Raw genomic sequence first — 72,089 nt, forward strand, 5'->3', positions numbered from 1 at the left:
TATGAGACACGGGAAAGCGGTTCCATTACAGCATCCGGCCGATGTTCATGGAACCATACACCTCTCCCCAGCCCATTCCCACCTCCTTTCCCACTTTCGATGACTTCAACCGGAGACGATTCAGACGTGATTTCCGCGCATAAATATGCTGCACGTACGTGGCGCCTCGGCTAGGCTTCGACACGATGGGATCGACCAGCGCCATGACAGTGCCGTTGATGGACGTGGAATGCGTGATTTGCGGTGACAATGGCAGCGTCGGTAGCCCACTTTTCGACCCTACGGTTCGATTTTATGGGCTTTTACCCATTTTATCGAACACCAAAAAATAAACTGTTCTTCCGACAGTGTGCGTCTTCGTCCTCTTGCGTGCGAATAACCTCACAACGATGGCGGACATCGCTTCGATATTGCCCGTATTGCCCATTAACATAATCGAATGTGGATGGGTGATTATATGTTTCGGTGATCGTTTTTGGCCAACCGCTCCCCACCCCGAATAAGCTAACGAGCTTTGGAACGTTTGCGGAGTGTAAAAGTGACGATAAAAGCGACATAATTACCCCGCCTCGCAGCTTGGAAAAATGTTGTTCATAAACAGTCTTTTGGACGACTGGTTTTTGCGAATTATTATCGATCCCCATTTTTAAATGCTTTCGGTGATATGAGCACGATCCCTACCAACGGAGTGGTACTTATTACATTCAATAATCAAATCGAACAAAAACATTGTGCTTACAAATATATGCGAAGATTAACCTTCTTAGGTGGTTTTGGGTTTATCTACACAATAGAACTTTACTCAACAAAAAATCAATTGAGTGACGCTACGTCGAATGCAAAAATGTTAGAGTTGTGCCTTATGAATCTGTAGGCGAGATTCTTTTATATGAATCTTTCACCTAAGATTCATTGAAACTGATTCATGAATCTTTGCGGATTCGAATTTTCAAACCTTGATGAATCTTTCGAAACTTTAATGAATTTTTCATGAATCTTTCACGAATCTTCATGATTCTTTGACTGGTGTAGATCATGTGACCAAAAGCAGAGGGTCTCTATACCCATTTTTTGATCTTTAGTTTTCTGTTCTTTTAACATTATCGAATGTTTGGGATTCATTGTAAGATTCATGAATCTCTAAAACGATGCTAAGCATCACTATGAATCTGAATCGGAATTACACGACTCTAAAATATTTGATTAATCGAAATTGGTTATAAAATACGCAGAATTTCAATGAATGATGATTGAACAATTTTTTTAATTCACTTTTTAGTTTTTGGAATAACGACCGTAACGAATTTAATAAACATTTGTTAACGTGCTTATATAGTTATTTGTTTGAATTGGAGTCCGGTTTTGATTCCACGCTGAGAACGCTCGCTAATATTATTAGAACTTGAAATAACGATAGTACATGGTTCCTTTTTCTTTCGTTGAATGCTAATTCTAAAACGAATTCTTAACCTCCATCACAATTTCTGAGAGCAACCTTAAATATAGTTGGTGGTGCAATTTTTATTCCACTTAATACCAAAGCGTAGTAAATTGTAGTGTTACTCTTCAACATTCGCTATAAGAGACCAACAAAACAACATATGCATTACATACGTAAACAATTCGCTTACGAAATATTTCTTTTGCAATTGTTTTGTGTATTGTAATTATTATACGTAAACAATTCGCTTACGAAATATTTCTTTTGCAATTGTTTTGTGTATTGTAATTATTTGGTGATTGTATCTCAATACATTTGATTTTATGTGTGGTTAGGTTGAAATGAAATTAATAATTACAGAATCGGTTGCTACCGTGAATTGGAAAAATGCGTGTATGAAGAAAAATCTTCAAGAAATTCTTCGTCCATTTGAACTATAATGATTGAAATTTGCTACAATTTCAATGCTAAATTTAAGAGACAACTCATGTTCGTTGAATGTTAAATCTCCCATAGGAAATCAAATTCTTTTGCACGTTACAGTCTCATCGATTTTTTCTACATGGCTTTGCTTCCCTGCATAAGCAATGCAAATATTTTCATAAATATACAACTCTGAAAAACAGTTTACAATTTCCACAGAACTTTCTCTCGACCTGCAGGGCTTTCAGAATACTTACATCGAGGCATATAAAATTAACTGCTGCCAAGCACGAGTTTAAGACTTTCCATCGTGACAACGTAAACAAACTCAAGCTTTTGCTCTTTCTTAGCTTAATTAGCACGCAGAAATATCGTTAATTACCATCACGCTTCTCGATTCGCGCCGAGCAGGAAAGAGATGTAGATCCCTAATGATCCCGGCCGGATTTGAAGCACCATGCCTTTTGTGCATGTGCGGCTTAAAACCGTCCCAGTCTGAATATTAATTATTTCTTCTCCGCAGTCGCACTTCGAACGAAACGCTCACCGTACGCAGTTTGCCATCAATCAGAAAGGGTGCCCAACTTTTGACGCTTGTAATCCATTTTACAGAGCCCGGCCCTTCCTTTCCTTCTCATATGGTGCCGATTGCTCCCCTCAACCATTTTCGTCGCATAAATCCAACGCCGGGGGGTCGCACACGGAGTCGTATCCGCTTCCCGGCGGGCGGCCCTGATGTGACGAGGCACCCGTAAAACCCATCATTACCCGGCGTACAAAGACCGTCTCAAAGGCACCGACTCTAGGAACGGCGAATTAATGGTTCGAAGCCTGGGGTAATGGCGGCGGGGGTGATGTGTCACGTGAAACTTGAACGAACGCTTTTTGGCACGAAAAAGCTCGACCCTCGCCGGAACCGCATTGCGTCTACAGGTGAACGCGTACGACGGCATTCATTCACTCACGATTCGCTCGCCGTGGAGTGCGAGGAAAATTGTGAAAAATGGAAATAAATTAGCCATGATAAGATTGATTAAAGCTTTACTTCCCTTACGTGACTTGGGCGTGATTCGGAGCTCGAGCGCGGCTTCGGTTAGCCCTTTTCCACGACCGGTTGGAAATACCGGAAAGATAAAGAAAATGGAACGAAACGATGGAAGGAGAGAGAGACAGAGAGCAAAAAACTTCCCAACTCCAAACGGCCGACATTGACCCAGCGGGTTCCACGAAATGGCTGAATCATAATGATTTTTCCCATCAGCATCACGCATTCACGCAAACGCCATGCCACGACCACGATTTGGAGGAGCTTTTCAAGAAACGTGGCATCTTGGGAGTTGCCCTTTCCGCCTCCCGCAGATCCTTCGGTGGTGCTGCTAAAAAGCGAAATCCTTTCAACGAAACTAACAGCAACATTACCTCCACCTCTTTGGGACCCTCTCCGCCAACTCATCCGACGGCCCCACGGGGCTCAGCTTTAACTTGAAAATTTTATTTCGTGCCCCTTCACTCTCGGGATGATGTTTTGATTCAGCGCTGTTGCAGTCTGTGTTTTTGTTGTTTTATTTTTGCTAGGCTTTTGGCTTGAATTTTGATCACAGTCATAGAAATGAAAATTGTGTTATGATAATTATGTTACGGGGTTAGCCCCTTCCATATTCTACTATTTACTAAGTCAAAAACTTCGGCAAAAAAGCTAAAACACTCCAATGAACATGTTGTATAACTTCGATTAAAATAACTTATTTCAGCTTCAAAAACTGTGCTAGTTCATTTTACTCTACCGGGGCATCTTACCCCACTTTCCTCTACACGATGCAGTGCTTTGTTTTACATTTTACATTTCCTGTGCTTGTGTTTTTAATAGATTATTGGGGTTTTATGATACCAATTGTAAATGATTCAATCAGTTCAATTGTAATTAATTACAAATTTGCTGTCTTTTTGTACCAAAATGTTTGGAACAGAAACTTCTCTAAAAGAAGGCATCGAATACCAATGGATTGAAGAAAGATGAAGGAAAAAGCTATTCTTAAGTTGCTATTTAAGTGATCGGAAATACGATAGGAGGAGTGGTTAAGCTATGGACAAATGTCTTATCGAACCGAATGAGGCGTATGGTCAAGATGATTGTGCATGCTGAACTCAAAATAAGTAGCGACAATATAGTCTTAGCTGTGGCGACAATATCAACAAGGTGAAGCGGGAGTAACAAGATCCCATATACATCGTACAATAAATTATGAACCCAAACATATAAGTCCCAATTCTGGTAAAGACAATACAGGACAATAGCCATTTTCATAGCTTATTTTATGATCAATAAATTTAATATAAAATGATACTAATTACAGTTCGTTTGATACTTTATCTTCCAAAATGAAATTGGAAAAATAATCAGCTTATCATACTCTTATTAAAAAATGAGGGAATACTCACTTTTCATTCCTTTAATTCCTTTTCATTCCTTTAATTGATTGGATAGCATCCACTTTTACATATCAAAGCATAATCGGTCCCCTATAGACCCCTTCGGCCATCCTTTGTTCGGTTGAGAATGGTTTTTCGTGCTCCTTCAAAGTCATAAACGATTAACGAAAAAGGAAAAATCATGTTTTATTGAAGCAGTATTTTTTATCTCCTTTTTTATCGCAACAATGGCAAAACAAGCAACCGTCATCGTGAGCACCGCCACTTTTAATCACAATTATGCTGTTTCCCTTACGCATCCTACGAAACAGTGCATTCCAATGGCTGACCTACTTTGGGTGTACTATCTGATCGTTCAATATCTGTAATAGAATCGTAAAAAATACTGCTCTCTGGTTGCACGTTCAAAACACCCACACAATCATTCAACAAGTTCGGTTCGGAGATTGTGTGGTTGGGAGAAAAATGTCTCTATTCCATTAATCCGCGCAATGTTTGCGTTTACGAGCGATCGTTAATTTTTGAACGCGCTGATGCCGGATTTGGTTTGAATGAAATGCAAAAACCTTGAACTTTTTTGTTTGTACATTTCCTCATAATAATTAAGGCTCTTGTTTTTTGAAAGCTTCAAATGTCTACTTAAAGGATGCCCAGAGGTCTAGAACTTTGATCAACTGCGCCATCCTGCTGGTGACACGATGCGATCTCAATTTCCGTCACTTGAAATCTCGAACCAGTTGCCACTTCGGTGTGAACAACCACTCCATCGCGTCCGGTTGCCGTGTATCTTAGGCACTGGTACGACGGCATGGACGCAAATCCCATCTGTTGCCAACGAGACCTGTCAAAAGCAATGAAAATTTGTTTTCTCTGTCCCAGGCTCTCGTAGGCTGTACGGGCGGACATACAGCGCCCGGCGAGGATGCAAATTCGATGAATACCTCCAGTTGAAGTTGGTCGTTCTGGTCGTGCGTTCGAGGCGGAACAGCGAACTGCACTTGCACTCGTACAGCTACATGTGCAAACCTGCTGCCAATGCGATCGGAGCGGGCGAGCGCATCGAGCAATGCTGTTGATTATTTCTTTCCCGTTTTCAAACTACGCCAGTGTCTGTGTAGCGCATAATTGAACATAAATAACATACCCAACTGGGAGGGACGGCTCAACAGCAACAGCACGGATGTTGTGTGGTAAAGCGGGTGAAGGAATTCAGAGCGTAAGGATGAGTTAGTACGGACTATGATGGATACCTACAAACGCACCAACACCAGAGAAACGAACAAGTTTTCTTCTTTAGTGAGTTACAAGCTGGAGAATGTTTTGTACAACAAACTTTGTACAATTGCAAATGACACAACAGCGTTTTATTCACAGAAAAACTAAAAAAAGTCTGAAGTATAATTTTGTTCGTTATTGTATGGTATTTCATTCAAATAAACTTTTTGTTTTCAGTTGCTCAAAGCTGTGCTCCCCAACGCACACACCAATCTGATTTTTAAGGATTAGTAAAATCATTCACACGAAAGAATACAACATTTTCATAAAAATCTGTCTCACAAATATTCCACAAGTTGCTTATTTCTAACTTCTTATATTTTTAATTGAAATCTTTTACTTTTTAACCCTTTTCTATCAATAATTTAGAACAACAATCTTTCCCATAGAAACCATCGCTCACGACCATAAACCATAAATCTACCGATACAGGGATCTGCTTCTGGCATCAGGCGTTAACATGCGAATTTATTGGGGCCCATGTGCAACATGAAGCAACTGCTGTTGATTCTTCCCGTCTGAAATATGCAAAACGAGCTGTTCCATCGGTGCTCCAGCAGCCAGGGATGCGCCTCGCAGCCCGCGTTCCTTTACCTACGAAGAACGATTCTCGATTGTGGTCTCGGCTGCCGTTCGCCGGTGCCGCAGTTTGTTCTATTAATGAGACCGTTAAAGCGCAGAATGCATCTTCATCTCCGAAATAGCTATCACTCGAGACACGGCAGCATACGGAAGTCACACGACTCCGGCAATGGACGGCAATGAGCAGTATCTCCGCCGTACCTGCGAGGCAAAGCATGATTAAATACTTAACATGCCAATCTTTATGCATGATACATCAAACCTCGTCGTTCTGTCATTCTCAAACTACCGGAGGGTTCGAGTTTCGAGGTTGGGAAAACCAAAGACGTACTTCCTAGCGTACTGCGACTCATAGTGCATCGTGCCAACCGAGTTCAGACGTATTTTCTGCGCCTCATTATGTACCTTCTATCGTCGTAGGGTGAGGAAATGATTGAACGTGGAGGAAACACACAGAAACACACCGGTTGAGATACTATTCGGCAAGCAAGGTATTGGATTGCTTATTTATTTTATTCAACACATTTGGGAGGTGCACAGATACTCTAAGCATAAAATTAGTACTTTCCGTTCAGTTTCTTTGATGTTGTATAAAAACCACAAGTGACTTTCTTCATTAAATTCGAAATGAGCAGGTAGAGAAATAAGTTCATTTATTCTCTCGAATGTAACCATTATTTTACGTTTGAATAAATTTCGCGATGGCCTAAAGGTAGGCCATGTTGAATATTCTACCGTGGAGAACCGGAAACATGTTGCGTACTCAGCGTATTCTGCGTTCTATTCCCAGGAAAAAACTGCTCCGAGCAGTTATACATTTTCATGGCTCCCGATTGGAAGTCACCGCACGATTGCAAAGCGGGACTGCAGGCGGGACAGGAACTCGGAATGAATATTTTCCATCTGCACGACGGGTCCGATTTTTCCCACCGCGTTTCGCTACCGTTTTCCGCTCCACAGTTTCCGGCATGACCATTTTGTGAGAATAGCCAAAAGGGCGTCTGGCAAGTCAAATCGTTTGAATCATGCCATTCTTGAGCGGAGTAAAGCGAGCCAAACGTTCCAAAGTGGTTCCCACAATGGCGTATGCCCCAAAAAAAAGCACAAACGCTCCAATACTTCCCCGAACCGTCCCGGGCACACTCACACACACACAAGTATAAAAAGTGTTCTGCTCTTTTTTCCGGGGATCGGCTTATGAATGGCGATGAAACCTGCTTGTTGCTTGCGGAAAAGGGATCGTTGTGGGTTGATGGGGGATGGGAGAAAAACTAAATTCATCATCAAAAAGGGAAAAATCGACAAACACATACACACACACACACACACCCTGCGGGAGCTGATGACTAACGATTCTAGGATTGTAGCAAACTTCGCAGGGCAGGTTTGCCTAATCGAGTCCGGCAACAGTGGCATGGCTTGCGGTATATAAAACGTATCAAAGCTGGAAAAACGAATGGTCAGCCTAGCTCTTAAACACAAGAGTTAATTTAACAGAGCAGAAAAGAAAACGGCACCAGAATACTGCTTAGTGTACGGCCAATGTCTTTGATGTTCTTACAAATAGATGGATTGTGTTTTTTTTCATTTATGTAAGAGATGAAAAAGCTTCCGTTCCTTCAATAATCGAACGTTTTCGCAATGACTTATTTCCATCGATTGCTCCACGTCATGTGAAAACACGCTAAAGTAAACAAAAAAATACGGATGAGTCTTCCACGTCACGTCCTCAGCCGATGCAGAAAGATGCAGATGAGGTAAAACTTATGCACAGACATCACAGAAGGTGAGGAAGAAACTTCATTCGGCTGAAGTTGCCGGTTCAATGCACCTGCCCACACAAAGTGCCCTCAGATTCTCTTCGTTCCGGTCAGCTTCACGCTCGTCCCGAGTAAGTGTCAATGGCTATGTTCCAGTGATAATCCATATTCATGGAACCGACGAGCCAGACCATTCGCACCGCTTTTCATCCCTCGAGGTTGCCTTCCTAATTGTGCATCGATCATAAATCCGGCTGCCTTCATCGCAACCTGCCTTCGGGAGGGATTCAAGCGCAACGCTATAAATCATCGAAGCCGCTTGAAGCCATTTGGAGCGCTTGGTACGATGGTTTTTCCTCCCCGGCCCCCCAGGACGATCCCCAGAAACACGCAAGTGACAAATTGCCACTTTCCGGGCGGGATTCCCCCCGAAGAACACGCTCCGGTGCAACGGAGCCCATTTGCATTTGCGTGTTCGTTTGCACTAGCGCTAGAAAAGATGCACCGGTCGAGGAATTTTCCCTCGTGTCTCGGTCTAAGATCGAGACGGGGCACGGTACAGCGGGAAAGAGGAACTACGCCAGCAAGCAGTCAGTCCAATGCTGGAAGAATTAGATGGTTGGATTATTATAGACCCTTTGAAATGGGTTTGCAGCACGATGCTCCTCTTCAGAAGGCACGTACATTTCTTTGCCGCACGTACCACTTGGAAGATACAAATTTCTCGGCAGCTTTCCAGCCAGCCAGACGGAAACCCAAGACGCTTCAGCTCGTACACTTACGATGCAGGCAAGCAACGACTCGATCGAAATCAATGACGCTAGGATTGCATAAACAAGAACGGAGCTTTCCGACTGCTTTTACTGCCGCCTCACCGACTTTCCGATGTCAGCTCCGGTGCCATCATGTATCGAGCGCCATTTTCGTCATTTCCACATTCCGCCAAAACTGGTTGTTTACGCGGCCGGGTAGAGTCAGAGTGTGGTCACAAAGGTCGACCATGACGACGAAGTCCAGCGCCGTTCATCACCCTGTACGATCCGTATTTTCTCGTTTCTATTGACGGTACTCTGTGTAAATATTTACCATCTATGAACTAAATTAAATTTCATTTCATGGTTCCAGCCTTCGGCTATCGGTCGAGAAGGGCAACGTTTTCCACCTGCCCGGTTCCAAACCCGCCACAGCCGAGCTTCCCAGCTTGGCAGGGATTTCCACACGACGGGCCAACAGACGGCCTTTTGTGGCGTTTCCTTATTTGCAGAGTCGTTTGTATCATCCCGAAAGATTGGTTATTTGTGTGCTTATACGCATCATTGTGTCTGCTTAAGCAGAAAACTCTAGTGTTGAATGAATTGGAACCATTTGACGGATTTTGAGACATTCGTTCACTGCTGCTACTCCGCATTTCTCCTCAATTTAATCGGTACTTGATATGAACTCTTTATGAAGTTTTCAGATCAATGATGTTTTCAAATTTCGTAACAATTGGTAAAGAGATTACACTAATAAGCTTATTTGTACAACGCTTTACATAGAACAATCAAAGACGTTCATGTCAATCACAGCACCATTGTTTTCCAAAAAACAGCGATTCGTTTTTACGGGTTAAATGAGCTTAATTTGTGAAAACGAAAACTATCGAATGAGAATCTCTATTCAGAATCCAACGGACAGGCTGGAGCGAGTCGGGGACACAAAGCAAGCTTGTGTTAGAGGGCATCTGCACACGAGCAAAACAAACACGTAGGATCTGCAGTTCTCCCTATTTTTAAAACAGTCGGGTAAAGTGTTTTGGGCGAATATATATGTACAAATATGTACATTTTCATGTTCCTTTATTTTCATAATCTTACATATTTTCTCGTTTATTGTTTAACGGTCGTATATAATTCGTGGAAAACTTTATTGGTTTTATTAGATGAACCAGCCCTTTCTTTGTTCATCCCATATTTATGAATCGTGTAAGTAAATGTAGCTGGCCTGTGGAATTGACACAGGCAATATTAACGGAAAAGTGGCATTCTTCTAAGCTCATATTTCTTATTTTTCAACAGTTTTGCCGGCATTTAAAGCGTAATGTGTCATTTTTCCATCAATAAGAATTAAATACAGTAGTTTGTTTGTTCATTGATGGAAAATATGTTAAGTTCCATGATAATATACCATTATATGATGCAGTTGCCCGGAAAAATTTAGTTGGATGATATATTTTATCGTATTTCAATTGAGAGCTTTCATTGAAAACTCTACTAATTCCCAATCCTCATTAGTACCAACACGACATGATATCATGAATATTATATCTGAATAGGCCGTTTGATATAATAAGTTCATATTAGTTCATTTAATAAGCGTACTTGAACAAGCGTACTTGAACAAGATGTGCTACATAACAGTATTTTTTCGATTGGCAACCATTTGGCCTTACCTTCAATACGAGGATGTATGAGACAAAAAGGTTTCCACTTTTGTTTTTTGAAACCAATTTCGAGTGACATCGAAGAGTAGTGAAAAGTAATTCAATTACAGTTTGTTCGGGCGATATCGCTAGCTGGATCCCTCCGGTAGATCGCACAACCTCCGTCAACAGCTGGACCGGATGTCCGTCCGGATGTCCGCCATTTTGCCAAACGACTGTCGGTCCTGGCTCCGGTGCTAATTTTTCCCCATTGCCTATTGTCTGTGGGAGGGATCCTCTTCCTCGGGTTTCCCATCGCAGGGAAGCGTAATGACGAAGGAAGGGAGCCACACTGCGAATGTTTACGAGAATGAGTCCATCCAACGGACTATTCCATTTTCCACTTCGAACGCTCCACAGAGGAAGACGCTCCACAGAGAGAGTGTGTTCGCATCCGTGTATGTGTGTGTGTATGGGTATGTGCAAGACGGCGGACACCTTTTGCACGATGTCCCTTTGACACAGCGGGTTCGCTATGAATTAATAATGCTGATTAAGGAAAACGTGCAATAATTACGACATGATACAAACCACTCCTGAGCCATCAGTACTATCTCACCGGCGGAGTATGGAGGAGGGAGAAATAATCATAACAACCCCTAAAAAGGATGCTCAGGGTTGACCCGTACCTGAGCGGAGGGTTCACCTTTTATGGACCTCCTTGGTGTGCCGTTTACCTCGCATGGCGCGTGTCTGCATCGGCTCGGAAGGTGATCCTTCCGGTTACTAATTACGGAGCACCGTGTTGTGCGTTCCTCCAACTCATTTCGAAGGATGCTGCTTCTGCACCAAGCTGTTACGTGTAGTGCCCACGGGCAAAAACCTGAACCGAATGGCCGTACCTTCATCGAGCCGTGTTGGTTGGCACTGTATCGTGGGGTTGCAGCGAAATGGCAGCGAATCCTTTTTTCCTGCTTTCTTTACAACAGCCCTAGGCGCTCCTGGTGTTACAACACAGTCAAAGATTGGTGCATCCTTTCTTTCCGCTAGCATCGTACACAATCCTTTCATAGAGGAAGAGCGGCTAGCGGTGGAGTATTGAGATTCCCAATTTAACAACTCCCACAAAAGTCACTCCAGCTGTTGCTGCTGCCAGCCTGCGGCGCAGTGCAGGGAAAATGACGAAAACATAAATGGGTCCGCGGTGCTTGCAAACCGTGGTCCATCAATCTGAGCAACTGAGCACTTCGTGGCAGTTACTATGTTTTTGCTCGCTTCCTACTTCCGCCCCCGCCTCGCCTCTTTTGCTTCACCACACCCAGCATCGTATTGTTCCATGTTTATTCCACTCAAGCGAAAAGTCAAGTCTTTCAATTCGCCGAAGGGCTAAAAGCTGATAGTGCGAAAGGATGCAGTGATTGTTCTAGTCCATGCCCTACTTCACTAGTTCCATCTACATTAGGAACCGGGAGAGTGTTGAAAGTGTATCACTGTGCTACTCATCTCTGTTCAATTTAAGTCTTACTATCTCGTAAAGGGAAGTTCACTTATCACATCAATTAATTTTAATGGATAGTACCAGAGGAAAGCAACTAGTCCAGGAATGTCAGTGTAAGCAAACTTTAAATTTTATAAACATTTTCAAACGTATTTTTATTAAATAACAAGCTGGGAAGCCCCATAGATTTGGTGCATGAAGATGTCGACACATAAAAATAATATATTCAGTCGCAGAATATCAGACAAATCCAAAGAATGTTTTAAAATTCCAGTGAACGATTCACGGCTTCGTTTGGTCCAGTTGCGCAAGGTGCAATGGAGAATGGTTTGGTCCAGTTGGAGTCATTAGAAAAGGTTTTTTAAACAACTAAAATTGTACGTGCACTTAAACCAATCGTAGTTTCGATACTTTGCGACATAGTTTACATAAACGGTTGTGATAAATTCATTTTTCTTTGAAGCGAATTTTCAAATAGCGACTTGCAAGCCCACGTTACTATTCATTCGACTATTCAGCAGAATATTTTTAATTCGACGATCGGTGCTGGCATTTGAATTTCAGTCAATAGAATGCTACTCATATGCAAACTCACATTTTATATACATATATGATACGTATATTTTGTAACTCTCATAATTACTTCATGGATTGGCTTATCATTTGTTTATACAGCCGGACGTCGATTATATGTTGTCCTGATCCAATTGAGTTTTTTCTCATTCCTCCACATCCACAGTTTTTCTCATTCTTGATTCAATTGATTAATTTTAAATGGTTACACTAAGATAGAAACACAGTTAGATAATGATTACAAAATGTATATTAACATGGTTTCGTCGACTAGAGATGATGCTAAAATATACATGTGAGTTGGGCGAAAAAGTAATCGAGTAGACATGGAAATAGAAATGGTAGGATATAAAAGGAGCAACGAGCAGTAGTAGAGCAGAGTTTTAGTCAGAGTTTGGAAGGAAAAGGTAATAAAGAATATAGAAGCTACACCTTTAAACCTTACATGGGGGCTCAACCAAAGAAGAGGTCATCGGATCTTAATAGAAATTAACGGGCTCAACCAAGAAGAAGTCTTCGGTTTGGAATAAGAATTATTCATACATTCGTGAAAGATAGTCGTCAGAAGTCGTCCGTGAATAGTTGGTCAGGAGAGTAAGAAGCATACCGGGTCTGAAGTCATCCGCGTAGTTCTTGAATAGTCTTCGGAGATTGGAGTAAGGAATCTTCCGCAGTCAGGATATAGACGGAGGTCATACAGCAGAAGTGGTCCAGTGTGTGCACAGAAGTTTTTCGTCGGAGTTTAGTAAGTTTGCACTGTGTGTGCTGTGATTTGCGCTGTGTGCGCTGTAGATTGCACTGTGTGTGCTGAAGGTTACGATCTGTGCGCTGGAATCTGCTGGTGTGAATCGTCAATATGGAATCTTTACGGTTGATGGAAGAATACTCTCGTTCCGAATTAGTGCGAAAATGTAAAGCGGCAAGACTAGCAACGACCGGAAGTAACCAAGACTTAGCATCCCGCTTAGTCGAGGCTGGTATGGATGAGGTGGGAAGCAACCCGAATCGATCAGTCAATGAAAATGAGGAACCGGACATGGAGGATGAAAATATCGTGCATCATACAACGTACGTTAACTCATTCTCCATACGCGATAGTGAAGATAGCGTCAAAGAGTTCGCTGGAGAACGAACGCAGAATATCGCGATTTGGTTGAATGATTTAGAAGATGTCGGTCGTATGGCAGGATGGAACAACCAACAACTTTTTATCATGTGCCGGAAAAAACTCGTGGGAACAGCACGAAGTTTTCTAAGAACATTATCGGGAGTTACAACGTTCTCCAAATTAAAAAAAGAATTGTTAAGCGAATTTGGCGTGGTGGTGCGACCGCGGGACGTACATAGAGAACTTGAATCTCGGCGGATTAAGAGTAACGAAGGAGTATTGGAATTTGTGTATGCTATGCAACAGTTGGCGAGAACAATTAGCTTGGATGAGACCAGCTTGTGCGAATACATCGCGGATGGTGTCACTACTGACCCACATGTACGAGCTATTCTTTATGAGGCTCAAACTGTTCAAGAATTGAAGAAGAAACTTCTCTTGAAGGAACGTGCAACACAGAAGAAAACAGAAAGAGTACAACATAAGCCAATAGAACAGAGTAAGCAGTTTGACCAAGATGTGAGAAAGCCAATTAATAAGCGGATTGTGAAAAATGATGAGCGAATACGACGATGCTTCAACTGTGGAACGCTCGGACATTTAGCAATCCATTGTACAAGACGTGTTGAGGAAAGCTCCAAGTGTTTTAACAGCGGTAAATCAGTGTCAAAAGAATGAAGTTCTAACAATCGGAGCAGGGAATGATGCGTGGTTTTCGATGAATAACGAGAAGGAACAACTCGAGTTTAAGATGAAACAACAGGGTGAAATCATCGCAAATCGAGATAAGCAGATAGAGGACCTACGATCGGATCTGACCGGATTGGAAGATAAGTTGAAGCAGGAGCGTGATCTATTGAGAAGCTCGGAAAAGGATCGGCTGGCGGAGAAAACGAAGCTGATTGAGTGTGTGGCGAAAATACAGTTTTTGGAAGAAAAGTTGAAGGACAGTCAGCAGAGGCAGTGTCAGTTGAATGATCGCGTACGAGTACTATCGTCAGAGAATGGGCGACTGGAGCGAGAATTGCACGAAGCTTTTGATAAGTTGGCGAAAGCGAAAGAAGCAAGCGATGATCGTGAACAACAATTGGTCGGTGTTACCAAAAAAATTAATTTGTTGAAGGGAGCCTGCAACATAACGGGAGCTCAGCTAATTGAGATGGATTTCCTCGAGAAAGAATCAAAACGCAACATTAAGTACGCTGTGCAGATGGAAATTCTCCGAAAGCGCCGTGCTGAGAAGGATAACGACGTATTAAAGACAAACGTTGGAGGACGGGAAGTAATAGTTACACCAAGGAGCTTGGAGAATGCTGAAGATGATGAGGATGAGGAGGAAGAAGACGAAGATGATGAGGGCTATGATAGTGATAAGGAGTCGAACGAATATGGTTCCGAGGAGGATATTGTTTCGGAAATTGCGAGTAGTCACAAGAACACGAGTGAAAAGGATGCACCGGCAGAACAAAAGGAGCCGTGGCCTCCACCGACTAAGTACTAAATAGGAGATATAGGAGTGATTCAAAGAATCCAGATCACTGTAGGCAAAAATCTTATAACCGATTAGAAGTTGAGAAAGTAAATGATGAAGTAAGCAAAGCAAGGAAGCAAATGCAAGTCTTCCGGGTCGGAAGAGATAGGTCAGGAAAGGCCGTGCGGGTAGGTTAATGTCATCAAATATTTTATAGGAAAAGTATAGGTCTTCCGGAGCGGAAGAAATGTCAGGAAAGGCCGTGTGAGTTGGGCGAAAAAGTAATCGAGTAGACATGGAAATAGAAATGGTAGGATATAAAAGGAGCAACGAGCAGTAGTAGAGCAGAGTTTTAGTCATAGTTTGGAAGGAAAAGGTAATAAAGAATATAGAAGCTACACCTTTAAACCTTACATACATCGATTGAATAGTGTGGTGCTGTCAGTCAATTTTTTTTTTAATTAGTGGGGAAACTGACAAAGTGTAAATTAAAACACGATTTATTGAAGACACATTCGAGATCTGTAACAATTCCGCACTTGTTTGGTTTATGTCCCGTATTATTAGCCAGCTGTGTCTCTTTTTTTTAATGTTATCTGACATGAATGGAACTGTCAACCACAGCTTTAAAATCTAGACTGCTGAATTCGCATTTTGATTATATTAGTACATACCACCACTTTGAAAGGTCATGTTTATGAAATTAATTGCAAACAATTAAATGTGTATATTATTTTTACGATAAGATATAGATATTACACTTATCTGTACACTTCGTTTAAAACGCTGAAGAATCGTTGTACAGTCAATCTTATGTTTATATCAGTATTGTCAATGTTCCGCTTAGCTTTTGGTTTTTTCAACAATAATCCGCTTGAATTAAATCAACGTTGGAATCGCTCTGTATATACTTTTTTATTTCCCGCAAAAATCCTACACCACTTGTACCGAAGCAACCAGCCTCCTGGGAGATGCTGGATGTATTGCTTCCGACATTCATCCCGTCTATCCGCGAGTCCGGAAATGTTTGCCCAAGCGTTTTGACAACGATGGCGCCAACCGGTCGACGTTGATCTTTGCTTACGCCGTCGGTTCACAACGCATCTTTCATGTCAATGAAGGGGCTCGGGTGCCAAGTTCAATTTTCTCCAATATTTTTCCAACAAACAAACACTGAGCTTTGCAAAACACAAAGACGTGTCTTTAAGGATGGTTTTCATTCGGTTTGTTAAAACATCCGAGGAAAAAGTTCATCAAACCTATTGGTGGAATCATGATTGCAGAGATTATTTAAGCAGTATTTCATTGCTTAGAATAAATTGATTCATTTTTATAAAAATGTAAAAAGATGAAAAAATCATAAGTTAACGAACAATTTGCAAAAGCAAACTCACCATCTATTATTTACCCGAAAAGTAGAACCCGAAAAGAGCATATACAAACGTTAGCAAAAGAGAGAACGAAATCGAATAAGGATCCATTCCGACCTCGACGTCCGTCCATAACTTTCCTCCTGCTTTTACTTCCACTAAAATCCCATGAGAGGATTCGTGTTGTTCGAGGGAAATAATTGCAAGAAAAAGTCAATGAATGATTCATGGACCAGCTACTTGCCTTCGTGTTTGTGCGCTAGCTACGTGTGTTGTTCCCGACAAGGCGAAGAAAAGCATTAAACGAAGTGGGTTGAAATTCTCTAGAATAAAACAACTTTGCCAATTGTGCCTTTCCTGTTTGCATTACGCAAGCCGTTTGACAGACTAATTCGATTTGGATACTTCACTCTCGTTCCTCGGTAACGCTGTAACAACCGTTCAAAACTTTAATCAATTTTAAAACTGTTCGGAAAACAATGAGGCAACCATTAGTATAAAGGTATACTTCAACAGTTTTGAAACAACTTAGAAAAGGAATATTTTAAACTAATTTGTAAGTAAATAAACGGGAAAATAAATATTTAGTCCAACAGATACTATAGAGCTACAACAAGCTATTTAGAATCAACTATTGTTGAACAAACAAAAATTTGAATTTGAAAACAATTGAAAATTTGTATGATGAAATTAAATTAGATTATTGTGATTAAATCCCAATCCCTACATAGAGAAATTGTATCCCGCTAGTTTTTTTTTAAATATTGTCTTACATTTCACTCTGTGATTAAGTCAATGCACTGAAATATGCATTGTAATTATCTTGCATATTTTAGTTGTTATTTAACACATTTGCATTGATATCCACTTTGTGAAATCTCGTCTGAACCTCATCAAGGATTTTCAACAGACCAAAGCGTTCGTGCAATATTAATGTTCTTGATTGAAAAACTCTTATTACAATCAAAAAATTATTTGTAGCATGTAAGCATTCTCCCGCATTTTATTTATATAATTCACTCTTTCTCGCATACTGCTCTTACTTTATTTGTTGCTGAAGAGAGTTTTGAAACTGTGAGAAGAAACACAAGTATGTACGCGGACCTTTTATACTGCGATCTGAATACTCCGTCCACGTCCTGTGCAGACCGATGAAATTTATAGCCCAAGAGCTGAAGATAATGGTATATTTATGATTCCTTCTACCAAATGTTGAAAATTCGTAACCATAAGCATAATCATCATTAGAGTGAATGCTTTTGAGCGCTTTTTTCTCAGACTCGCTATTCGCTTGAGTGCTGCTTCCAATTACACTTTGCACGTTCCAGATCCAGATCGTCCATGTCACCAGGAAAAGAACGTTATTAAGATTCTTTTCACCTGAACATTCATCTTTTACCATCCCTTGCTCGTTGTAAGACAATTTTCCTTTTTATTTCTTATCTAAAGCCGTCCTTGATAAACTGCTTGCCAGCCAAGAAAACCGAATACTCTTTCCTTTGATTCCTTAACATAAAACGCCAAGTCCAAAGGGACTAAGAAAATGGAAAGAATATCCTGCTTTCCCCTTTAAAATCCGCGTTGGGTGGCTTAAACTTCATTAAAATCAAATTGGCAAATGGACAATATTCCTTCTAAGTTTTTCTAATCTGTACTTTTTTGAGCTTGATAAAAAGGAATGTTTCGTATGAAAGTAGTTTCGCTACACCCGCCGGTTTGTACACAGCATCAGCAAGCTTATAACGGCAAAGCCACTAATTCACCACACTTTGATTCCAGATCTTGAGTATTTTAACCACTTACGACCCGCAAAATATAGCTGAAAGTCTTGCTTTCAAGAGAAGGGGGATTATTTTACCGAGTGTTTTAATACATTCCTTCTAAGTCTCTTGTTAAGGGTTTCCGGATACAGTCAATTAAAGCCGCTTAGCTAATCGAAATAGCCTTCGGTCATCCTTTCGTCAGCCGGTCCGTTCCGGTTGATGGATTATTTTGCGGCGGACAGTGGTCTAATCTTTCCGGTTCCGCTGTTGTTCCGCCTTTCTTCCCGTCCCCACCTGCCTCTTTAGGATCAATTCCTGAATTGGCTAATGGTCATTCGATATCGATGGATAAACGGATAATTGCCAAGAACGGTAATGCGTATGTAAGAGCACAGAAGGGACGTATTTCTGTTACGGTGGTGATGTAATACGTGCTTGGAATCTGATATCAGCCATAAGAAAAGGACAACGGACGGATAAGATGTGTTAGGTGTGAGATAGTGGAAAAGAGATTGAAGAGTCTCGCTGCTGCAAAACTGGAATAAAGCAAATAGCTAGGGTAACTGTACCAATAGTGGTGCACTTAGTACTGTAAATACCAAATAGGTGTAATTTATGAGTGTTAAGAACACAACATTCTACATATTTGAATCAATTATTATCGAAACATGACTTTTCTTCTCAAAAACATCTATTTTCACCGTAAACCATACAAAATACACGAAAAAAAGCGTATTTTTCTTCCTAGTCGGTTGCTCCTTTTATGGTGGTATGGTTCCTATAGTTGTGGTATCATGTTCCTATAGTGGTGGTAGTACGAAAAACTTGAATATATTTTGACTATAACTTATTTTTGAAGCATATTTCAAACAGAACGGTAAAATACTCCTTGACCAATGCGTTGTCATTGAAAAGACTGTATTGTTTTACCGAAATATGTCCAATTTTAATTCATAAAAAATGCTCTGAATATTACAGCTAAAACTATAGTACACATATGCTTTATAGCGTATCCTTCGTCCGCTTTCTTTTTTCTTTCCTCTGCTTCTTCTACTGAGCCTTCTCTCCAGTTCCGCTTTGTTTATTTTGTAGAAACAGAATAAAATCACTAAATTTACCTGATTATATTGGCCAAAAGCGGATTAAAACTAAAATATACTTGTGAAAAAATCTATGGCTACTATAGGAACAGCTCTGGTTTTTGTGCCTATAGTGGCACTATGGTAAAAACTATGAAAATATAATAAAATTATGATAAAATGAACTAAGTTCGTATAAATCAATTATATTGGAGTATGTAAGTAGCTAAATCATATGGTTTTAATGATTTTGTAGTGATTTATAGCCTTAAGGAAATCATGACATTCGTTATAGATTCTTAAGGAATGCAGCATGATGGTACAACCTGTTTAGAAACTATGAATTTTGGAGCTTATATATTACGGAATGAGATGGTTCATCTTTTTAACACTCCGCAGAAGATCAAAGAACATTTCATAGAAGAACAAATAACTCCATTGTATATATAACTGCGTAGAGCTTGGATTATATTCTACTACAACCACTATTGGTACTAGCTCCACTATGGGTGCAGTTACCCTAGAATGTTTTTCTCAAACTTAATGATTGCTATTTCGTTAAAACATTTTAATTTAATTTAGTTTTTAACGCTTTAAATTTTAATAAAATATGTTTTACTTTGGGAAACATATTTTCATAAAAAAAATTAATAATAAATTAACCAATAAGGAAGGTTTTTGTAAATGAGGTTACTAAAAATTACAAAAACATTTTAGATACCTTAAGGCTTGATAATTTTACTAAAAGCAATTGAAACACAATGGAAAACGGCGAAACTAACGTTAACAACTGAGCAAACAGCTCACACCCATCATGTTCAACGGGTAGGATGTAGTTTTAATTCATTTTAAACACTCGGTCAAACCGGATGTAAAAACTTTGCTTTCAATTTACGCTGTACCGTCTTCAGGTTCAACCAAACAAGTGAACACGGAGAAAAACATTGAAGAAGAACATAACAAAGCTCAAGCGCTTCCAGCCAAAACCGGCATTGCCAGTGTTTTACCTTTAGCTGGAAAAATATTTACGGAGCAAAACTTTCTCGCCGCTGAAAAATTTGAATTGGTAAGCAGGAAAAATGAGACACCGGTACGATTGCGACGGTCCATTCCGAATGCCGGCTAAGTTTCTCCCCCCCCCCCCCCCCCCCCTCACCCACCCCTTTCGCGCACTCCGCTGAGTTTCGTTTTGCCCTTAGCTCACGTTCCTCCGCGTTTCCTCCATTATGTTTTTTTTTGCCTTTCCCTGTTGAACAGCTTCTCCACGTGAACTGTCGCTGGAAAACATTCTACCGCCGTCGGATAATTCAATTCGGTGGCCAACATCCGGTTCCACGCCGCCACGGTTGACGAGTGGTTTCGAAACCCATTAGTAAACGATACTGCGTGGGAAGTCTAATAAAACAGAACGGCTGTCGCAACCAGCGCCCGCACTGGACACCAGAGTGGAATTCAATAAATTCAGCACAACAGAAACAGGTTCCAGTTTTGTTTCAATATTTTGAGAGCTTTCCAACGCCGGAAAGATTTTCCGTTTTTCAGCCAGTAACGGCCAATTTCCGTCAACTACAGAACACACAAAAAAATAAATTGTTCCGCCGCAACTGTTGTATCTCACAAGCGCGACCCGGCAACGGTCATTCACGCCGGCTCTTGTAAATGGTTGTGAACGCAGCTGTCATAACGTATCCTTTGCGTCAAGCTCTCGGTCTCGCCGTACCCGCAAAAATGCCCACCGGTGCAGGGAAATGGAAAATCGGAAGACATTCTCTCTTCCGGTCGGTTTGAGACATTTCAACGAGAAAGCCCGATTCTCATAAATTACCAAACGGAGCGAATCCGTTTAAGGCCTTCGGGTGGTGTGCGCTATCATAATCCGGTGTCGCACGTGGCAGTGAAATGATAAATAAAACATTACCGCCTCGTTACGATAGGCAAAGACGATCAGCATCAGTCTCCATTGCATTTATAAACAGACGACTTATCGATGTAGACGGATAGTAAAATAACTGTTGTTGACGGTATGGAAGTGAAAAACCGAATGAAAAGAGTCATGTTCGAAGATTAGTGCAGATACAAAATAAATGAGATTAAGTTGTTTTTACTTATGTTGAGTGTACCAAAGCATTTACATAAACATTTATAATGAAATATATGTATAGTCATGCTTTATATGTTCTTTATCTACCCAAATTGTAACATATTTTAGTTTTCCACACTTTGGACTTCTGGAACGAACAAAGCCTACTATATGTTCTATTGAAATTTAATGTAAACGTTTACTAAAAATTTGGTTTAACATGTTGTTGTTTTCCTAGTAGACATTTTTTTTAAAAGAATCTACATATCGTTTGCTTAATGTTGTCAATTTAAGTTCAAAATCAAAAATTAAAAACGTTTATTAACGGGCTTATTATTATTATTAACGTGACGGGGATTTTATTATTTTTCATATTTGTGTTAGCATAATGATAGGCATATTTACAAGATTTAACTTCATCTTCTTCACAAAGTGAACAACACTTGTTACTCATGTGCCTCACCTTTACGACATCGTGTGTCTAAATTAGTGTCCCCCCTTCACGTCCCAAGATACCCTTTCGGGTGAGCTTAGTTAACCTCGAACTCGAAACACATCCAACTGAACTTTATCGGCCGTGGTGCGTTTGTGAATTCTAACGGTTAGTAATCACTCGGATACCGCACTGCATAATTTGCCTAATGCGATATGGTAATACGTTAATTAAAATTAAATTATAGTACCACATCCATCCCGTCCCGAAAGCCATTCGGTTATCGATACAACTCCATATTTCAATCCTTCTCTTTCCCTTCAGCAAAATTGGAATCCATCAAGGCAGCGAATGGCATGGTTGTTAATTTTTTTAAATTGAATAATGCATACGCTTTGTTTTACGAGTGGCTCATTCACTTTTGGGTTAAAGAATAAATTATCATGGTTATTGTGCGCTATAGCTTTCAATTTTTCGAGCGTTTATTATAATTACAGAGAAATTTTGAACAGAAAAATTGAAATAAATTTCTGGGATAGTTTCGCTCTTATAAGTACCTTTTTATGTCAATCGAACAAAAATTCATATGCTAATAAAGTATTTCATCATGTCATCAAAAGCATAAATACTACCTACCTTCTATTCTACAACAAATAGTTCAATCCAATAGTGAAAAAGCTATGGAAGAGTAACATATGATGGTAAACTTATAATAATTTAAACTATTAACTGTACGTGGCTTACAAAAACGGATTCTTCTCTCTTTGTTCCTAACTGTATTTTTTTACATTGCGTCATCGATGTAAACTGTCAGCTCTTGAAGGTGTGATTTAAAAAGCTTTTTAACAAATTAATTGTATGATTAATGAGCTTCTACTCGCTAGCTGCTGGTGTACTATTTCCCCTCATCTACGAAACGTTGTGGCATGAGGCAGAAAATCTCTTTTCATGTTCAACGCTAACGCACGGCAAACAATCTTCTTCTATCGGACACACCCAAACTACCCTCGAGCATCGACGAACAGATTGCTATCCAGCACCAACGACAGTATCGTCGCTTGGGTGGCCCACTTCGGTGTCATGTAGATCAATCTTCACGGCACATCGAAAACTGAAAAGATGAAACATTCCGGCTGTAAAAGTATCTCCATCATAAATCTCTGACAGGATGTAGGCAAACAGGACACTCGACACCGAGCTGCCAACATGGCTCCGATCGGAAAAGGACGATAAAATTAATTAGATTTAAATTGTTGTCCAACACTCTCCCCCACGCAGCACCGCAACGCATTTCTCCTTGCTCCTCGGTCGCATCCAATGTCTTGACTTGACCATACTTCTCCGATATTTTTTTCTACTTTTTATACATTATATTTAGCTCGTATTCTTATCTACCATCGTTTGGTGTTTCATTTCTCGCCAAGTCATTTGTTGGTATAGCCGATCCGCTCGATTATACTTCGAGGCATCATAATCATTGATGACTGCAGTTAAATTCGTAATTACACTGCTTAAACCGTTCTGGTTCAGTTTTCCACCAAATGGTAGGTAAGGAAAAGGCATACAACAAGTAGAAACGGGAACAAAGGTAGTAAGTAATTGGCACAAGACAAGGATGCAGCCCAATCATGGAAAAATCGATGCACTAGTAGAAATCGCTGATTTTGCAATTAAGAAACAAATTAAAGATTTTATCTCAGGTAATGAACATTCCTTACGATCAAGTTGCTATTTGACTAAATATTGAATTTTTTCAATAAAGGTAACATAATGTAATTGTGTGAAATAATTTAAAATAGTAAATTACTAAATAGACTGAGCGTTTACCGAAAAACGTAGACACAACTTTCTAACTTTACCAAAGAAGTCAACAATCAGTAAGCTTTTATAATCTGTTCGATCAAACACGAAACAAGCAGTGCGCAGTACACAATCGATCGAGAAGGGAAGCACAGACACTCACGAACGACACGCGGGGAGAATGATTTTCATTTTGCATTCTTCCCCTACCGCCATCCAATTAAATTGCTGGTTTAGCATTTTCCGCCAAAATCAACCGCAATTCTCTTGACTTGGCAACGGGTCGACTGAGTTTCGATGGAGCTCCACGACGGAGCACGACGGGTAGGAAGAGGCAAGACAATCGATCGTCAAGCTGTTGGGTAAAGTGCGAGTTAAAGAAAGAAGCCGTTCTCGAAGACATAAAGCTCCGATCGATTTCCCATGTGAATAACCAAGGTTTCGTCGTTTCATCAGTCTTGACTAAAGTCTTTGTCCCAAACAGGCACGGCATACTCAGCTTTAAGCTCGGTGTCTTTGGAAAATCCAAACAACATGTATGTGTGAGGTTTTGGAAGACAGCGTAACAAAAACCGAACCACACCAGGACTCTTGCCTTTATTTGGATTAATCTTGGGCTATATCGCTTCTTAGCTTTTCTTTTCCGGAAAACAAATGATATCCAATTATAGGCTTGAAGTATCTCGCTCAAAATAAAGTAGAACGTTCCTTTTTGAATGATGTGCTAATGAGAGTGTTTATATTTCGATCAATGTTCACCACACACAGAGTTATCCTTCGTTTAATTTTGTTTACGGTTAACTGTATGGTTATTTGTATCAGTACAAAAGTTTAAATATTTTAGTTTAGTTGAATGCTGGTTCTAATAGGACTAACTGCGCTTAAAGTCATCGTGAAATTACTAATCTTACCTACCGTCAATACTCGGCTGTTGTTTGCTACAACAAAACTTATATTTTAAGATGAACTCAATGCGGCCTCAATAAAGCTTTACTATTATCGTTTACATTGATGGGCATTGTAGATGCGTTGTACAAAATAATGTATTTCATTTGCTTGATGGCCGTCCGCTCGCCAACCGTATCATTTCCATTCATTTTCAGCGTATTTTTCGCATCTTGTCTCGTTTGCGTCAGCCGAATATATTTTGTCCCCCTCTTGTCTGGATTCGATCGTTGCCGGGTTGTTGCCGTCTAATCCATTATATCGTCTTACGCTGACTCATCCCGACGCACTTTTCTTTCATTCCATGACCTCAAGGTTCGTAATCATTAGGGAACACCATCTTTACACGAAAATCGATTTTTATTGGTTTTACTTTCCATGCTGCTCCCGCGTGTTTTTTCCAGCGAACCAATACGCAAAGTGTGTACGCTCGAGCTGAAACTACAAACCAAACGAAATTGAGCGAATCCGTTGCTACGTAATCGAATCGGTATTAATTTGACGATAATGATTTTGTGTATTCATTTTCTTTCCGGATGTCCGTGATCCGGGAGGAAAATCGGGGCAGATGCGGATGGTGTAGCCTAGCCTTTTCTTAACGATGTGCATAAAAATGTTCGAACCCGATGACATCGTTTGATGGGTTTGCTCGAGCGGTTTTATGAATATTTAACGTTTCGGGCTTCCCCTCCGAGGTTTGATTTGTTGCCGCGGCGACGCAGCGACACTCGGAGTGCTGTTTACACTTGTTCTAAATCCCTCGTAGTAAAAGCGGTCTGTTCGGTTTTTTTATGCATGTTTCTTGTCACGTCTCGTTGCAGATGTCATAATATGGGTTACCCGTGCGAAAGTGCGCATCCACAGCATCGACCAGTACGATCGGACCGCAACGAGCATTGGTCAGCCGAGCAGCACCTGCAGCTGCTGGATCTCCGACCCCGCCAAAGCAGCACCCTTCGCGAGCCACGGACACCGGTGTCGCAGACCACAACCGCAACCATTAGCCACCAACCGCAACATCAACCAGCGACGAGCGGCAGCGAATCTGCACCGCGGCCTTCAAGAACCACTACCAAACATTGCCCGCCGGGTGGCCAGGAGGCAACGCCTGCGGTGGACGGAACGGGCAGAAAGGTGGCCGGAACGGCGAAGAAACGTCGAAGAAGCTGTTCGTCACCCACCCTCCGGAAGCCTTCCCGTAGCTTCCTACATCCCACGACCCCGACCGTGCTCGACAGCTACGCGTCCCTCGTGCTTAACAAACTTTCCCAATTCATCAGACACCATGTAGGTCCGGCACGGGAAGGGAGCGCCACGAACGACGCTGGCGTGAGTCCCACCCTGCCAACGAGCCTGCCGGGCTTGATCACTCGCGAAACTTCACCGAGACCGTCCAAAGTAGTACGCCAGCAGCGCGAGCAGACACCGAACAGGCTCTTCCGAAGTCGCCGTACTCGAAATCCCGCACAGTGCAGCGCCGGTCTTAGCGCGCCTAAATCCGACGTAGAGAAGGTCCCGGAGACAGCTCCCGATTTCCAAACGCCTCGCAACGACCCTCGAGCCACGAGTCCCTCTCGGGAAGAGCACCTTCACGTTCCCGCCCGGGAGCACCGGAACGCCGAGGCGAACGCAGCTTTCCAGCCCGTAGCAAAACCAACCAGTAGCCACCATCTTGTAAGACATTCACTTTGTTTATACGCAGCCTCTAGTGTACTACTAGCGTTATGTTATCTAACGATACCAACAGTTGCCTCAGACACAGCACACCCCATGTAAGTACCGTGCAGGATGACGAACTGTCTGTACTCGGCTGGCGCTTTTTCCCATTCCGGTCAAGCTCATTTTTCACAATCGGTCAAGCTCATTTTTCGTACAATGTTTGAGAACTTCGTGCTTCGTCATCCCCAGAACTAGGTTTTGGGTTTCTTCCGTTGCTTGTCGGGCTTTATTTAACGAAATTCTTTCAGCTTAAAAATCCTCATTCAACCCTCTTAGGGAGTTCATTCGAACGAAGTATTTAATTAACAGTAGATTAAACTGGCAGAATGCCAGTGAACAATCAATCAATCAAATCCGAATGAATCCCTAATCATTTCATCATTTCTTCATTTTCCCACATACCAGCTTTCATTGATGTAGGCAACCTTGCTCACATAGTGAAAACGCTATGCCAGAAAATATGTTCAAAAGCTAGCCCGAATGTAAATTTTCTCTCTTAAAGCATTCACTCATGTTCAACGGACATGGGAAACCTTAGAGCGCGCTATGCTACTTGTTACAAACCGCAATAGGCACTGTCACGGAATGCAATGCTAGCGCTTTTAAAATAAAGCGAAGACTGCTGTAGGCAGCATTATTTCACAGCACATGTTCTAATTCCTATATTTCGTTTCTCTATGATAACCCTTAACGTAACCTAGCAGAAGAGGAAGAGTTCGGTAAATACAATAGTACCCACCCGTAGAGTCAACCTTTCAGTACGAGACAAACAAATTGCCAAAACTCATAAATTGCATTGGTGGAAACTGTTCGTGAGATCGATACGAAACATTTTTTTCACGTTGCTAAAAAATCAAACCAAGAAACATCCAACTCAAGTACCCGTCACTCAAACTCCGTTTGCAATTCAATTCCATACTAATGCGTACTATAATAATGAAAGTTGGTTTATACACCTTCTTTTGATATATTCTCAAGTTTCAATTGTTTCGATACCATTTAGTCTACTGCATGCGTTAACCTATTTTCAAACTCTGTGTCACTTGTTAGTCCTGTAGATGAAATTCACTTTTTTTTAAATGATGAAAATTTGTGACTAACTTCGCACTCTCTCCTATATCTGCGCCTCACCTGTAGATTCGCCGAAGGAAAGTCGGATAAGGAAATATTGGACCATCTGCTTAAAAACTCCCGTTACGATAAACGATTGCTACCACCAGTGGACGGTAAGTATTGCTTTCTTTTAAGTGAAACATCAGCGTTTCTAAGAAAAAATAAACCAACCCATTATCTTCCATTTTCAATCTGGACGCAGTAACATTTAATCCTCAAACGAAATTCATTACACGGAAAAAACTTTTTTGGCAAACGTTTTTTAACCTTATTTTAAATGATTTGCGTATGGATTGTTCGTTCACAAAGGAGGATGAATTATATCGTCCACACAAATTTTAAAACCTATTTTAGGACAAACATTTTCAACTTGTCACACGCCTTTACGTTCTTTTATCGGATTTTTCTCTCTAATAAAGGATGGTTTAATTGCTTACTTAGGGTTTCTAGTTTTCCTACCTTATATTCCACCACACACATGTCTATAATTTTATACATACCATGGATACTTCTGTCAAATGCCTTAAACAATGATCATTTAAGTTTTTTGCTGAACCACAAGTTTATTTGATTCAATGTTTCAATAATTGGTGTAAATAGTTTTGAAGAAAACATCTTTAACAAGAAACAATTGGTTTAATGGAAATGATACGTTCGTCATAAGATTTATGTTGGCAAAATGAAAAATCAAAAGATGCAAAAAACACATGATCATTTAGTTTGTTTGATGTAAAATTTGCCGTTTATCAGTTTTGTTTAAGATTAAGTGTCAAAAAGCTTGTTTTTTATACTAATTTGTTTCCCCTCGTCTGAAAGCTACAATAGATTTTCCGTTTTGCTAGTTTACTTGTTTGGCCCTCCTTTATTGTATCGGCATGAGTTTTGCTTTCGTTTCAGTTGTTTGGTGAAGTGAATTCACTAATTCCACCTTCGCTACTGTTATCGTTTGCACATGCCGTTTTCTCGCCATTTTCCCTTCTGTTTAGCATCGGGTTTGTCGTCACCTTTCCGTTGAAACCCTTAGTAGATGTCATTATGTCGTGTCTCGCTCTTCAAACAATAATCCCCTCAACCACAAGGCTTCCAAGTACGAGCATCTCGCGCAAAACGATTGCGGATTTTCAAACAGAGACCGAAATGAAGCTGGACTCCTCTGCTCCACCTTCCGAACCCAGCGGGACCGGCAGAACGCCACAACGAAACAAATGCCCCTTGAAATGCGGGGGCCGGTGAACACGCAAAACCATGTGCACAAACTTCTTCCGAACGTCTTCCACCATCGCCACTTCTTGGTGAAACCGTAATGACAAAAACAGATACCACCAAGTACGCCCATACACATTCGTAAAACAGAAAACTAAAACAAAATAGAACCAGCAACCCAACCTCAACCCGACTGAAACCGTAAAACCTGCTCCGAAAAGGGTAGCCCTGTTTGCTTCTTCTTCTTATCTCTCTTCCTCTTTGCAGATGCGGATTTTTGCTGTGGCATGCACACGCCGGAAATGGCTAAACACATACCGGATATGCGTGTTCCAGGACGACCCCAGAATCGTGGTCCGTTTGCTTTCCCTTGTGCCCTAGTTTTTCTCTGCTACCGTTTCCGTCCGCTACTTTCTTTGTTCCTTCTTCCTCCCACCAGTTTCCGTTTCGTACTTTGTCTTGTTTGGTTTTTTCTTTCCATTTTAATATCGTACCACCGTTTGTCGTTCGTTGAGTAATTACGTTTTCCAGCGCCCCGTGCGAATGGCGCCCATCTTCTGTTTACGTGTCGATTTCGTGTGTTTGTACGTATGCCGTGAATGCTTCATCCATAACTGCATCCATCCGTCGCGGCAATATGTTCAGCCGCCTTTCATTAGCTTTCCTTGTGTCTGTCTAATTTGGTTTCATGCACACAATATCAACATATGTTACGTAGGCTTGTATATTTTGTAAAAAAATATGACACTATATGCAAATAACATCTTTATAAACCAGATCAAGTAATTTCAGTTCTGTTTATTAGTTTCAACTAGAGAATCCTATGTTTTTCTTAAAACATCGTACAAACCAAAAACACATAGCTGAAACAGTCATTCCTTTTAATGAATCCTGTTATTATAGATTCTACATCCATCAAACAGTTAATTTTGACTATCTTATGCACTTGAGACTTTATTTATTTGTTTTCATAATGTTATATTTTTGACATCTGCTATTATCGAATCTACTTCTTAACACACCAACAAGAACGGTATCTTCATATTTCGACTTTCTCCTTTTTGGAGCACAATCGCTTCATCGTGCACCGATATTAGACAGCATTTCCCGTAGCTAGTATTCAACTAACGCTGTTTTAATAGGCCCTGCGGAGCGTGACTGCGTGGTGTTTATATTTTTATTTTGTAATATCCTACCATGTTTGATTTTTGAGTTTGTTTTTTTCTGCAAAAAATAGCAGTAGTCATAAGTAGATCTTATGCTAATTGCACGCGGACGTCAGATGAAGATTATGATATCCTTAACAGCATATCAATGCCATTCTTTACCCTCCCTCTTTAGATCTTCACTTGGGCGGCTCACTATACTCTTTTTTCCGTGCTTCTTCTCATTTCAGGTACATTGACTGTGAACGTAAGCGTTTTACTATTAAGTTTAGCTTCGCCTGACGAGTCTAGTTTGGTAAGTATGTTTGCGAAATATGCGGGTCCAACCGTGGGTGTTCGCTTGTGAAATGGATGAACACTAAATAAATATTATACATTGCTTGGTTGCAATCACAACGCCGCTTTGCGCATAACAACACTCAGTCGACTCGTATTTGATAAGCGACTAATCGACTTCCTTCTTGCATGCAAACGAATTCAGAAATACGAGGTCGAGTTCCTGCTGCAGCAACAATGGTTCGATCCACGGCTGCGGTACGCGAACCAGTCGCAGTATGAATATTTGAACGCAATACATCACCACGAGGATATTTGGCTGCCCGATACGTACTTCATCATGCATGGCGACTTCAAGGACCCGATTATACCGATGCATTTTGCGCTCCGGATATACCGCAACGGAACGATCAATTATCTGATGAGGTAAGTTCGCGTCCCGGTACCCTGTTTCGTCGGTTTGGGAAGAAAACATTCAATTACTAATACAATTTAAAACGTGAATCTTCAAACAGATTATTACAAGTTGTTTATTCCTTCCCTTTTCTACAGGAGGCATCTTATACTGTCCTGCCAGGGACGACTGAACATTTTCCCATTCGATGATCCACTGTGCTCGTTTGCGTTAGAAAGTAGTAAGTACATTCATCGTAACTTCATCACTTTTGATTACTATTGCTGAACATTGTAAGATAATCACACAGTTTTTGACGATATAAGAAACAAACAGATCATTCTTGAATTCCAAGAAACCAGAACCCAAAGAAAAATTGGGCTTGCTTCAACGGTTAGCGAACGATGTTTACTTGCCAGTTTTAGCTGAATCAACCTTCCTAAGCCAAATTGAACGTAAACAGAATTTCCTATCCTCGAAAGCAAACCCAGCTTAAGCACTTTCACTCCCTATGTGAAGCGAAGCCAACCAACGGTGCGTGGCAAACGTTACAAGGAGTTCTTCTCATCCCCACGACAAGCCACTTCTGATAAGACTTCCTCCAGGGATGCTTCGTGACGATTTTCACATTGGGTCGGAAAAATGTCCACACCCGCGCATCACATTCATCTTTATCACTCCTTATCCTCATCGCTTCATCTTAACCTCTCACTTTCGCGTTTCCTAGCGCTTCCTCAATGTTTCTCTCTCCTCTCTCTTTTTCGCTCCGCCTGCTCCGGTTCTATTCGCACAGTATCGTATGAACAATCGGCCATAACGTACGTCTGGAAGAACGACGAGGACACTCTGCGCAAGAGCCCTTCGCTGACGACCCTAAATGCGTACTTGATACAAAACCAAACAATTGCCTGTCCGATCAAGGCCAGCTGGAGAGGTAAGCGAAAGTTTCGGCAATGAGTGTTTGTTTTCGGATCGAAAACGGGAGCTCCGTGGTTGACCCTGAGCACGGAGAAACGTTTAGTTTTGATCGAGTGTTCTGTTGACTACTTAAATATTTGTGTGATTTTACTCAACTTTTATCTTCCTCTTCAATGTTTGCATTTTTCCATTCGATTTAGTTTGTTTTATTTGTTGTGCATATTTGCAACAAACTGGTTGAAAGCGAAGGTGCATTCAGTGAAGAGTTTTAAGAGATAGTTAAATATTTGTTGGCTTGTCTTCTTCAAATTTTAAATTTCTTTAGTCATTGTACGATATCTTCATTGTACGATTCTTTTCTCGGTAATATTTAACTTCTCTTCATTTATTCAAATTTATTTCGCGTTTGTAAGAACGTTTAAATTTCACTTAATTTAAAAGCAATTAGCATCAAAATATAACATTATATCCTATTTGACATTTCTTTCGTTCGAAGGCATTTAAATAATAGTGCATTTTGTTTTTTTTTATTTCAAACTGGAAACATAGTTATTCTGCAAATGTATTTTTATGTGTCTGCTGATTAGTCTCCTAACAAACCATTAGGTACTTTCAAAATGTTTGTGAACCATTTACCGGACATTGGTCTGTAGAATACTTTTCAAGATTGAAACAAACCTAGCAAAAATAAAATATTGCAGTAAGCATCCTCGAGATGCGCCATTTTACACTTGAACCACACCACTCTTTCACACCTCGTTAGTCAACCGAACAATGCGACCTTCACTTCCGCTCCATTTGAGTAATCGAGCAAAAATTGCAAATTATTGCAACCTCAAGCAAGGCGCACGCTTCCAGTGCGCAGCCATAATTAAACAACGAACAAGCGTATGGCTCGGACACTTTAGTTGAGTGCAATGTAAATTAAGTACCACTCAACATTCCTTTTCCCTCCCCACTTGAGTCGCAGTCATCCCGATTCCTTCGGTGGTTCAATGTAGAGAGCACTTTTTCTCTCCGGTTTTTGTTCGAAACAGCCAGTACACATAAATGGCGAGAGATGCAGTAATAAAAAGCTCCATGAATGGCACAGTCGTTCATTTATACAATTGTATTTACTTTATTGCTGTATTGGGTGTTTTTGCTTTGACGCAGCAAACTGGCTCATTTTAAAATAACGTTGTCGTTTGGAAAGATTAGATAATTTCCACAGCATTGATTGCGTCTTTCAAGCATTTTTCATACTGATTTTAACATTTTAAAATATTTTTCTTCATTTTCAAAAGAAAACATCTTTGTCTAAAATTATCCTCATTTTTTTATCTCTTATAAATAAAACAAATTAAAAATATTGTACACATTGTAAATTGCATTAATTTGTCTGTCAATTTTTTTTTGATTATTCCTTTAGTTTTAAAGTTTACAGAGAGTTTCCTACAGTGGTAGTCTTATGTAGAGTCAAATATGAATGGATTATTCTTTTATTGCAACATTTTTTCATAAAGTTTTAATATTTGTTATCTAGTTTATAAATATTTCATTCCTACCTCAAATATATTATGCAAATAATTATTAAAAAGTGTTTTCGTAGGATCATAAACTTTAACTTTTTAATACCAGATCAAACTTATACTGAACCATGTGTCAAAATCTCATAAAAAAGCAAAAATCCACCAATTGACGCATCCTTTGCTCTACCTTTGACAAAACACGCGTTCATCGATTATTACCGATGAGAATCTAGACATATTTTTTTCAAATTTGTACCCAACCAGCACCTATCCATTCCACTCTATATACGCAACTGAAAACAATCTGTAAAACTCACAATGACATATTGCACGTGCAAACATTTTCTTCATCAGCCGAAGGACAAACGTTGTCGGTAGAAGACGAAGAGTTTCTTTGTAATTTGTGTCAAAGACGCTTTGAGGAGCAAGGTACATACAAGCATTCAAACTTTTTCTATCCTCCCGTTGCCCAATGTGCTCGAAACAGCCAACTGCCCCTTGTTTTTGCTATCTGTAGATTTTGGTTACTTAATTTCTTTGTCTACAATCATTCAATTCTGTTTATGAATGTTCACTCGAAAACAATGTTTATCGTTTTCACATCGTTTTTTTGTCTTGAGATTTTTATAATAGGTATACTTGTACTATGCTTGACTGGCCAAAAGCACTTTGCACGTTTCATGTGGCGGTCTCCTATTGGCATAATGGTGCCAAAGCAAAAACTTTGGATAAAAGGCCCTGTTCTTAACAAAGCAAAGTGTAAATTGACATTAATTGAATAAGCTAATTAAAAATATTTCTTTACATAATATAACCTAGAGACCTAAAGGCACTATTCATTTTGAGTATAGCTTTGTTTGGTTTTAATTATGCATCGTAAGAGTAAACATAATGCACACAGCTACTTAATATATCTCAGCACAAAGTTTTACTAAGATTCATTTCCTTTCCATTGTTTGTTCATGATAGAATCATATTTATTTGGAACAAGTATTGTTTTATTGATCTCTTACTTTTATTTATATTTTTACAAAACTTACTTATAGTTTTATTTATGATATATTACATATCACTCACTTGCATGATGTTTGTGTAACAACACAGTAATCTACTAATGAAAAACTTCATTACAAATGAAGGTATCAATAACAGAAAAAGCATTTTTACATTAGATTGTTTTGCTTGTATTCTTCTAAAACTTCTATTTTTATATCCGATTAGTTTTTACGTTTCTGGATTGACATTTCGTGCCGTTTCTACACCCTTTCCTCATTATTGTTTTTTTCGAAGCAATGATGTTTTTCTTGCCAAACGAACTAAATCCATCAGCCCTCTTTCTCTGCTCTGTACTGTTTCCTTTCACAATCGCCCTGTAATGATTTGTATCTACTATCCTCCCTAGTTTTGATCCTGGTAGAGCAAAGTACTGTATCCGCGAATGCGAAGGCAAACCAAAATTACAACTAACACTCCACCGTAGCAGCCCTCGAACAAATGGTTGACCGTATGAAACCTTCTCTTTTTTCTCTACCAACCCCCCTTTCGGTGTGTGCGTGTATGTGTGTGTATAGGAAATTACAGTTGTCTGAAAGTGGATTTAATATTTACAAGAGATAGAGCGTTCTATTTCACGACCGTCTTTATACCGGGCATCATCCTGGTGACGTCATCGTTCATCACCTTCTGGCTGGAATGGAACGCGGTCCCGGCCCGATCGATGATAGGTAAATGGCACACGTATCGCATCATCCTGCGCGTCATGGTTGCAAATGAAGCAAATGCAATCCCGCTACCACATGACCTTTGTACGATGTACGCTATACGAAACGCCATGCTTACGCCCGACCACACAAGACCAATCAGATCGAACTGACCGAATCCTAACCAGCTCGCAACCAGCAAAACAGCAGACGTATACATCCAGCGAACTAATGAACATAACCAATCTAACGATTTTTATCATGACGTGGAAAGTTTGGTGCAAGCAAATCATCATCGATGCAATGCTCATGCCTTTTCTTCGATTTGCTCTGCATGATGCACGTGATTCAAGAAAGATGCTAACCCACATGCTCCAGACGCATTAAAATGAAGAAAATCACAATGTTGCTTCGGAGGAAAGCCGGTAGATTCACTCTCATTCGTATATATTACCAATCACCAAAAACACACATACATCATAAACAGTGCCGTTCCGTTTTGGCATATATTTAAACTGTTAAACTCATCGTGGCTGAACCCCTTTATTGATAATTATATACCGAAGCATGATTTAATGGAAATCTGCACAACAGGTGGTTCCCGTTGTTTCAAGCACCAGGCGTCTCCATTGACACTACTTAAAAGCACCCTTTACTACATACTTATTACTCTCGAACTTCTGAAGCTTTGTTTTAAAATTTATGGATAGCTCATCTAAAACAATTTCGTACCAGAATCCCTTGTCAAATATTTAGCGTTTTATCCAATACTTTAAAAAGAGTTTACACTGCTGAACTTCGTCCATGGAAATTGTGCAACACATGCCTCAAAGTGGTAACCCATTCTCGAGTTGAAACAAAACAAATCCGTACCCTATTGGAATTTGCCGATTCAGTTGAACTAATTTGATATTTAAATTTGACAACCATTTAGTTTAATTTGGAATCCAAAGTTCTTATTTGTATTCAAATAATTATTTCTGTTTTCAATGATTCTGCTTTTTTTTCGAAAACATTTCGTGGTAAAATTATATTTAAACAATGAAATTTCCTGAAATTGTACGGATGGCATAGTTACGTTTCAATCGCATTGTTTCTTCATTCTCTCTCTTTCTCTCTCTCTTTCTCTCTCTTTCTCTCTCTCTCTCTCTCTCTCTCTCTTTATATTTCTCTATCTATCTCCGTGCCCCTCTTTTCACATGTTTCTCACTCTTACTTCGGTTTTATTCATTTCTGTGTGAAACTTCCACACTTTCACATAAACTTGCGTAACACTCCAAAACAATTTGGTGTGCGGCCTCTCATACCTTCGCAATACTTATTGCAATTTGTCTGTTGCCAAATCAATTAACTCCCATATCCCCTGCGCTCTCTGCTTCAAACAACTTTCCGGAATTTCGCCCCCGTCAAACATAACCAATATATAAATCCACTCCAACACCATCCCTCGGTCCGGCGGTGACAACTACTACCCTCACGGCGCCCATCAACACACTAGGTAATTACAGTTGCCTCAAGGTAGATCTCATGTTCACCCGGGATCGAGCCTTCTATTTCACGACCGTCTTTATACCGGGCATCATACTGGTGACCTCATCGTTTATCACGTTCTGGCTCGAATGGAATGCGGTCCCGGCGAGGGTCATGATAGGTAAGCGCATTTAATACAATAAAAATCCCACCCGACCGATCAACCCCCCCTTTCTACCCTAGAACCCTCCCCTTACCCCCTCCCCCCCCCCCCCCCCTTACCACCTGCCCGTGCACTGTCCTAAGTTCGTCCCGAGTGCGAACATTAAACGCCCTGCAAAACATCCTGCGAAACGCGGTCTAACCTCATCCACCTGTACTCCCTCTGTATTACTGTCTGCTCACCAACACACTCTCTTCTGCCATCGTGTTGTCCTCATGGAACCGCACTGTCGTCGCCTTCAATGTGTTGCTTCTTGTATTTGTGCTCATGTCCATTGACGTATGTTAACTCTTAACAATTGCGACTGCATTACCATCTGTCCGTGCAGCGATTTCACTAAACTTTTTCACTTACCTTCACAGAAAGTTAACCTGATTATACGAAAAGATAACATTTATTTTGTCCTTAGTTCATTTTCAAACACAATCCGATAGACTAGTGTCAAAAAAAGGCCAGGAACTTTAAAATCTTGGCCATTTTTTCGCAAGTGGAAAACGTGGAATCCTAATGTGGAAAACGTGGAAACATTTAATGCACCGGTTTGTATTGCCGTTTGATTTGATATTCGTAAAGCGAGAATTATAAGCAGTAAATTACGAGCCGGTGGGCCCTCCGGTATGCCGCACCCTCCGCACCCTCGTAGGTCGAAATTAATGGAATGGACCGATTGCAAACATTTAGGTATATCAACGCTCAATAGGTGTAGCCACACCCGAAAAAAACGAAAGCCGGGGCCTCGATTACTGATTTACCCAAATTTCTGGATAATTAAAAAAATCTATTTTGAGTTTGGTGGATAGCCCCCTGGATAAGTAATGGAGACAGGCGTTTCATATTACATGTACCTATCGTTGCATACATTCTGGCGCATGTTTTACCTCTGCAAGTATATATGTAATACTGTTTACCTTGTTCAACCTGTTCCAAATCATGTCCCATTCAACTTCTGATTTTATTTATTGTGGTGTTGTGTGAGCCATCCATTTATTAACTTCATTTAGCCAATGGTATTAGCCATTAAGTAACTCAAAATATTAAACATAGATTTTACAATTATTGGTAAAATAAAACGTGTCTTAACGACAAACAAAAAAGGGAAACATACAAACATATTACAACCAGGGCAACAATTGCATTCAAATAACCGGATTTTGCTACAAAGCAACCATTTTGTGTTAGTTTTTTACACCAGTGTTTCTCTTCGCTGTAAATAACTTCTCTTGACTGAATGTTGTACTCTCTATGTAAATGTTCGTGTAATTGTGCGAAGAAGCAGTGTATATGGGATGCCTGGATATGTGCACGACATGTGGATCAATAGTCGTACGAAATTGTTACTTTGTGATAATCATCAGGCACGGGTAAGAAAAAACTGCCAACATTAAAAGTCGATTGTTTTTTTTTTTTTTTTTGTTTGGGCAGATCAGTTTTAGTTTACTGACAACCAATCCCTTAACGGGAGTGCCTCGTCTACTCAACACCAACAACAAAACATTCCACGATTTACCGCCGATAGACCTACTCGCCATCGCTAGGTGACTGAGGAAAACCACACTGACATGGTCCATCCAATGTACATAATTTCAGCACCTGACGGACATAGCCATTTCCGGTCGTTGGGTTGCCCTGCAGGTTACGACCGGCAGCCGGGTGTAGAACTATGTCAAGGATATGGCAGTAGCCGCTTTCGGCTCCTGGTGAACCGGTGACACCATACGTATATCGAGCGATGGCATGCGACCGCCAATGTTTGCGATACTGTACCAATGTTTGGTTTAATTGGATGCGGTTAAGTGAACGAATCAATTTAGAGCAGGTCGATGGATGTCATTTATTTTTAGAATAGAATCAGCGGGATTTATCTGCCCTTTTGATTGGCTAAATTGGTTAGTGCTAGATACAAATAAATGAATATATTAGTTTTTGAAAATATTCCCAACAGAGAAATAATTCTTAAAAACGAAACTTATTACCGTATAAAATCAGAATAACGAAACATGAAAATCAAATGAGGCAAATTAAACAAAACTACCACATTGCCACCGTGCTGGTATACGAAAACAAAGCTTGCTTGACATATTCCCGATATTGTACATTAACAAAACACATCAACTCACACACACACACTGACACACATGCAAATTAAAGCACACCTAATTGATTGCACCCTTTGGAGAGGAATTTTCATTTGCGTGGAATAAAATTTCATGCTGCAACGAACACGAGTCATGCTTTCTCCGCGTAATGATGCATTAACGTTTTGCGCTATAATTTGTGTGTATTTTTCACCACTTATCTCACCACTTGGCTGTATAAATACGGCCTCCTCACCCTGTTTCCCTCCTCACCCCGTTTACTCGCTGTGGCTTCTATGAGTGTTTGCGGGTTCCGGTATCAAGAACGGTCACATATCGCGGTACACCTCGACTACCACCAGTCGCTTCATCAGTCAAGCACAAACGACTAGTACGGCCACGAAAACACACAACGCACGCTCCCGACATTAGGACGCCTCGTGCAGGACCGTAATGGCGGAACAACCGCCATTAGTTTTGCTTCACCCCGACGCCGACAACGGACGGATTCATTAAAAATGCGACGTGCTCATTAAAAATGCATCCCTGCCGCTGACCAGTCCGGTATTAATATGTATCCCGTTTTAACTATTTCTTTCTCGTTTTCCTTTTCTCTTACCCCGTTCAACTTTCACCATCGACTTCGGTTATGCGCCACCGGGCGTCTCCATCGATCATCGGTGGGACCTGCAACGGAAAACAAACGCCACGGAATGTACAGGTGTAACGACCATGTTGAATTTTTTCACGACCTCAAACGGTTTCCGCAGCACTCTTCCGGTCGTCTCCAACCTGACGGCAATGAACGTGTGGGACGGTGTGTGTATGTGCTTCATCTACGCGTCCCTGCTGGAGTTCGTCTGCGTCAACTATGTCGGCCGGAAGCGACCGTTGCACAACGTTGTATATAGACCTGGAGAGAATCCAGTCACTCAGGTAATGTAGCACAAGCATTATGCCAAGCGGTATACATTTTCTTTAAAAAAAACTCAACAATATTACCCCACCACCCCTCGACATTTGGGGGGAAAAGAACATGACGACAAATGCCGCCGCCGACGGCAACAAACCGGAGACAAAATTAATTAATTAAACCAATACCCCGAAGGAGAGATACGAGCGGCATGTTCTTTTGCCCTTTTTTACCGAAAAAAATAAACAACCCTTTTCCACTGGCACCCACCACCTTCGGCCACCAGAAACAATCTGTTTACGTTCACTTGCCTACCACACCACACCGTGAATCGCCCCTTGCGCGATCACTGCAGTGCACATTACTTTTCTCTTTAATTTCTCCACAACTGCTGTTCTTCTCATTTTCTCTATCGCTGACTCTTTTCATCTCTGCGATTATTTCATCTATGCGATTCGTTTGTGCTTTTAGTTTGTGTTTGTTTAGCTTACAGTACGTTTTGACGCGTAGTTTTGTTTTGCGTCTCTTTTTATATTTTGTAACAAGATTCATTCACATATTAAAATTATTTCTTTATCCTTTCGATATTTTTTCTCTAAAATATGATTTTTATTTTTGGATTTGTTTTTTTTTTTTGTTGCTCCTATTGAACATTTATCATGATTTATGTTCAATCATCTACGCGGTTCGAAAGATCTTCAAAAATTGGTGTCGTTAACTCGACGTGTTGCAACCGACTCTTTATTTTAACCTATAGTAATGTAATTGGGCTGGGAAAAAGGAATGTTTCAGCCACGCCTACATTAAATGCTAAGATTCGTTGCATTATCTATAACTTATCATATCTCGCAAACCGATAGAAATGATTTAAAATGTCCCAAACATAATAATATCAATGCAAAAGGAACACCAAGCAAAAGTCTCCCGTGTCAAAAACAAAACAGGCTTGTTTGAAGCTTCAAGTTTACTAATTGCTAAAAATAATGTTTCTCTCAGTATGTCGGCCATCAATTTTTTATCCACCTGTTTCAAACAATGTTATGCATCCTACATGTTTTTTCGTGTTGTCTCGCTGTGATTTTCTTCTATAACTATGTTTCCTAACAAAGCTCGGCAGTTTTTCCTACACATTTCTTCTCGCTTCGTTTGAAATACATCCTGCACATGGCTGTAGCGCTTAATAAATGTTTGAGTGCAGTTGCAGTTTTACTCGTTTTCTTCTACTGGCCTCTTTTTCACAAAATTTATATTTATGTTAGAGCGTCATATTTCCGTAGATTATGCCAGTTGGACGTAATATATTTCAATTATAAATAGCTACTTTCTCGAACATGTTAAACAAATTACCGTCTTGACTAATCTGGGATAAAACATTTTGTTCGGTGACATCTCTTAAGTAATGATCAAATAAACATTTTTCATCCTTACGAACTCGAAGAACTTGAAGATGTGTTCCATGGACTTACATTTTAGTATTATCAGCCCGTAAACTTTTATATTTAACATTGTAGTTTACCACTATTATGTTTCGCATATTGTTATCGACTAATCATTCAATCTTCTCTCATCAAGTCGACGCAGAAAATCTGTTGTACTGTATCGTATCAAAATCAACTCTGTTCAATACCTTTTCCACTTTTCGCCTACTTTTAACAATACTTACTACTTCTGACGTATACGAACAATACAGGGTTGCAGTGTGTTGTCCTGAAACATCACGAGTTATCTAGATTAGTCAAATCTAGTGAACATTTTAACACTATAGGGGTTATCATGAAATCGTCGTTTCGTTTTAGCGGTCGCTAAAGGTGCTCATTTGTTCATTTCAGTCGCTAAAAGTTCATTATAATGAACAAATGAGCACCCTTAGCGACGAATGAGCGCCTTTAGCGACCGCTAAAACGAAACGACGATTTCATGATAACCCCTTATACCAGTTTCTCCAACCATGTCGCTCAATATCCCTCCAATATTTCATTTTTCATATGAAATCAAATAATCCTTTAATCCAGGCAAGTCAAAATAAGTTCTAAGTTTTGAAAAAAAAAGAATTACACGACTAATCGTATTCGTATTCGTATTCTTCAAGCACCTTCTACAAATGAACACTTGTGCAAGTACAATGAGGATCATTTCTAACATCCTCTGGTGTCAACAGATACATACATAGTGCATATATCATTCTCGTCAACGTAGTTGACAGCTACTGTCTATGGAACTTATGGTTTTCCAATTCAGAGATCATTGGTGAAGAGACTTCCGGTACATTCGTTAGGATTAGCTAAAAAAAACAGGAAGACTCCTTTGTTGTAATGTAGCAATGATAGCTTTTGAGGTCAGGTCAACAAAATGGTAAGCTGCGACTAGGACATTTTTGACTTCATGAAAATGATAGACGTTGACCAGGAAAGATGTTGGTGTTTCCAGCTTTCATTCTTTTCTAGATCAGTTTGCAAACGACCCAACGTAAAATACTGCAAGTGGAGTTGTTATGCAAGGTTTATTGATTTAGCTACTAAGCAATTAGAACGATAAAATATTAACTAATTTCTTATCTTTGTGATATCTATTTTAATTGCAAAATATTTATATTATTTGAAAATATTTACTTACTAAATTTAAGATTTATGAAGCATTAACATATGCTACGTATTTTTATGACAGTGTGTTCTCGTGGAAACTTATAACGCCATTAGGCAGTATAAAAAAATTAAACCATAATCCAAACATTAAATTCCTCTCATCTAACTAAAATCTAACATTTTTGTCTTTCGAAGTTCTGTGTCATAATCTTACCAATTAGATAACATATATCAATTGTTTGGGCCAGTGAAATCAGAAAAGAATTAAATATTTCGTGTTGCATTCAATATTTTTGTCCTCATCTGTTGTTTTAATAGCAAGTAAAAATCGACGATTTAATGATAATCTTCACCAAACTATTCAATTTAATACAAATGTTATTAGAAGCCGGATAGAAACAATCGGACTAATTCATTCAACAATCAAGCTTGTTCTTTTATGCTTATTTTTTTGGTAAGAATTTTGTATTTTACAAAGTCCATCTTTCTGTGCGATGCTTTCAGAGTTACGACAAAGAATCAATCAATCTTCAAACACTTGAACAATATCATAAAGATGTTTCCAATCGGGAACTCAACGTAATTCTTGCATTCGTTGCTAGTGAACTTCGAACTGCGCTCTATTCTATGTTACAGGCCGCTCCACTACTGGTTTTCCGAAGAATCGAAATAACACGTTTTGAGACATTTCATGTTTATTATTTACACAAATGTTAGTTTGTCCCCATAAATCCTCGTATCCTCCTATGAATCTTAAGTTTTATAAACTTTCAGTTTTTCGTACGATATATTTTACCTACTTGTTTAATAGGTCTCATATTGGTTGTTGCTTTTGATAGTAACTTCCTATTTCTTAAACTAGCTTCCCATTTTTCTCTTTCGCTTCTTAGCTTGCTAACCGTAAAGGTTTAACTTTAGCTGCTTTCTTTCTGTGCATTTCAAGTTTTCTTTGTACATGGTTTTTCAAAATACTTAAAGCAAACATCACACTGAGCTTCTTTATTGGAGGTCAAATTTATGTTTTACAAGATATGCATTATTTATAATAAGCTCAGTTTTCAACAAAAACTAGTCAACCTAACTAGTATTCCAAATGATTCAACACTAACAATTAGAACAACAGTCAAGAGCCCTAAAACGAAATCGATATCGAAGAACCTACACTTCAAGTTGAAAAAATGGATCCGCTCATATCAAATCTAAAACAGAATGTAATAAAACTAGTGAAGAACTAGCGTCCCTTTCATGATTTTTTTATTCTATTACCACTCACCAACCACTTAATTTCCCAAAATACGACGAGCTCTGTTGTATGTATGTGTATGTTTTAGTATCAACCAATTTGTGTAATGTCATTTTCCAGCGTCTTCCAGCTGTCCTAAGCAGGATCGGAATTATTCTCGCTAGTCCCCTGGTAAGCTATCTTATTTATTCACCATCATCTACTAAACCAACCCTAACAACCAAAACCCAAACAATCATTGATACTGTCTCGAACGCGAATTTACATTCAATTTTCCCTCCCCTTTTCTCCCGCGCTAAAGAATGAATAACATTTTTTTCCTGAAAAGTTTATTCCTTTACCTTCCACACAAAACTCTTTCAGAGCATCCAAAGTCCGCCTCACTGTCCGTAAATAATTGAACACAAAAATAGCGTTGAAATTCGAGTACATCTCTGAATTGGACGATGTTGCTAATGCTGCTGATTGCTGATGGCGCAAAAAGAGCTATCTATCTCTTAGCAGCTTCCTACCGCATTTGGAGCTAACTTCTGTGGCTTTGTAAAACTGTGATTTACTAAACAAATTCTGTGAAGATAACATATATTTTAACATGGGCCACTTTACGTATCCTATCGCAAACACACGGCATACGAGTGTAGCTATGCTCTAATATTGCATTTGCTTACGTTTTTCTGTTTCCTTTGCTTTTTACATCTTTCGATTTTCCAGGAGTAGAGCATTGTGTTGGATAGATATGAATAAAAACTGATCCGTGTAGAATTTTTCTAAGATCAAATAAAAAGCGGTCCTATTTTTTTTTTTACTAATGAAACTGTTAGAAAAAAAATGCTTAAATATAAAGAAAACTAAATTTTATGAAGTTACCATTCATTCCATTAGTATTTTTTATTCACATCTTTTATACTCAATCGTTCTCTTTCTCTTTCTCTGTCTGTACGTCTCATTTCTCTTTCTTCTCCTTCTCTTCTCTTCCCGATACCGCAACATTACATTTTGCGTGAAACATGAAACACATTCTTTAACAATTTAAATTTCATAATTACAAATACGTTCGTTTTAACTTCCAATGAATTGAATTTAAATCAAATTGGATATTTGTTGCACTCCGATATATTTGGCCATTACCACAAATTAAAACAATCATGGACAAATCTGCTTGCTGAATATGATAAAATAAATAAAAACGCTTCAAAAACATACTTCTCGATGCTCGACAGTCTTCACGACTCCTTCCGGTAATATTCCAATTGTCAACTATAGTCAATCGATAGTGAATTTCTTCGTTATTTTAGTCTTACAAGCAGCAGACGCTCATTCCTAAATCTTTGAATATTTATCACTTATCTTAGAGAAGTTAGACACTCTGCATTATTTTAAAATACTTATTATGCTGTTTCTTCACGTTTTTTCACGTGTTCTGTTGATTCGGTTCTCCTGTTTAGCTCATACAGCCTACAGCTCCGCTTTTTGTCTTGCTGGTCATTTTCCGTCCATCGGTCATAGATTGTCATCATTCTCATGTGTCTGAACCCACTGCCTTCTATTTATCCTCTTGGGCTTCGTAGTTTGCGACGCCTTTTGCATTAGAATCTGCCTGCTACAGTTATCTAGTGTCAAAGCTACAAAAAAGATTCCGGATGCCGTATATGTTCCGTGTTATCATGCGATTTAACTTTTTTTCTTATGTTTGCAAAAGTCACGGGTTGGCATTTTTGTCAATGCGTAAATGTGACGGTTTATTCTTATTTCTTTTTGATTAGAAAAAAGAAGCAGAACGAATTATGCTTGCGTTTAATCTTATCCAGGAATTAATAAATCTAATTGGATTGTTGAATGAATTAGCTGAAAACACTTCAAACATGTTGGTGCTTGATTGTACGTTTTGAAATAAATTTTAGAATGTTAGCAATGTAGCATTTAGATTGACATAACAAAGCCATTCCCCGCTTGACAACTTATCCCGCATAAAACATAAAAAAACCATTTGGTACAAGTTCAGCACAATTTGAGACCCTTAACAACAATATGCCTTATTTTCTGTTTGGTTTATTTTATCAAAGAAACAAAATTTGCCATGTCTCTACATTGCCTTATCAAACATTGTAAAATATCGGTTAATTGTTACAACTAGACAAACGATACAACCCCGAAGCCAAAATCCAGCTAATGTAACCTATCACAAGATGTTTGTTTAGTATTTTCCGTCAATAACGCTGCAGTAGAATAAAAAAGCTTATTGTACGGTTTTACGTAGCCTTGTGCGTGGTGCTTATCGTGTGAAATGTTGCTTGTCCGTTGTGTACCTTAGGTGCCGCGGATACTTCGTTACGTTTTTGTAGGTGTATTGTCCGTCAACAATTAATGTGTTAAGACATGTACAAATTCTAACAACATCCTTTCATCAAACATCGTTCATTTGGGGCTCAGCCGCCGTGTTGAATAAATATTCATAAAGTACCCTGGGGAAGACTAATAAAAACGACATGCGATTTTGCTCAAACCTAGTTGATATTTTGATCCAAATCAGTACTGCTCTAAGGATGGATAGAAATGTTCTATTTTTGCTGCATTTTTTAAGAACATTTGTCCTATTTTTGATCAAGTTTTTAAAATAAAGGTTAAGATTAATTTTACTGCAGCAATAATATACTAGCAGTATTCTGTCGGCAGTGCCAGAACAACGACAACACGTGTTTGGCATGTTTGATAACACATCCCAACATAACCTCGCATCATTAAACTAACACCGGCGAATGTTAATCGTCAGCAGACACACTGTTGCCTGAAGTATTAACACAACTCGAAACATTATTTGAACGAGCAGGAAACAATTGACCGCGAGTTCCACACCGCCATTGCCGCGGAGAAGACGACCGTCGCTACTGCCGCCTCTGCCACCACCGCCGCCGCCGCCGCCGCCGCAGCTTCCGGTCGCGTTGCGCAAGTGCCATCGCGCGGCAATTTACAGCCACCACCGACGGCACCGGTTGTGGCGACCTCAGGAGCACCTCTCGGAGCCACGGCTGTAGGCGCCGCAGGCGCTTCCGGCCCGGGGGGGATGCGCCCGGCACAAAGCAGTGTGGTGATGTGCGAGGCAGGACTCGAGGGGCCCGCCGAAATCGGCCTCACGCGCCGCCGCCCAACTGTCGAGACGAAGCTTAACGAAATTGGGCTCATGGAAACCAGCTTTGTAAGTTGAACGCCCCGCGGAGCACGGTTGACTGTTGCCCTAACGAGCCGTTCGCCAACGGCCCTTCGCCTTCCCAGGTGCAAGCACATGATAGCGATGCATAAAGCAAATGCCATTTTAAAGCGTTCCAATATCGATTATCAACACCGAGTGGGTGTTTTTGACCTGCTCCTCTTTCCTATGTTCGACGCTCTGTGCATCACTACCGTGAGCCGTGCGCCCGTTGCAAGCGCTCTCGAAGGCTGCCTGGTGTTTGTTTTCATGTGTGTTTGTGTGTGTGAAAATTAACTTACTTTTCATTGCACTTGTGTACTTGTGTTTAACATATAGCATCATATGGACTAAACCCATTTTTCACAAAAAGAAGGTTTCCATTTCACCATCAACAATATGTGACAAAAACTACTTGAACTTCTGCGACGTTTAGAAAACGTTTAGAAGTCCGTGGATCATTTTTATATTTTCCCACTTCTTACGAGAGATAAATAAAATACAATTCGAGGCTGCAAGTTAGCCCGTTGGCTGCCGCGCTATTTTAGTACAACAATTTTTGATAAAATTTACTAAACCAAAGGTTTTAGAAAACCAAGCATATACTATGGTTCTTAAAGGATACATGAGGATTGTTGGTGTCACCCTCAAAATGGGTGACATCGCAGACAAGGTGTTAAATGTTTGTTGAAACTCTTCATAACATTTCTAAAACTATGGATTCGAATCCCTCCCAAACCTTCGGCCGAATAAGAGCCAATGATTTCCTGCTCATGCGGTTAATGTTCCACGCCACCTTACTCAGATTAGCTACATTCCGGTACTATACACACAAATGAACGCAACAGCTCATCCTAATCGGTCGTCAGCAGCCCCAAAGTCACTCAGACTTGGTGCTTCTTTTCCTGCTTTAAGCGGAACATAAATCGCTTTCCACCGTTCCGTCCAATGACAACCAAATGAGATGGGTGTAAGGTGGAACATCACTCTCGCACAAACACACACACACCCACACACACATATAAGAACACCCTTAGGCTAGCCTTTTTCAGCCGATGTGGCAAGGGAAGAAAATTATCGCCCCAGCAGCAAACCAGCTAGCGTGGAGCAGCGAGATATGACCGGGAATCAAAAGCAGAAAACCGCTTGAACAAACCTTTCGAAGACTGCGATTTCCGATACGAGAGTGCTTTGAAAGCGACTCGCCCACCCGGTGCCGGTCTGGCAGGCAGCCAACTCATCGATTCTCCGGGCGCAGACGAAGCTTTGGGCGGAAATTATGATAGGATCGAGTTGATTATGGGATTTGCTTTGGCCATTGTAGGCCTCACTCGAACGGGGAAGCCAACGGTTGCGGGAAGGAGGAAACTCACAATAGTGCACAGCTAAGATACAGCGAAACCACAAGCCTTCCACAGCATAGCAAGGTGAAAGAATTATTGTGCCCCGGATTGCCCCAGGGGACTCTTTCGGCTACAAACAATCGTACATCATATTTATTGTTCGTTTATTGACCGTTGAACCCAGCACTGGTTTGCATAGACGAATACCGGATTGCTCCTAGGAGCTGACAGAGAGGCATGTTCAGCCACTGGGCATGGTCAGATTTACGAAGAATTCCGCTTTTCATCTCACTGTCAACGTTCGGCTGTTCGCTGAACAATGGCATCTAATTTTCCGAGTGTACATTTGGCGAAGTACAAGTTTTTGAGTCAAAATGAAATTATTTTCCCCAACTCCCCGAGTTTCCGGAGAACATAAATCTGCTACTACAGTATCGTTTGTTTTTTGAATAAGCACTACGCGTACAACAGTCAATAACGAATTTATTGAACAAGTTTTACAATAGCGCGATATTATCAGTAGGTTGCGAAAAACAACCAAAGGATAAAATCCAAAACCGACAACATCTCGCAGATTGATTCAACGTTGCTTCGTAAAGTGCAAACTTTGCTCGTTGTATCCATCGGATACGTGTAACTTCATTTGTCGCATGTCGCTTCTAATTATTAGTAGTTGCAATGGGAAAATAACAAAACTCGCTCGCTTCCCGAACGGAAAGCTTGTTGATTGATAGTTAGCTAATTGCATTTCGTAATGAATGACAAACCGAAAGTCCGCCCCACTGCCTGCAACTCCGCTGGATTCTTCGGCTACGAAAGCTCACGCTAAAAATGGAGCAATGACATTGAACCATGGTGACTTCCAACAACGTACACCCTTTTTTCTCGGTAATAACACAGATGTTTTCCACACTTCGTAACAGGTGTTCTTCCTGTTCATGCTACTGATCCGAAACAGTCCTTTTTTCACCAACTTTCGTCATCAACATCATGTGCACATGTTTCATGTCTTGACGCAACTTCTGTCTACAAGAATAGCCATCTACAGCAAGGATGCATTTTTCATCGGGATGATAATCGATATCGTTAAAAAAAACTAAAGAAAACCCAACTTGATCGTTGATTTAAAGCAAACACCCTTGAAAAGAAACCGACGGTTTGATAAGAATGCATCCTCACTGAAAACATTTCTTCTAGATCAAATTATCTAACCTTCTCGATACTGATGCTGCTTATCGTCTAGATAAACGTGTGTAATAATTAGTTTTGTGTTTCTTTACTCTCTTCCTCTATGAACCGCCATCAACCCTATGCTCTCTCTCTCTCTTTTTTCTTTTCCCTTCCTCCCTTTTTCGGTCTTTCTTTCGGTTTGTTTCCTTTCGTTGTGTCCCTACTCTAAAACTACCTTCCCCGATGCATTTTAAACCCGGCCGCGCACAATTAAATCGAAACTTGCCAACATTTTCAACCTGAACCCATCCACCCGGGATCCTGGAATACTAACCTGTACAATCACACATACACACCTACTGTCACATCGTATCGCCTCCTTCCACCACTGCTAACGCTTCGTGGACCTGTCCTGCACCTATCGTAGCCGGTAAGTGTGTCCTGTTTCCCACCTGAAGACGACTACTATTTTGAGCGCAAAGATTGGATCATCTACTCATATACACAAGCCGACACACACACAATCGATCCTTTAATTCTCTTTTCTCCTGTACATTTTGTTAACACAAACAAACATATTCATACCTACTAGGGCAAACAATACAGAGTACTGAGCAGGATTGCTTCAAACCTGCCAGCCTCATTGGCATTCACCCGGAGCTTCCGATGTGAATTTTTATTTTCGTTTCATGTTACACAACATGAGGCAGCTGGTTCGGCCAGAGGCAATTTCCCTGCAGTGAAAATGTACTCTTGGGTATTATATTTGTTTTCTGCTCTCCCAGTGGACGTCTTGTGCTTGTTAACGATAGTACGGACTTGTCTTTGCTATCGTAAGTGAAATACCTTCAAGGAATGAATGATTAAAGGCAAAAACCTTTAGTGTTTTCGTACGGAGTTTACTCATCTATTTTATACAACGTTTTCTAGCAACATTGTTTCGTGTTGTGAGAAGCGTTTATTATTTTTCGAACGACAATAGATTAGTACTACACATAGGGTTAGATTAGATAAACTGTATCAATTGAAGGAGTCAAGAGGAGATTTTCATTATATTTGGCACAATGATCGTCTTTATTTTAGCTACATTTCTTAACGTTTCTTGCTTCGAGTGATTTAGTAGTTAAAAAAAGTCTTTATGCAATAAACTGGGTCTTTTCATCATTTAAATTTTTCATCATTTCAATCATTTTAATCCAATTCATTAGGTTTTCATTATGGCAAATTCGTTTGTGTTATGGCAATCAGCTACATCACCAGATAATATAGAACCCTTGGAGAATCCAATCTTTGCGTACAATACACAGTAGCTTGCCTAGTAACTGTTTATTCTCGTTTATCTTTTGTATAAGAATAAGTATAATGTTCCGTCAGTTCAAAATTACCTTAAAAATTGAAGAAGGAAATTTTGATTTTTATGAATGCATCGTTACAGCAGATTTAAACAAGGATCAACAAGTGTTTAAAAAACAGCAGTAGATTAAAAGTCATAGAGGATAAAGTGAGCCTACAACAATTCAAATTCAATATTCACCAATATCAATAGGTTACGAAAAACAAACTGCCATATTGTGCATATGCCATTTCCTTCTGTAGCAACATCCTGTCAACATCGAAGACATGCAATAGAAGACACATTACATAAATTTTTATACATAGCTAACTCTCACCAATTAAAGTTGCACGCCACACGTCTATCCGTTTTCCGAGCGAGGAACTAGTCCTCAGGTGCCATCCATGCTAGGAATCTATTCCCTTCTCACGTCTATCCGTTTTCCGAGCGAGGAAATAGTCCTCAGATGCCATCCATACTAGGAATCTATTCCCTTCTCACTCGAATGGTCCTAGAGTGCTTCTCATCCTCTAACCCGTCTTGGGTCAACCGTTCCGGTCAACCGGAATCAGCAGATGGATACCGACCATGCATGCTCTGGTTGTATGATTAGTGTGTATGATCTGTATAGTGACCATAGGTCATAATTAGGGGTTCATGTTTAGATGTTCAACTTCATTCAACAATCTATGAGCAGCAGCAGATTAAATGGAACTCGCGTTAGACCGGGAAACAAAGTATTTCCAAAGTCACGGGTCTCTAGGGAACGCTTTCAAATCTAATTTATTCCACCTCACTTTTGTTTCGTCCTTTCGAATGTTGCTTTTAATTTTAAATTGGGTAACAATCATAAAACAAATAATATTAATCGCTTTCCTATGAATCACCATGTTCGTCCGTAATGAAACTGAGTTCCAGAACTACGCAAACTAATTTCCGTATATTTGTTGATTTGTGTGCGTGTTTGTCCGCGTGTGTGTTTTGTGTCGAGTTTTCATTTAAAATAACGTCAAGTTAAACTAATGAACAAAACCATCAAACAAAACCGCTCCTTTGCCAGTTCGCACGGTGCAAAACTAATACACTCCCTTGTTTTATCATAAACAAAAACTCCCTTTTGGTTAATGTACCCGAAAACTGGATTGTTTCGTTTTGTTTATTAATTATGTTATTTGAGTTTTGATTGAGTGAGTTGTTTATACTTCGACCTCGCACTCGCATTACCGAAGCGAGGTCTTCTGTATCCGAAAAAATTTACCCCACCACTAACCATGCTCCCTTTGACAGGGTGTCAAGAAGCGGGAATCTGGCGGACCGAACGAGATCGTCGCGTGTACTAGCTGCGCGGGTGGAACCAGCCCCTGCACGCACTCGGCAAATAATGGCTGTGCAACTGAGGTAGGAAGATATTATAATTTTTATATGTTATAAGTTTATAAGTTATAGTTAAAACAAGATATGTTAAATGATACAGTTCTGTGATTTACAGATACATATTTCATTGTTTCATTCTCATAAGTCTCGTACACATGCAAGCAAAGAAAAATCTTTTCCGAATGAAAAAAAGCTTTAGAAAACCCAAAACGAGATGATTTGCTATGATTTCGTTGAACTAACTCTTTATTGCCTCTACAATATTAACAAAACTCTTCTTCAACATTTATTCTCATTTATTGATGTCCCCATCAATGGTAAATATGAAAAATAACTTTGCATACGCTAGCCTTTCTTACTAAAATCTAATGATTTAGTCACACTCACAATAAATGCTACGATTCATTGTTTCTAAGTATCTGAAAGTTAACATCGAATATCAATATGAGTCATAAAGTGCTTGGAAATTTACAAATAGTGCATTCTAAATTTTCGTAGACTAAAATCGGTAGGCCAACCCGGTAACCAAACAACATTTCCAGTGCGTTAAAAGTACAGAGATTTCATCTTATAGTTTTTGATTATTATTTTATTATTTATTTTTTGTATTTCATTCATCAACAAATCAGGCGCAACTAATTCCTTTTTTCTTCTGCCCTTCCAGACGTGCTTCGTGCAAGTGCGCAAAAAGGAACCGCCCCATCCGATACGCGTGGCGAAAACGATCGATGTGATCGCACGCATCACCTTCCCGTCGGCGTACGCGGTCTTTCTCATATTCTTCTTCATCCACTACAAGGGATTCTCCTAGAATACAATCCAAAAATCACTCATCCACAAGATCTACACCAACAATCTGCTGTAACGGTTGGGAAACCGGCAGGCGAGTGTCCTGGTTGGTCTGCGACCGCGGGACGTGCTCGTCGGCTTTCAAACGCGTTTGCTGGGATGGAACTTTGGATGGTGATTTTGGTGACCGACGCTGGTCGCCCACAGGATGAATCAATCAAGAAGAACAACTGCAACAACTCAGCCCTGATTCACAGTTTCGCTCAACGTACCGCATTGGTAGCTAGCAGGAGGCAATATGTCCGATAGAATAAGGAGTCAATCAAAATCCTTAGCGTACACATACCAGAATACCTTGGGACGAAGTACTACGATGTGAATCAACATTTCTCACGAAGAGCAGAATTTATCACCGGCTATCTCGCTTGGCAGATCAGATGGGTGCATAAAGCGATAGAAAACAAACTTACATTGACATACAGCATGGCTCTCCTGGAGCACGATAAGGAAAATAAAAATTTGCAAATTGTCGAATCGAATTCAACAGATACTGCCTTTTTCGAACCATTGTCGGATAGAAGAGCTAACTGCCGAAAATTTGGTATGTTTGAATCGGTTGATTTGTGATACTGTACGAAATCAAGTAAGCATCCATTTGCTTATCACGAAAAATACCATAAATGAATGCTAAAATAGAAAATTTGAAAACGGAAAGCTTTGTTTAAGGTCATCACCCTCATACTTCTCGACCCAAAACGTACGCGCCAATACGTTTAAGTTTATTTAACTTTAAACCCACAGTGAAATAGGTTAAGTCATCCCCGACCGAAATAAGACGCTCCATCTAAAGTCAAATGCTAAAGCCAGTAAACGAGGAACGAAAGATAAACAAAAGATGTCTATTTTTGCAATAAGAGATAAACGAGAGAACAGTAGTTTGAATTTAATATACACATAAACTCAGCACAAATACTTCAAACACCGAGGCGATGTGGAAAATTGCTATTAAACAGGTAGACAAAATACAAGCTAAAGAATAATGGAAACTTATAAATAGTTGCAAAAACAACTTGGGATAAACGCGGCAGGAACATGGACTACAAAAATCAATGGCAATACCTTCATATGTAAGGAAAACAATGACACACACAACACGCTACACGACATTGGAAAAAGGCGCACATTGATATGAAATTAGGCGTGGCAAAATTGAATTTGAAATGAAAACGGTTAATGAACAATTAAGTCGTTTTGTTATTGGAATCAAATAAGGATCCCAGTCAGAGGTAGGTTATGTCATCCAAATGTTTTCAACCGATGCAAGAGTTTTAAACGAACCATGAGCATTGGTGCTGCAAACGAGGGGAAAAAACAAGTGTTCCGTAAAATTTGCCATTTTGCGAAAAAAATAAAATAATGATAAAAAACACAACATTAAATGCAACGTCATCGGTTCCTGGAAATCCACGTCTACACAACCAATTTGCAAAAACTCGCATTAGTAGCCAAAACTATCCAGCCTTTTTCACGTAAACTAAAACAATCTGCTCACACCAAAGAAATCAGTTTTGCTATAAATTTTTATTTTCAGTAACTTGCTTCGAACGCTTTGAATATCTGTCAACAACCAAAATGAGCTAAATATGTTTTTCTTCAATGTGTATAGTGAAAGTAGATGATTATTTCAACGGCACAGAGTCTCATTTCATGCGATTGCTTCACATACTGGATGTATGTTCATAGCAGAGACAACTAAACATTACGAAAGTAGAAATTTATAAACGAATGATTATGCTTGGTAGCAAATTTGCCTTTGATAATGTCAGCCATTCGGACCAGCTTAATTTAAGCGCGCACTAGTACTAGAAACTCAAGCGATCAAAACCAACTATTGCATGGAATTTCGATTTAATTTCAACTAATGTTACCCGCCATACACTTCCTGGTGCACACCGACCACCTTGGCCTTAAAAGGAGTAAAATTAAAACATATTTGCTTGCCTTGTGTAAGTTCGACAAGAACTACTAACAGTACATGGGTTTGAATTGATTTAATTCATGATTTGTCCTGCAGTTCCTAAAATGTTTTGATGTATGTAGCTAGCGAATGTAGCAATCATAAGAAATTAAAAAATACCATAAATATGCCAGATAACTGTACCGGTGCAATTTGCCTAGCTATTTTCAGCATCTCTTCGAAATGTTTACTGACTGAGAAAGCAATATTTACCGCTAAAATTATTTCTCTGCAAGCTACGCTTATTTGGACACGTAAAAAATGCAATTAATGCAATCGGTTGATGGACCATCAGCAGAGCCGTGCAGTAACAGTTGTTAATCTTGAAGTTTGGCAGCAGGAGAGACACGTGTTTGCCCCAACGCAACATAATGACGGCCCATAACCGACCAAGACAAAAACCGTTTTGTGATGCATTGTGCCCACAGAAAAAAATCAGGACATGGAAAAGATAATTGCACCAGTAAGGTGTAGACCAAAATTACCGCTTCGAAAGCTGATGTTGGAAAAGCAGCGCTCAGAAACAAACGACACTGTTTCAAGCAATGTTCTTTTGTTTCATTTCTTTCTACGGTTCAACGAGTTGAATCATACAGTAGCTAAGGCACTGCGCCTAAGCTACAAACAAACTCATACCAGTCAAACGCAAACGTATGTCCGTTAATTTTAAAACTGAAACGAATGGTTTGAGCAACGCCAGAGTCGATCGGAGACTTTAAAACGAAGAACTGAGCAATGTATGGTACGATAAGAAAAGGGACTAAAAGGGAGTTTACAAAATCCATTACATACGGAAATTCCGGGAAACAAATTGAACTACTCGAGAAAGACAGAAAAAAATAAAGAAGCAAATCAAACAAAAACGTTGAAACTAAGTGCTTATTTTGCATCATTTGACATATCAAACGTAGAAAAATGAACGAATGCTAGTGAACAATGTAACAGAATAAAAAAATAAAAGGATTACAGCACGAAAAGATGAATCTTCTGGGGGCAAAGGAAACAATGTGAATACCATTTGTCGCAACGACTCAATTCAAAAGTTAAAAGGATGTAGAAAACTATATACATTACAGAAACATGTGGAAACAAATACATGCCTCTTAAATCCAGTCTGTCGCTTCAATGCTTGTACAAGTATCGAAGATTATTAACTACATTTTTCAGTTTCGTCAATTACATTGTATCTTATTTTCACAATTTTCTTCTTCTCACGACTAAACCGAACCATTAGGTTATACATTAAAGGCCTTCCTAGAGAAGTTATACGGCGATAATGCATTACTTTCAGCATCTTAGAATAAAAAAACAGCGTCTGTAATTTGACAAAGCGATTCAATATTCTTTATGCATCGCAAATCGCTTGCTCCTGTCACTGCGATTCCATCGCGATAGCTACGTAGAACCAATTATAGATTTGGTACATCTTGCGAGTACGTCCATGATAATCTATTTCATTTGAAGTAAATCTTTTTACCTTAGTTTTTAATGAGAACTCCTGAGATGAGTAAATTTGTTATCCAATTAGTTCACTATGTAGCAAGCAAACGTAAATATTCTAAAACTAATTCTAAAATCAACCTATCATTTAGCGAACAAATACAGCAGACAAACACTACGGGCATGACAAGAACATTTTCCATGGGCTTCGTGATGCGTTAAACTTTCATCGGTCACTAAACTGACCCCGCCTGTCGCGCATAACTATCTCTGATAATGAAAGAGAAAATATTTTCATAACTCACCAGTTAGAAAAAATCATCTAGCTCTAGTCGGAATGACAAACATCATTCGAGCAAGATTATCGTTCCATACCGAAAAGACATTACTAAATAACAACAGCAAGCTTGTAATAAAAACACGTTAAAAGAGAAAATACTACCACTTACTGTAAGTATGGATGTATGAGTGTATGTATGTAAAAAGTATTTAATATGAAGAATTTCAAAAACCCTGCATCGGTAAATCGTTTAGCGTCGATTAAATAATATTTTGTAAAGTTTATCATAAGTGGAATAATCTACCTAAAAAAACATACACATGCACATCTTAAATAAGCACATACACCGGAACTAGATTTCGCCATTCAATTTTCTCATTGTTTGATACCACCTTGTAGGCAAATTTAAATAGCTTGAAGTGTTCGTTCAAGCGAGATAAAAGCGTTGTATTCAATGTTTGTTTCGTTATTTGGTACCACATCCGGGGCTTTGCTAAAAGTTTTGCATACCCTTGTCAACCTTGTTTTTGCTTCGTTCCCTAAACATCAATTCCCTATTCACGTTGTACACAACCTCATCGAATATCCACGAGCAAACTGTACAAGAAACCCGAGTAATTTTGAATATAGTGAAGAAATACAAACAGCTCAGCTAAGATTGTGATTTACCAAAGAATACGATGTTTCGGATGGAGTTGCGAAAAACAAAACCAACAAAATAAAAAAAGGATTCAATAAAGCCGAATAAAGAAAATATACGAAGAACAAATCCATCAAACAGAAGAACAAGCTTCCGCTAGCAAAGATTAGCATTGTTGCTGCGCAAGAGGCAAGCGTTGAAGGAAAGAAAATAAGGCCATACAATATGAAAACTAATCGCTACGATGAAAAGTTTGTGAGAGCGATGAACATGTCAAAACGAAACAATTTAGATAGAGTCGAGTTAAATCGAATGAACTAAACATCTTACGAAAATCCAGTTCCACTTGATTCGTACTTCGTTAGGTGTCACGAATATCGCATTGCAATGCTGAACCATAACGTAATTGAGATCTGAAATGTTCAGTTTGAATTCATACAATCGTTCGATTTTTTAACACCTTATTACATCGCCAACGAAAAAGAAAGCTTTTCAAAACATAAGTTTTGAGCCATATTGCTATCACTAGTAAACAACCCAGCACAATAGAAAAGAAAACATTCATGCATGCAGAAAATCTCTATCAGTTATTTTAAAAATTGCATCTATGGTTTGAAAGAAAACGAATAACAAAGGGTATTCAATTGAAAGTTAGGCCAGAAAAGTTCGATACAGTAATCATATTAGACAAGTTGAAGCGCTCTTTAGATTGCTACTTGTAAACGTTTTGAAGCTCAAGAAAATAAAGTTGTCCTATAAGCAGGAAACGACCGGAGAAAAGAATTAAATACCGTAACGATCTTATGCGTGAATAGCAGTAGGAAATAGATTCTCACTCAGCAATACCGCGACAACAAAATGCGTAGATACCATGACGCAAAGTGAACAAACTTTTTTATAAATCCCGTACTCAATACTAAACAGTGCAGCCCGGCGAAAAGAAAATATGTAAATGAAACGCTAATTTCGCAGTACTAGCTGGCCCAGGATCACCCATAAATCACATGTGCAAAGAATACACCTGTTGTACAAGATCTTATATGAATAAACTGGAACATAAATAACTGTGCACACATATTCCATTCAACACACACACCCTCCCACATACACACACACGTACACACACAAACATAAAAATCCAACTGATTAAAAACCATTATGAAATTCTGAATTTCTTGCATAGGCAACAACCGTCTATCGAGTTTAGACTTATTTCAACTATTTCAGGTTGGCACATTCACTGTGAGCCATATAAAAAAAACATCTTAAAACCAATCTAAAAACCGAAATGAAAATGTACTAACTATAAATAACGTTCGAACAATATGGGTAATAAGTAAGTGCGTAGATGTGCGAAGCCACCAGGCTGCCAGGCAAGCGCGCATCGTTTAAGGCTTGGATAACACTCGAAGAAAGGGAAGAAAGGATTTAAATGAAACAGACAGAATCTGCACAGAAAGCAGAGAAGATAAACCAATTTAAAAACACAATGTACACAAGGCATGGACCGAAAAGTCTGCGAGAAAACTTCACAATGAAATTGCACGCATTAAGCAATGTAGAAATAAAACTATACGGCTTTGCCAGAAGTTCTGGATGCGTCTTGTTACCTAGGTTAATATAGACAAACGAAACAAATCCGCTAAAGACACCCGTGAAACACATTTTTACACAGAAACAAATAAGTTCTAAACCGAAAACAAAATAAAAACAAAAAAACAATAAAAAAGTAACACAAATAAACTTCACAGTGCTCGATACCATTTGTTAATTCCACATCAACAAGGAACAAAAATATAGCAAAGAGATGTGTGCAAAAATCAAACGCAACTAACGATTTAATTGCACAGCCAAACAAAAAAAAACAAACAAATCTCAAGAAAATGAAAAACATAAACCTAAAGTTTCTGTACGGAGGCTGAACAGCTAAGCACATAAGTGGAAAGAGTCAAACTAAATTATATCAAATACACCATCAGAATCATGAACTAGATACATTTTGGGCGTTGATCGAGTAAGTTGAGAAGCAGCTGGATAACAAACAACAATGTCGCCATAAATTAGACACTTAGCGCTGCGCTATCGTGCTATGTTTTTTATACGTATAAATATACACAAATACTTATATCATAGTGTATTGAACTGTTTAAAAGAAATATTGGCCGTCTCTTGGCTTGGCACGAGTCGAACACAGAAGAAGACAAAAGGACATACAGTAGGGGTGAGAACACAAAAAGCAAATTTCAAAGAAATAGCTTATAGTATAGTACATGAACACTTTAAAGGCATACAACACAGCATAATACACCCGAATCAGACATAAAAGCAACAAAAACGAACAATGGTACATTTTAAGAATTTGTTTTTGGTATTTCTTCAAAACGGCTTAGACATTTTGCTTTCCAATTTTTACTTATAGAAATCTTATTACGATCTTTTTATTCATAGATTTTTTAATAATCGATTCATTCTTGAAATCCCTTTTTATACAGATTTTGTGTATATTATCTTTGTGACAGGCTTAAATCGATCAAATTTTGCTAAACACATTTCCATTCAATCAGAAATGATACTTTTACGCAACTTAGGCTCAGCTTACTAATATGTCTGCAACCAAACAAACCAACACAGATCAATTACGGAACTTAACAGTCAAACTAACAACACAAACATCCGTAACCACAAATGTAACTACAATCAGTTTTCAGACGTCCACAGCAAACTGTTGATTATTTGATAAGTTTTATTCACTTTATTCATATTTCATCAATATTATTGAACAACAAATAAGGAAAGGCCCGTGCGTATCACGGAGAAAGTAGATAAAAATGAGGGTATGAAAATTATCGATAAGAGGGTAAAATAATCGCTCTGGTTAATGAATGAGTAGAGTAAACAAGCTGACGAGTTGGAGTGCAATTGCAAAGCAGTTGAAATGCTACAAAACATACAAAGTAACGTAGCACCACTAACCAAAACAATGATGAAATCCTCGTTAAAAGGGCATTGAATTTCATGACGAACAAAAAATGGCGGAAGGATATAATGAAAAGTCAAATCAATTTCAAGAGCGAGCATAGTTGCAAAAGAGTGTAGGTAAAACATGACACCGAAACGAAGAAAGGAAAAAATGATATATATATACAATATACAAATACATAAAAGTATATAAAAAAAACAACTGAGCAAATAACGGACAAACCAAATCCAGAATGTTGTACGTCACGTTATGTTTTCATTTATGATCCTAAAAAATAAAAGATTTTTGATTGAAATAATAAAAAGAAGCTATGGCTATTTTTGAAAACTCTTTAAGAACATTTTGTAGCCAATCTTATTTATCGCTTACGTTGTTGTATTTGCTATTTTTTTAAACCATGATACTAGACACAAAGTACCAGTGAATGTGTTTCATTCGTTTCAATTGCAACCACCGTATTTCTTTGTAAATATGGACTAACATTCGTGACACCTACAATCGCACTAAATATATTTCAATATATTTTCTACAATTTTGAAATACACTTTGCGCATTTTACAAGTAAATGGCCTTGCGATGGTAATTGTTTTTGCACTATTGAAAACTCTAAGGTCCTTTGTGCTTATGGTGATGAAAACTAAAATATTAAAACATGCAATAAATAAAGGGGCTCACTTTTCACGGATAAGGTCAGTATTTTTTCTCAGACCATAACTACAATTGGCTGGGAAAAACATTTATTATAAAGAGAATTCATCTAAGGAAGATAACAACTCATTACTTACATTTATTGAGCAATGTTTTTCTGGTTGATCTTTTTGTGTCTCCTATTATAAACATTTCAACCTTTCAGAATTCTTCTATGACTTACAATTTGTAAATAGTGTCTCTTGTAGCATTCAGTAAATTCATAAACAGTTTTATCTATCTTCTATCTATCTATCATTCTATCTCGAGTGTTTCACTAACAGTCACGTAATGGTAAGATAAAGGTTCTGAAGAACCTCTAACAAAGTAAAAAGTTTCTTCTAAAAACATTGAATGCAGCACCTCATGCTACAGTTGCTATCGTAACTGTAGGGCTTGCTGCACCCATACCATCGACCACTTTGTTCTTCCCTCGACGCCGGAACTGCTCCTCAATCTCCTGTAGGGTTCGATTTTTCGTCTCCGGCAAAATGACGTATAGCACCAGAGTACCGAGCAGAGAAATGACACCATACACAAGGAACGTCCCGTTAACACCTACGGTAGCAAACAGCGTCGGGCCCGTCTTGACGACGGCAAAGAAGCACACGAAGTTGAACGAGGAGGTCAATCCAGAGCCGAGACCCCGGGTTGCGACCGGGAAAATCTCTCCCGTCATACACCAGGGCAGCGGGAAAAGCCCTATGCCGACGAACACGATGTAGCTGATGAGGAACACGAGCGAGAGCCACGAATAGTTTCGATACAGCGGTATGCTGGTTTGGAAGTACAGAAATATCGACAGCCCAATCAGGCTGATGGTCGTTCCGATCCCACTCGCCATGGCTAGCGGACGGCGGCCTACACTGCGCAGCAGCACACAGGCGACAAGAGACGTCACCACCCGGACCAGGTCCACGATGAGCATCGCAAGATACTCGTTGATGTTATCGCTCCCGATCGTGGTCTGCATCAGAGCGATTGAGTAGAAAGCCACAATGTTAACCCCCGAGAACTGCATCGTTGCGAAGAACACCAGCAGTGTTGCCAGCGGCATGAGGAACTCGCGCCGTCGATAGGGTGAACATTCCGTCGCCGGTACGTGGGCCTCTCCAACGCTGCTGCCTTTGTTGTCCGACCGACCACTATCTCCACCGGTCCGTGCTACCATCGCGTCGAACTCCTGCCGACTGGTTTGGTCGAATCCCCGCAGCCAGCGGAACGAAGTCTCTGCCTCCGAGCGCTGGCCACGGGCAAGCAACCAGGCAGGGCTTTCCGGAGACACGAGCATCAGCAGATAGGCGACAACCATGAACAGCGAGCACAGCAGGGCCGCCGTCTGCCAGTGGAAGAACGTGCCGAACAGGTGCGCCAGCAGTATCCCGCCCGAAACGGCAAACGTCACACCAGCCAGCAGGATGCCGCGAAAGCGTGGGTCGCTCGTTTCGGCGATGTACACCGAAGCCGGTGGACCAACCAAGCCGCAGCTGAACCCCGTTATGAATCGACCGACCAGAATCTGCGGATAGCCGTGAGCCATCGATAGTACGCACCAGCCGACGGCGAAGGACACGTTCAGCAGCAGATGGGCCGACTTGCGACCGCAACGTTCCATCAGCAGGCCGCCTATGATGCAGCCGACGGCCATCGGTAGCGGGGCCATCGACGCGATCCAGGACGACTGCTCCTCGGTAATGCTGATCTGGCTGCCGGGCTGCTGGAGCTGGGGCAGCAGGATCGCCGAGAAGCCATTGGTCATACCGGCCGCCGCACTGCTTATGATCGGACCGGACGCGGCCAGTACCTGGTGGAGGGGAACATAACAAATAGAAACTTTACTTTCCTCCGTATGGTTTTGCAGCAACAATGCGAAAAATCGTTAAAAACTGTTTATGTTTCTAAATTTGGTTCAATTTCCAAGGACGATAATTTAAAGATAATCACTTAAAATAGGTGGGTGTTATGCTTTGTGATGTAGTACATTAAGTTTATCTTTAATGTTAGATTAAGGTCATGTTAAATAGTTGTGTACTTCAGATTTTCTGAACTAAAGGAAAATGGCAACCATTTCCAGTAGTGGACCACTCTACTGGCTGAAAGAAACTGATTTTTTGGGTTTAAAGTGTATATTGCCTATAAAACGATAAAATATCGTCATTTCTAAACACTACATGTTTTTCGAAATTGGTTTCCTGAACTTTTATATTCGTCTAGAAGACGAGTGCAAAATTTGACAATTCTGCTGAAGTCATTGTAATATTTCGATGATCTGAAATAGTACGAGTGGTTAAACATCACAATATTGCAAAACATTGCATTCGTCTTCTAGCACCATAACAGCATCACGATAAAACCATATAAAAGGATTCTAAAATGTAAAAATAGTTTTTTCTTTTTTTCCATAGTTAAGCACTACAAATATTTTATGTTTTATATAGAGAGTATGGTTAAAGGGATTTTTTTTAAATATGCAGTTTATACAGCAATACAATTATTGCTAACATCTCTATTATCGCAATGGACTAATTCAAGAGATTTTTCGTTCGAATACCTTGGTGGATAAGCCAACTCTCAAAGTCGTGAAAGAGCTGAAAACCTTTTCATTAGACTTCATTCGTTCGTTTGTCAAAATTAGACCTCATTTGTTCGCTTCGTAGAGCCGAAGCATATTTATGAGCGAAATAAGAAGCTAGGGTATTACAGGAGCTAAACTGTTGGAATAAAATAAGTGAATTAATGAAGAATTTATGTTGATATAGTTGGAACTATGAGGAACCCAAAATGTACTGAACTTGGTGCAGGATGTTATTAAATAAACGAAAATGTTTATTATGTAGGCCATCAGATTGCATGGATAAGTAAAATAAATTAAAAGAAAACACAGGGAAGGACAAACTCGTAAATTTGGAACATTTAGACGTTTATGGGAACCCCTTTTTGACAGCAAGCGTAATGAGACAAAAATGTGATAAAGAAGCTTATGCCATAGTGTGAAAATTTGTATTTATATTGCACACTCAAACCTTATCGCCTCTACTGGCCATAAATTAATCCTATTTGGTCACTCACTTGTCGTGCTAGCGGCGAAAAACGTTTCACTACATTGCTCTCGATGAACGCCGCATCTGGAGGCGATGGTTTTTGGATGATCATTTTATCAAACGAGCTTCACCGGAATCGAGTGGACAGAGTCGTTTTGCCCTATGTTTAAAGGAAGACAAACATATACAAAACAGTTAGGAATAAAAGCACAAAGAACACGCGGAGCCTTACTCAATTGATAATGGGTAGAGACGGGTTGCTACGAAAGAAACACTGATAAGACTTGCCATGGATTAGCATGAGAACGTTTGCCGACAGCTGACCCACATTTGATAACGCTTCAACTTCTCAAGACAACGCATAGGTAGACGGCTGCAACGCATTTGATAACGACTCTGTGTCACGAGGACCACGGTGGTCCAATGCATAACAGCGACTATGTCTTAATTGCAACCGATGTTGATACTGCAAGAAACCGATTCATGAGGTCAACGACACGAAAAGCGTGGAACGGCGTTGCAGAGATTTGCTTGAAATTGCTTAACTAATTTTAGTTTACTATGATCATCACCAATTTAAGATGAATGTTGTGCTTTAAAATTGCATTGTGGTTTGCAAATCATGTGTAGCACACAGCTGTTTCTTTGCTTTTTAGAAGGTTTACCTTTATAATTCTAAATCATACTTGATGATAAGGTATAGTAAATATTTTGGCACAACAAGAAACGCAAAATTTGCATACGGAGCATCTCCTCTGCTTATTGACTATTCATGTTTGGTGAACAAAACAAAAAGTCTCAGATAATAGACACAGATGGAAATGTGTGCTCATCAACGCAAAACGTCACGTAATGTTAGAATAATTAAAATAATTGAGTCCAAAGTCCTCCACACCAAACTCGGCAGCCAAGAAGTGGAGAACATTTTGACTTTAACGTTCAAGATAGAAGGAACACACAGACAACACAATGTCGGAAATGATTTGCCTAATATTCTTTGCACGAATTCATTTTCGTTTCGGTTTTTTTCTGGCATTTTTTTGCGACGGTAAAGCGACCGCAATTAAAGTCAATATGTCGTACCGCTTCTCTTCGATCTCATGTAAATATGCCATTGCGTTATAAGCAATATATGGTGTTGGTTTCACTCTATAACGTACCTTCAAATGTTGCTATATTTCTTACACGTATTTAACAGAACACTTTTTAATTAGAAAAACCAACATATTTTTCTCTTTCAAATAGAAAGATCAACAGCCAACTGTATTTATTGTTTGCTTTATTTATACTCTAATACCTAATATTATATCGAAGCAAAATACTGGCGTGCCAATAAGACTTTATAACTTATTTCATACGTCATAATAAAACAGGCCAAATGCTCAATTTAAAAAAAAAAACAAAGTGTGGTTTTGGCATAAAAACACATTTGAGGTAAAAAATCGAAAGTCTAACATTATTATAAATAGATAAAACCAACCATTTCTCAAAAGAAAACAATTATTTTTAATTATTCTGTAGAACATCGGACACAAATCAAATCACAGACGCTTTCATAAGAACTTCTTCGTATCGATAGCACATTTGTCCCTAAAACAGTCGCACTTGCAACGATTAAATTGTTGGAAAATTTTACGGATGTTTTGACTGATTAAAACACTGGTTAGTAAACCTGTTTCCATCTATTTCACATTGTTACGTGTGCCACGGAAAATTATATGATTTTGAGAAGTCCGAAATGCGAGCTAAGCCACACACTCTACGAGGATCACGTAGTCCCCGATATTTATGGCAATCTGCAGCGTTCAGTCTAGGCGGCCGAAATCAATTGCCGAAACCGTAGTCCGTAATGTGGGTCACCGATGAAGAGATGAAAATAAAAACCAACAGCATCGCGAGGAGATTCACAAAAAAACAACAAAAAAACAGCCACCAATACATTCGTGCCTATCAACGTTTCATTTTCCGCCTTCCTTCGCGCCGCGAGCCGGTTGCTATGGAAACGATTACGTATGTTTTATGCTTACCGGTATTTTTTGGGGCCCCAGATTCGTGGTTATTCCCAGCTGAGATCCACTGTGTCGGAGCTTTTCGAATGTTTAATCCTTCCCGATGTTAGCCACGGATGGCGAACGTGCACGTGCTGCAATTGTTGACATCCTCATTGACATACGCTCGCAATCACAATATGAAATGCTAAAAATGAACCGAAGGTTACCTTACACAAATCGATACTTTCACGCCGAAATCTCCCACCGGTCGAGATATAATAGCGATCATTACTATTACTCAACGTACACCATTTTTTTCTTTTCGTTTTTTACTTCTGCGCCAATGAAAAGTTCACGCTTCTTTTGGCAGCGCCTTGACTTGGTCTTTCAATATCGCACCAGCGTCAGCAAATAACATACGGCTGACGATGCACCACTACATGCCGCAACACACCCAAGTGCACGACGTTGCGCCAGCCTAAGTTTCCTGCCCTTTTTCTTTGGGGTTTCTTTCGCTGTTGATTGTTAACAATGACGGATGTTTGTTAAGTAACGCACTCGCGCACACTTGACCGTTTGGTGCGCAAAGGCGCGCGCGTGGTCGCACTTCCAGAGCGCACGGCTGTTTTTGAACGTCCGAGGCACCTAAGAGGCAGCTTTTGCCTGACTCATAATAACCCTGCGTTAGGGTCAATTTTAAGACACGAATCTATGAAAACATTACACCAAACGGGAGAGAAAAAGCTGAAACTTAAAATGAGTTGACGACTGCACGAGCTTTATAAGACTGTCCAAAATCTGTTTTTTTTTCAACTCGAAACAACAACGGGTTTCTTTTCGCGGACTGGACCACGACCGCACGTCAGCTCTGACCACGTTCCCAGATCGCGCAACACTGAACTGACCACGCGAACGCTAGGCGCCGCTCATATACGCGATCGCGAGCGCGAGCACATTGTTTGCGTTATCAGCGTGCCGTCATAGGTTTCTCATCCCTCCTTTCGCTCACCTGCACGATTCCTTCACACATCCAACGAGCGTCCGTCAAGTTTCTACTTTCTCACCCTGTGCTCTTGGGTTTGCGACTTCCTTGCTCGAACAAAAAACAACATGTCGTACTCTCACTTTCAGTATTAGTTTTGACTCTCCAAAGTGCAGGAAACAATCCGTTCGCAAAAGCTATCGATCTCTGACGGGCTTGATTAAGGAAAGGAAAGAGACCTCAATGCGTTTCGTGGAACACGCAGGCGACGAACCTCCTTTTAATTCAACAGAACTCAAAAAGTTCAGCTTTTGACTATCGTGTGTAACTTGCTCATCTTAAATGACTATTAATTCTCTTAAATTAAACAAAACTAGTGTGTTATTCATCAACGAATAGTGTCAAAACAGCTGGGCTATCGGATGATTTTGTTTATTATTTCCCAGTCCCGTATTTTTTAAAACTTGATCAGTATCCTAAACACAGAAAAGTCTTCTTTAGAATCCATAACATTACTTATTATTTTTCATATTTTGTTCATTTTGATAAAGTTAGGTTGACACTAAATTTATGATCTGCAACTCAGTAAACAACTGCAACAATAATTAAATCAGCAACCGCAATCATTTACACATTGATCAAAATGGACTGATTTTAACAATTTCTTCATTCAACTTTAAAGCTAACTATATTTCATTGAACTCATCAAAAGTTGTGTATTTACAACAATTTACATTCATTTTTTGGGGCACTTTTAAATTTGCTAGTAAATGGAACATGATTTTTCTAATGTAAACGTTAGTGAAAGATGCAAAAAGACACTTGATACAAACAGTGACATATTGTCACCCTACCCCTATAAATATGTAATATTTTACAACCATTTTAAATTTGCAATATCTAGCAAAACTGACGAGACTGTAGCGTTTTGTAAATTAGGTTACTCTCCAATTGAGCATTTTCGATGTTGAAAGAAGGCAAAAATAATAATTCAAAGTCCATTATTTCAATTTTTCTATAAACATGTGAACTCAAATACCGAAGTAAAAGCATAATACAAGATCCTTGGACTTGGTTTACGCCGCGACGGTAACGTCTGCAAATTTAATGGAATGTGTTAATTTCCTGATCAAACTATGATTAGTTATTTACAATCATTTAAATTGTTGTGAAATCTCGTTAACGCCTTATCCGTTAGGAACGCATTGAGAAACCTGTTAATGTTGGCAAACCGCTGAAAGAAACATATTTTTGGTTTATCATTATTCAAAACGGGGAATGAAAGAAAAACTAGCAAATGAAATAGGAATGTGTAACCAGGAAAAGGTACCAATTTTCTCCGGCAAACTCCAGCCCACCTCGGAATAAGCACACGGATCGTTTACTTTCGCAAATCTACTTATTTATTCTTCAATAAATAAATCGGCTCCCGGCTTCATAACGAGAGATTTATTGCTAATCGATTTTACGCCTAGCCGAAACCGGTTGCAGATCAATGATAGCCATAACAATTAGCACGCGCTGCGCGTAGTGCAGAACGTTCCGTTCCGCAAACACATACGATGAGGAGGTAAATTTTTCATATGGGCACGAACTCCAGTATAAACTCAACGAATGTATTTATTGGTGCATTGTGTAGAGTCTTTTTTCAACAGAACAACGTGATCACTTCCTATAAGAGTCTGACAGTAACATAAGTTTAAAAATTGTTCGTTGTAACAAAATTTAAAAATTGTTCGTTTATTATTATCAAACTTTTGATGTTGATTATGGAATAGCAAAAGCAACTAAAATCACTAAAATGTTTTGTTACACGCTCTTGATTAAAATGTTAAGAAATTGTGAATGCAGTACAATCTTCTCTATATCTATAAAAATGAACAAGCTGACCCAACGAACTTCGGCTCGTCCCATATTAACATTACGCTAATATTGGAATAACAAAATATTGAAACTCAAGGGAAGCCCCATAGATTCTGTTCACGAAGATGTCGACACATAACAATAACAAATCCATCTTTAAGTCGCGGCATATCAGACAAAATCCAAAGAATGTTTTGAAATTCCAGTGAATGATTCACGGCTTCGTTTTCATGTTCAATACAATTAATCAATATATATGAGCGCAATGGTCCAGCTGGAGTCATTAGCATAGGTTTTTTCAGCAGCTAAAATTGTACTCAACCAATCGTAGTTTCGATACTATGGGGCTTAGTTCACATAATCATTTGTGATAAATCATTTTTAGTTGAAGCAAATTGGCAAATAGCGGGTTGGAAGCCCACGTTACTATTGACGATTTTTAATTCGACAATTGGTGCTGGCATTTGAATTTCAGTCAATAGAATGCTACTCATATGCAAACTCACAATTTCAATCAACACCAATGCTTCATTGTACATCATTTATTTTTTTATTCAAAATTTACCTTTCAAAAGCAATATGAAATATCTTCGGCGATGTCATTTTTATACGTATCTCACAATCAACGGGACTTTTTATGGCTTCATCGAAATAATCTTTATATTAAGTATACACACTTTCGCTATTGCAGTTCATTCATAGATTCCAGTGATTATTATGTTTCAGCAAGTGTAACAGTGTTCTTGCAAAGTTGCACACCATACTCATCGCTGTCCGCAATGGCTCAAACAAATCGAAGGTATTCTTTTTCGATGGAGTGTATAAATTTGTTCTAAAGCGAAATGGAAACACACCTCTATGTCTTTGTACCGGGCACCCTTGCTTTTGCATAATCATGAACCAAGCAATAATCTCGGCATAGAAGCGCTGCTGCAAGTTGGAAGCTTGTTTCTTATGTTTTTTTTGCTTACTGACCTACTGACTCAAGAGTTCTTGGTGAATTCTTTAACCATTCTTCAAATAAACTGAACATTAACATAAAAACCAAAAACTGTAGAATGCACAACAACGTATCGGTTCATTTGATACTTATCTCATCTCCTTCAATGCCAAAAACGCCATATCCCTTCAGGCGACGTACTTGCAAACTTGTTTGATTGATTTCCCTGAACATAAATACTCAACATTCATATGTATTTAGCAACAAAGTTCTTTTCTGCCACTCAACAAAATATATTTAACGCCTATCAGAATCCCTATTTCGAATGTTTAATCCTTCCCGATGTTAGCCACGGATGGCTAGGCGATCGCTTGTACGTGATCTAGGCGATCGCTTGTACATTAACCGAGATGAAATTATTCGATTATCTGCGCATAAGAAAGAAAAAATCATCCCAAAACTTCGTTAAGGTTGGCCAAACGGTTTCTTAGTTTAAGTTATACGATGTATATTTGATTTGATTGTATAGAAAATGCAATTATCACAAATCTTTTCATTTTCGGGCTTTTCCTTAGGGAATATTAAAGTTGTCTTTTTTTTTAAACCTTCCATGAATACTTCTTCTTCTTCTTCTTCTTCTTCTTCTTCAATGGCCCGATCACAGTTGAGCACGTCGTGCTGACATGGCCTGGTCACCAATCGTTCTCCAGGTAGCTCGGTCCATGGCAGCGGCCCTCCAACCCCGGACGCATCCGATGTCTCGCAGGTGCATCCACCGAGCTCGCTGAGCTCCTCGTCGTCTCGTGCCGGTCGGGTCGTTGGTGAGCACATTCTTGGTGGGGCATGAGTTCAGCATCCTCATGACATGCCCCAACCAACGAATCGCCACCGTCAGGATGCCCGGCTCGCCATACAGCTCAGCTAACTCGTGGTTCATCCTTCTCCTCCACACGCCCTGCTCACACATACTGCCAAAGATAGACCGGAGCACACCGTGGCGTCCTCCGTGAGCAGAGTCCAAGATTCGCATGCCCATACAGAACGTCCGGTCTAATGAGCGTGCGGTATATGGCACACTTAGCGCGTGGGAGAAGCCATCTGGACCTCAGGAGTTTGTGGAGCCCATAGTAGGCACGATTCCCCTGAACAATGCGCCTTCGGATTTCGCAACTCACGTTGTTGTCCGGAGTTACGACAGTGTCAAGGTAGCCAAACTCCTCTACTACCTCATGTTCGTCGCCGTCCACTGATACCCAGCCTGGCTCTGTCACTGTCAGAGCCTCCGATGAGCAGGTACTTTGTTTTCGTCGCATTGATCATCAATCCAATCCTTGCGGACTCCCGTTTCAGTCGGGAGTACGCCTCGCACACCGTCCTTGTGTTCCGCCCGATGATGTCGATGTCATCCGCGAAGCCGAGGAATTGGAGAAAGCGGGTGAAAATCAGGCCACGGATATCGAAGCCCGCGCTTCTCATGACACCTTGCAGAGCGATGTTGAATAGGAAAGTCCTTCAACTTGTCTCAGACCCCGGTGAGATTCGAACGGATCCGACAGCATGTTCTAAATCCTCACCTTACACAGCACCCCCTTCATTGTGGCCTTTAGGGCTCGCAGTCAATGTGGGGTCATTCCGGTCAAACGGTGTAACGGCGTGAACGCCTGGAATACTGGCCTCCACGTGGCGCCATTGGACCCGCTGGCAACAGGGGTGACGAACAGAGATCTGGGTAGGAGGGATACCCGACCTCCCGCACACTACCAGAGTGAAACCCTCGAAGGTGTAATTCTATGTCTGCTCGGTTGAGTCAGGACTGTAGCATTCTTGATCATGACTGGACGGGGTTTGGTAGTGTGCCGCAGACGGAATGGGCCTTGTAAGGTATCTTTAATCCTGGTTTTAGATATCTAGCCCTCTGGTCTGTTTAGCCTCTCCGGAGGTTAGGATGGATCCTTTGTCAGCGGACAGGACCGCGAAAACGTACGGAGTTTTTCGGAAGGGATTCACTCTCCTGGAAGATTCACAAAAAGTCGCAGAAGTCGAAGTCTAAGCGGTTAGTGATCCGCTCTGATCCGTGAGCGGAGCACTAGACTAAGACTGTCCGGATACGAGGGAGTTGAGCTGGTACAACTCCTGGGGTTGTTGGTTATAGGCGAGTAGGATGGACCTGCCAACTATCGAAAGTCTTGACCAGCAGCAGAACGGAAGGTCGCTTGTGGCACAAGCAGGCACGCTTAGTGCAGGCGCGCAAGCGCAAAGAGGAATAGGAACAGACTGGTTACTCGAGGTTTGAGATGCTTTGGTGAGGGATGCACCGGGGGTTACTTGGGCGTCACCCACCAATCAACCTCTTGTACACCGGTCACGTTCAGGGCCTGGCACAAGATCAGCCAGGCCAGAGGAAAGCACCAGCAGGTGCAGTACGTGGACAAACGGCACGTAGACCGAGCAGGAGCTTGATTTTGCGTGTCGTTGAATAAGATCTAGAAGTGTCAGAACCTAGTGTGAGAACCCGGCACATAGACTAGGCAGGAGCTTAGTTTTGCGGGCCGACGATCAAGAGGTGTCAGAACCTACCGCGAGTCCACTTACTGGTTTTTAGGAGGTAGTGGTATCAGGAAAGACAGCTGTCGGATCGATCTTCTGAGCCGCTTAAGTTGACACTGCACCGAGTCCATTGCTTTAGGCTTGGGAAATAGCCCCTGGTAGGTATTCATACTTACCGAGACGTGGCTCGATGATGCCATTCCATCCTCGTTGCTGTTCGACGATGCTTTTGTTGTTTTCCGTTGCGACCGTAGCAGCGCAAACAGCACTCGCTCCCGTGGCGGTGGGATACTTATTTCCTGCTCTTCATCGCTCATCGCAACTGAAACCTGCTCTCCGTTTCCGTCACTTGAGGCTGTATGGGTACGCATCAAACTTGGCTGCTCCTCATTATATCTGGGTGCCATCTACATCCCACCGGACCAGAGCGCCAGCTCGGCTATTATTGAGTGCCTCACCGACGGGCTCACCGCATTTACGGAGCAGCTTAGCCCGAGCGACTCGATTGTCATAGCCGGTGACTTCAACCTGCCGTCGATTGTCTGGGGTC

At 40.0% G+C, this 72,089-nt stretch overlaps 2 protein-coding genes across 2 annotated transcripts; one reads left to right on the forward strand and one right to left on the reverse strand.

Moving 5' to 3' along the window:
• The first annotated feature begins 25,263 nt into the window (after positions 1-25,263).
• LOC131293879 (gamma-aminobutyric acid receptor subunit alpha-4) lies at positions 25,264-52,153 on the forward strand. Its single transcript, XM_058321929.1, has 15 exons — positions 25,264-26,204; positions 26,856-26,870; positions 27,289-27,377; positions 28,735-28,821; positions 29,864-29,928; positions 30,115-30,335; positions 30,462-30,544; positions 31,097-31,237; positions 33,087-33,161; positions 34,304-34,456; positions 38,922-39,136; positions 43,059-43,109; positions 45,766-46,131; positions 51,256-51,366; positions 52,007-52,153. The coding sequence occupies exons 1-15, from the start codon at positions 25,264-25,266 to the stop codon at positions 52,151-52,153; spliced, it is 2,760 nt and encodes a 919-aa protein (XP_058177912.1).
• An 8,386-nt stretch (positions 52,154-60,539) lies between these two features.
• On the reverse strand, positions 60,540-70,824 carry LOC131293881 (facilitated trehalose transporter Tret1-2 homolog). The gene is made up of 3 exons (XM_058321930.1): positions 70,754-70,824; positions 63,245-63,341; positions 60,540-61,979 (listed from the first exon to the last, which is right to left on the reverse strand). The coding sequence occupies exons 1-3, from the start codon at positions 70,822-70,824 to the stop codon at positions 60,540-60,542; spliced, it is 1,608 nt and encodes a 535-aa protein (XP_058177913.1).
• Positions 70,825-72,089: the final 1,265 nt, after the last annotated feature.

Source organism: Anopheles ziemanni, chromosome 2, assembly GCF_943734765.1.
Source record: "Anopheles ziemanni chromosome 2, idAnoZiCoDA_A2_x.2, whole genome shotgun sequence".
In the NCBI taxonomy this organism is placed as follows: Eukaryota; Metazoa; Arthropoda; class Insecta; order Diptera; family Culicidae; genus Anopheles; species Anopheles ziemanni.

Bases quoted from the DNA above. Each gene is read 5' to 3' on its own strand.
- LOC131293881 (XM_058321930.1), bottom strand. From the start codon at position 70,824: ATGATCAAGAATGCTACAGTCCTGACTCAACCGAGCAGACATAGAATT. The intron at 63,342-70,753 runs GTAGTGTGCGGG...ATTCCGGTGAAG, and splicing joins CCTTCGAGGGTTTCACTCTG to CTCGTTTGATAAAATGATCA. The intron at 61,980-63,244 runs GTGAGTGACCAA...CCCCTCCACCAG, and splicing joins TTTCGCCGCTAGCACGACAA to GTACTGGCCGCGTCCGGTCC.
- LOC131293879 (XM_058321929.1), top strand. From the start codon at position 25,264: ATGGGTTACCCGTGCGAAAGTGCGCATCCACAGCATCGACCAGTACGA. The intron at 28,822-29,863 runs GTCCGTTTGCTT...TTCTCATTTCAG, and splicing joins AGGACGACCCCAGAATCGTG to GTACATTGACTGTGAACGTA. The intron at 39,137-43,058 runs GTAATGTAGCAC...GTCATTTTCCAG, and splicing joins GAGAGAATCCAGTCACTCAG to CGTCTTCCAGCTGTCCTAAG.